The following is a 72,089-nucleotide window of genomic DNA, read 5'->3' as shown; positions in this document are numbered from 1 at the left end:
TAAATTTTTTAAAAAATATTAATTTACTGATTTTTCAATCAATTTGTATCACATCAATATTAGTATTATGCGATAAATTTTGAATTTGAATTAAATAAAGGGGAATTATTAATGGAGATATATTAAGATGAACAAGAAAATTGACATATTTAAGCTAAAAGAAAAACCGTCTTGGGAAATTATATATTTAGGCTAAAAACCATATAGATGAATTAGATATTTATGCTACAAAGAAATGACCACCTAGACGACTGTCTAATCGTTTAGGCGCTAGGTGGTGGGTGACCTCCAGGCGTCTACCGTTGTTTAGAACATTGATCACGACAAATAACAAAAATGGAAAACTTTAGCATCCAAAAATTTTAAAAACAATTTTGATTGAATATATTTCCCTTCTCGTTTTCTCCGACGTTACTGACACGTTTCGTATTTGATGGGTTACGTCTAAAAATTCCACTGGGCCTAGGCCCAATCATAAAAGTTCACTCCAAATATTTTTTGAGGCCCAAGCTTAGTTAAATATTATTTATATTTAATTCAAGCAGACCCTGAATTTTACAAAAGACCATAAGAGGCTAAAGCCCGTGAAACTCTCCGAATATGTAAAAATAGCTCAATTCACCTCATTATTAAGGTACACACACTTTTTTTAGCACTATAACGCTCTACTCTTGATTATTATTCCTTGAGTAATCACTTACTTGAGCGTCGGAGTGTCTTTGCCGGGAACCCTCCCGTCTCCTATGACTTTGTTTTGTGACGTAGGAACAAGCCACCGAAGATCTCTACATGGAGCATACAAAGATTTGTTGATACTCCAGATTTTGCGGAAGCAACCTGTCGGGTACAAGTAATTTTTGGCAACATCAACTTGTCGCCGTCTGTGGGAAACTTTTCTCTACGTCATTGAGAGTACATATTACTTCAAAAATGTCTCAAAGAAATAATAACAATGTAAACGCACCGCCAAACATTACTCTTACCCAGGAATCCTTGGCTGAGTTAATGGAAAACACAGCCTCATGCACAGTAACCGAAGCAGTTGCTCATTTCCTGGAATCCCGTAAGCGCAAAAGCACCAAGAAGAAGGCTCAGAGTGAGGGCTCATCATCTCGTGACCCTAATAAAAAAAATCCAAAGAAAACTAAGTCTAAAGTGAATGACAAAGATCCTAAGGGGACCAAGAAAAATACTACTTAGAAAGACGGTGAAGCAAGTGTTCACACAGTTTACGACACCTCTGACGAAAACAAAACCACTAATCCAACCCAGAAGGATGGGTCTCACACATATGTAACTGGAGAGAATTCGTCAGCAATCTTGCCATCACGTCGAAGCCCCTTCACTGATGACATCCTATCTAAAGCGTTACCAAAGGGGGTAAAAATCCCCAATTTACATGAGTTCGATGGAACGAGTGACCCCCAAGACCATATTGACAAGTTTTACGCGAAAGCGGATTTGTATGACATTATGGATGCTGCATACTGTAAAATATTCCGAACAACATTATCAGAAATAGCACTCACATGGTTCAATAAGCTACCCTCTGGATCCATTGCCAATTTGGAGCAACTTACTGGCTGCTTCATTCAGCAATTCTCAATTAACAAAAAATACCCGAAAACAACAGCGTATTTGTTTACAATAATTCAGAAAGACGGGAAAGCTTGAGGGACTATGTTCGGCAGTTTACTCATGTGGTTCACGAAGTCTTACACATGAACCATGATTTTTTAGCTAGAATAATGCAGCAAAACTTGCGCCATTGGAAGTTCAAAGAATCAATAACGGGAAAACCACCCAAAAACCTAGAGGAATTACTGGAAAGAGCAGAGAAATACATACGGGTTGAAGAATCTGTAGAGCCATACTACTAGATTAAAAGAAAGAGAGAAAAAGATAAACTAGATATTAGAAAGCGAGACGAGAAGTGAACAACACAGAGCCCCTGCCTCCAAAATATACCCCTCAACGCACGTCTGACCGATATACTGGTAGTGGCTAAAAAACAAGGATTGCTGCGTCCCCCTCGCCCAATGCAGAATAACCCAAAGCGCCAACGTTCAGACAAGTACTGCCATTTTCATAAATATAAAGGTCATACTACAGAAGATTGCTTCAGTTTGAGAGCAGAAATTGAAAAACTCATAAAGCGCGGACATTTGGAGAATTTTGTAGACAAGTCCCGCGGTGAAAATAGAGATGACAGGCGTCAAGACGAACAACCAAAACGTGACTATCAGAAGCGCCACGATGAAATTGGGAAACATCATGAACAAGATGATGAAAATTTTCCCACTGGAGGAGTAATCGCTGTAATCACTGGGGGCCAGCTTGTGGTGACTCGAACAATGCAAGAAAAGCCCTTCTGCGGGCAGCAAAAGGAACCAACAATTTATCTAGCCCCACTTCCTTGCCAATGTATGAAATTGGAACCATCCAAGGCGGATTATCATTCAGCGACAAAGATCTGGAGAACCCTCGGGGTACCCATAATGATGCTATAATCATCTCAGCCACAATCTCCAATTTTTGGGTAAAGAAAATTCTAGTGGATTCAAAAAGTTCAACCAACATGATTTTTCATGATGCATTCATCAAGTTGGGTATTAGAAATGCACATCCAGTCAACAATCCACTAGTCGGATTTTCGGGAGAAATATTTGAAGCTTTGGGAGAAGTAACGCTTCCTATTTCCTTGGGTTCTTGCCCGAAACGGTATACTAAGATGGTGAAATTTCTTGTAGTAAAGTCTTCATCTACATACGATATTGGGACAACCAAGTCTCAATATATTCCAAGCCATCGGATCGACCTATCATATGAAGCTGAAGTTTCCGACTCCAGGAGGAGTAGGATAAGTCATTGGTGACAATCGTCTAGCCAAAAAGTGTCATGCGGTGACACTACGGGGTTCATCAGGAAATCGGAAAAGACAAGTTTCTAGTGAGGAAAGAGCACCGAAACCCGAAATGTTTTTTGCGTGAAAAAGGGATACATTTGGTGAATGAGGAAGCTGAGAGAAAATAAAGAATAACAACAACCGAAACTTTAAAGCACATAGAAATAATTCCAAATGATCCCAAGAAGACTGATGTAATGGTATTTTCCTATGTTTGATTGAGTTAATTTGTGATGATTAGGTGTATTTTTATTGGCTAAATTCATGTTATAGTTCCTAATCATTGTATGTGATTTGATATAGGAAAAGAGAAGAAATGGAGCTAAAGATGGAAGGAAAGAGCCAGACAAGAAAAGAATTACGAAGAAGCAATGGTCAGAAAATCATTTTTAATTTTAAAAAAATTCAAATCCGATCTTCACCATTCAGAATGAATTTCAAGATGTTTTAAAGCATTTTTTCAAATTTTAGCTCAATCCGACGGCTAGATCTCCGGATATGAATTTTTCAAAATCGCTGCTCGCAGAAAAAAAAGTCGCGCTCGATCTGTCAAACTCAACGGATCGAGCGTGAGAAATAATTTACAAACAGTAAGTTGGATATTTTTGTGCGCTCAATCCTCCCAACTCGCGCGATCGAGCGCGACGACTTTTCTGGGAAATTTTAGTAAATTAGGAAACTTATTTCTTTAGGACTTTTGTCATATTTAAGGGTTTTTATCTCGATTTTTAGGGGAATTTTGGACGGCATTAAGCAAGAGAAATACATTGGCGGCTAGGTTTCTTCTCTCTTTTCTTAGAAAGTTCATGAATATTTTTGGCTAAGTTTTTAGTACTTGGTTGAGGAAGACAAACCCTTGAGTTATTTTATTTGTGAGATTTAGTTTTCTATTGTTTAATTCCAAATTGTGTATCAAGAGTTGTTTTGGATTGATTGTCATGCTTGTATGTGAGATTTTAGGATTGATCACCTTAGGATTGTGCTATACAATCTATTGCTAAATTAGAATTCAAATCCGTAATTGTTTGAATCATCTGATTTTTGAAGCAACCGCGTTTAATATTTTCTGCTGTTGAATTTGTTAAATCGTAGGAACAACAATTGACTAGATTAAATACAATCGCTGGTATTTGTGTTGTCTAGATTCATTAGTTTTACTCATTTGAATGCTACCATGGATTTAAATATAATCGCTGGTATTGAGTTAATTTATGGGGTAAGGGTTAACTTAGAACGCACTGTCTAGTTAACTAAAATTAAGGTGAAACAGAAATTAAATTTCCAATGAAGAATATTCAATGTGAATTAATTATTTTTAGGGAATCGATGATCGAATGAATAATTTCAAGGGTGTAGTCGATCGATACCAAGTCTCGTTAGTTTATTGATCTTTTTTATTTTAATTCTTGCATAGTAGTTTATAAAATCCAAAAAACCCCTTTTTATTATTTTTAGTATTTTTAAGAACACAATAAATTTTACTTTCCTCGTGGGAACGATCCCTACTCTCACTGCTACATAATTTATTTATCTTATTGGAGTCGGGTAATTTGGGCGTGACACGACTAAGCGCTACCAAATTTTGGCGTCGTTGCTGGGGAACGGTGTTTAATTTATTTGTGTTCTTGCTTTATTTTTATTTTTTTTATTATTTCCCCAGTGCTACTCTGGTTTGTTCATGATTTCAGGTGACTCTTTAGAAGAAGAATTTCCATATGATCCGGAGATAGACAGGACTGTCCATCGTCGGCAGAGAGAAGCTTGTAAGATACAAGAAGAAGATGAGCGCGTGTTTGAGGATTTTAGTGAAGCAATGGCTGACAACGCCAATCTGAGTTTGAGACAACTTGGAACCCCCGATCTGAACCATCAGCCCCTATGCATTACTTTTCCTACTTTAGAAGTTAATGCTACTTTTGAGTTAAAATCTGGGCTAATTCACTTATTACCTTCATTCCATGGTCTTGCAGGTGAGGATCTGCACAAGCACTTAATGGAATTCCATGTGGTATGCACAAGCATGAAACCACATGAAGTGACAGAGGACCAAATCCAGCTGAGAGACTTTCCTTATTCTTTAAAGAATGCTGCTAAGGATTGACTATACTACCTACCTCCTGGATCCATTACCACCTGGACAAAGATGAAGAGGATCTTCTTAGAGAAGTACTTTCCAGCTTCAAGAGCAGCAAATATCAGAAAAAATATTTATGGGATAAAGCAATTTGCAGGGGAATCACTTCACGAGTATTGAGAGAGGTTCAAGAAGCTTTGTGCTAGCTGTCCGCAGCATCAGATAAGTGAAAATCTTTTAATCCAATACTGCTATGGAGGTTTGTTGTCTCATTACAGGAATATTCTAGATGCATCCAGTGGAGGAGTTTTTGTGGATAAAACTCCAATTCAAGCAAGGAATTTAATCGAGAATATGGCTGCCAATTCTCAGCAATTTGGCACCAACAAGAGTGATCCAGCACCCAGAAGGAACAATGAGGTAAATGTTTCTTTCCTTGAACAACAACTGATTGATATGACGTCTCTTGTGCGTCAAATGGCTGTAGGGAATGGACAAAATGTAAGAGCATGTGGAGTTTGTGCTAAAGTGGGACATGCAACTGACATGTGTCCCACTCTTCAAGAGGGATCTGCTGAGCAAGTCAATGTAGCAGGAGGATTTCCCAAACCACCACAACAAAAGTATGATCCTTATTCCAACACATTCAATCCAGGTTGGAAGGATCATCCCAATCTCAGATACGGAAACCCTCCAGTACACCAACCGCACCATCAAGCTTATAGGCCACCGTATCCTCCACAGCCATAGCGTCCTCAAGTTCCAACACCTGGTGAGTTTCTAGAAAACATTGTTAAGGATATTGCTACTAATACTGTAAATTTTCAACAGGAAAATCGAGCAAGTATCCAACAGTTGAATACTCAAATGGGGCAGTTGTCAACCGCAGTCAACAGGTTGGAGGCACTGAATTCTAATAGCTTACCATCACAGACAGTGGCGAATCCAAAGGAGAATGTGGGTGCAATCAACTTGAGGAGTGGAAAGGAGTTGACGGTTAATGAAGAAGTGGTGAAAGAACCAGTACAGAACAAAGATGAGCAGGAATCCAAACTAGAGGAGGACAAGACAAATCAGAAAGACACACCTAGAGGTAAGTTTCCTCCTCTTTCTGTGTATAAACCTGTAGCCCCTTTTTCCTTAGCACTTAAGGAGTCTAGAAAAGATGAAGGGATAAATGACCTTTATGAGATTTTTCGTAGAAGTGAGGTGAATATTCCTTTATTAGATGCTATCAAACTAGTACCTCGCTATGCTAAATTTTTAAAAAATTTGTGTACTGTGAAGAGAAAACAAAAATTAAAGGGGTGTCAGAAAGTTGAATTCGGAGAACAGGTCTCTGCCGTAATTCAAAGAAAGGTACCCACAAAATGCAAGGATCCATGTATGTTTTCTATTCCTTGTAAAATAGGAGATGATCAGCTTGATACGGCCATGCTAGATTTAGGAGCATCGATTAATGTAATGTCATACTCTGTTTATGCTTCCTTAAGCTTAGGGCCTTTAAATAAAACTGAAATTGTTATCTAGATGGCTGATAGATCTACTATTTATCCTAGGGGTCCGTTAGAAGATGTTCTTGTGCAAGTTGAAAATTTGGTCTTTCCTGATGATTTCTATGTTCTTGACATGAAAAGCAATGATTTGAATAGTCCTATTTTGTTAGGAAGACTATTTTTGAAAACTTCAAAGTCTATCATAGATGTTGATAATGGTACTCTCACTATGGAATTTGATGGGGAAATTGCTAAGTTTAATATTTTTGATACCTTGAAAAATCCTAGTTGTGAAAGTGTTGTTAATATTCTTGATGTCAGTGATCACTTATCACAAGGAAAAAGAAGTTTGTAATTGAGGATAAGTTGAAGGAGATTGTTGTAAGACCTGCTGAGAATTCGAATTCTAAAATTTTTCCTTCTGATTTGCAGGCATCTAAAACTGAGTCGAAACTTCCTCCGGATCGATCAAAAGGAATTCCCAAGAAATCCAAGAAGAGAAAGCATGAGACGAAATTAACTGGAAAATTTCTCAAGTGAGTGAAGGTGGACAAGGGAACTAGATATGAACCACCTTGAGGGACTGAAGCATCCAGTCGGGCCGACGAATGTAAAAAGAGGCGCTGCTTGGGAGGCAACCCAAGGGGAGTATTTCTTTTTATTCTAAGTTTTTATTTATTTTTTTTTGCATTTTTGCTTACATTGGGGACAATGTAAGATTTTAAGCAAGGGGGAGATAACTTAGCCAGTCATTGAGAGAATTTAGCTGTTTTTTTGAGGATTTTTTTTTTTTAGAGCTCATAGTTTGTGATGAATTTGACTGTTGAAAATCACTAGCCCGTGATGATATCTAATTGATGATGTGCATGCTTTTGAAAATAGATGATTTGCTAACCTTGGAACACTTTGATATCCAATGCAAATTAGACTTTGATATGGTTCTTGAATAATCTTTAGCACGCATGAGTCATGGCTTATGAATTGTATATGACATAGTGAAGGTCGTGTGAGCCTTGTGATAGTCTTAGGAAGTCGCTAGCCTATCAAACTCTCTTTTGAGCTTAATAAAAAAATGTGAAGAAAAACAACAAAGAATGGAGTTAGTAAGGTGAGGGAAGGCATTGGAATGAGGATTAAAATTCTAGTCCTATAAATTCCAAGAGCTAAATTTGGAGGAGAATGCACGAAGTTGAGGATAACCGGGTGCAATTACTCGGACAAGTGAAAAGACTATAAAATTTCTCAATGGTTTAATTTGATTTGTTGGTGTGCAACTTGAGCTATTGTGGGGTTTTACATTGAATATATCTGTGAAGTGTGCATGACACTGGCTAATGACCAAACACACACACACACGTTCGGGGCTATATCTGTAGTTGAAATATCTGGATATTGAACTTGTTCCGTTGTTAGCATTTTAACGCCTTTCTTGATCATGCATTGAGTTTATTCCTGAGGCACAAATGTGAAGATCATGGTTATTTTTGTTATGGATTATGAGTTCGAGCTTATTTTTGGTTTTGTATTGCTCGAGGGCGAGCAAGGATTAAGTAGGAGGAGTTTGATGTGATGGTATTTTCCTATGTTTGATTGAGTTAATTTGTGATGATTAGGTGTATTTTTATTGGCTAAATTCATGTTATAGTTCCTAATCATTGTATGTGATTTGATATAGGAAAAGAGAAGAAATGGAGCTAAACATGAAAGAAAAAAGCCAGATAAGAGAAGAATTACGAAGAAGCAATGGCCAGAAAATCATTTTTAATTTTAGAGAAATCCAAATTCGATCTCCACCATTCAGAATGAAGTTCAAGATGTTATAAAGCAGCTGTCCAAATTTCAGATCAATCCGACGGGTAGATCTTTGGATATGAATTTTTCAAAATCGCTGCTCGCAGAAAAAAAGTCGTGCTCGATCCGTCAAGGCAGTAGGCTCGTATATTTTCTGGCGCTTGATCCTTCCAACTCGCGCGATCGAGCGCGACGACTTTTCCGAGAAATTTTAGTAAATCGGGAAACTTATTTCTTTAGGACTCTTATCATATTTAAGGGTTTTTATCTCGATTTTTAGGGGAATTTTGGACGGAATTAAGCAAGAGAAACACATTGGCGGGTAGGTTTCTTCTCTCTTTTCTTAGAAAATTCATGAATATTTTTGGCTAAGTTTTTAGTACTTGGTTGAGGAAGACAAACTCTTGAGTTATTTTATTTGTGAGATTCAGTTTTCTATTGTTTAATTTCAAATTGCGTATCAAGAGTTGTTTTGGATTGATTGTCATGCTTGTATGTGAGATTTTAGGATTGATCACCTTAGGATTTTGCTATACAATCTATTGCTAAATTAGAATTCAAATCCGTAATTGTTTGAATCATTTGATTTTTGAAGCAACTGCGTTTAATATTTTCTGTTGTTGAATTTATTAAATCGTAGGAACAACAATTGACTAGATTAAATAAAATCGCTGGTATTTGTGTTGTCTAGATTCTTTGGTTTTACTCATTTGAATGCTATCATGCATTTAAATCTAATCGTTGGTATTGGGTTAATTTATGGGGTAAGGGTTAACTTAGAACGCTGCTAGTTAACTAAAATTAAGGTGAACAAGAATTAAATTTCCAATGATGAATATTCAATGTGAATTAATTATATTTAGGGAATCGATGATCGAATGAATAATTTCAAGGATGTAGTCGACCGATACCAAGTCTCGTTAGTTTATTGATCTTTTTTATTTTAATTCTTGCATAGTAGTTTATAAAAACCAAAAACCCCCTTTTTATTATTTTTAGTATTCTTAAGAACACAATAAATTTCACTTTCCTCGTGGGAACAATCCCTACTCTCACTGCTACATAATTTATTTATCTGATTGGAGTCGGGTAATTTGGGCGCGACACGACTAAGCACTACCAAAGACACTAAAGATCGGGACCGAATTACCTCCTGATTTGGAAGAGAAGCTGAAAATTTTCCTCGGTCACAACTTGGACGTGTTTGCTTGGGGTGATGTGTTAGAGTAGATATCCTGCAAGCCAACTATTGGCTAGGGATTTTATTGACTCAAATGTAATAAATAATCTTTATTTTAATATAATTACTCTTTTACTCAATTCTGGCATTTACTTTATCTGCATACCCATGCAAGTTGCATAGATAAAGACCTTAAATATACTATAGTAAGTAAATATGAAGTTGTACATGTGATGATAATCATGAAACACATATTTTAATTAATGTATATTTTAAATTAAGTTCCTAGTCGATTGGGCCGTCCAAAATAAGGATAAGGACCGCTCGAGCTCGAGACTAGAATCTGTGATGCTGTGTACCACGTTTCATTGGTATGAACATAGAGATGTTCAATCATACAGATTGGTGCTCATACGATGAGTTCATTGAACTACCCTCACTTGAATTTCCCAAGTGGTTATTATTCATCGAGTGGATAAGTCCGTGGTTATGGTTGTACACCATTAGTCCTTACGACCCGAGACAACACTGAGACTCTACATGCTAGGATTGTGCTTTGAATTTTTTTACCGACTCCAAGAGGGTCATCAGGTAGCGAGATTGGGTACAATTACAAAACATGTAGGAGCCAGTGCATTGTAGTCGAGAATTCACCGCTCACCTACGGGTGTGGATAGCCTATGTGATCTTATGAGATATTAGTGCATGGAATCTCTGGCCAGAGTATGAAATGTGCATTAGGGTAAAGTGGTTCCCTAGTTGCATATGTGATGCCACTAAGTATTCTCTTTGATGCATCACATCGTTATCGAACTTCACATGCAACCCTCGATGAACCAATGGTTGTAGATTCGATTGGGATATATGAGTTGAAGGGACCGTACTGTATGATAACCATAATCGATTGGTTTTTGCAGGCATTATCAGTGATACCTAGGGAATCATGGGGCGATGCTACTAGACGCTGATAAGTGCAATTTATGCACTTAACTTATATATGATTTGGCTTGAATTTTGTGATGTATCGAGTGGATATTATGTGTATTAGTTGTTGTTTTTGTGAGTTGCAAGGATTGACGCAAAAGTAGCAAGAAGAAGCGGAAGGATGCATTATGAAGTATCAATTTCAGAAAATTACTGAGAATTATTGAGGCATCAAAATCGAAGATCTACCATTCATAATAAAGTTTAGGATGTTTTAAAGCTACTGTCAAAATTTCAACTCAATCCGACGATTAGATTGTGAGATATGATTTTTTGAAAATTATCGCGCGATGCAGATTTTCATACCCAAGAGGCACGCGCGGGCGCGCCTGATGAGAAATTTTGAGCATCCAGGAGACAAAATCACATGCGTGGGCAACCCTCTCTTTAGGCGTGGGTGCGCCATCGCGAAAGTTAGTTTTTTTGGGTTTATCGGGAAGAAAACCTTTGAACTTTCGTGGGCTTTTATTTATTGGATTTGAAGCACATATAAAAGGGATTCTTTTGCACAAAATTGAAGGGAAAGTCGCCGCACATCAGAGGAGAATCACACGCACGATCGAGAGAGAAATTTGAAGAAAAAATCTGCACAAACTTGAAAAGAAAATCTGGAACAAGGAAGAAGATCGCGTTATCCGAACACGACATCACATCTTTGGATTTGTTTTCTTTATCTTTTGTCATTAAACTTTGATTTGATGTCTAGTTTTATGAACATGAATTGTTTTTGCAATATTTTGATTATGAACTAAATTTTTAGAGTTTAGAGGGACGATGGAACCTGGTGTAGACTCTTCTACGAGTTTTTGATATTTTTGGATTGAATTCTAGTAGATTAATTGTTTTTTCTAGAATTGATTGTCTTTTAAATTATTTGATCAATAATTGATTTGTTATATTTATCTGAAATCCGACACTCGAGAGAGGGGATTTTGAATAGAACCAATAGAAATTACACTGTTAATTGTTTATATAATTCGGGAGAGTATATATCGTTAATGGAGCCTTAGGAAGAACATCGTTTTTCACATATTACTAAGACTAAATTTTTAATAGGGATATTGAAATTGAATCTTAGTTGATACACATTATTTGTTGCTCGGGAGAGGGAAATAATATAATTAAGTGTTCTTGGCTATTAATTGAATGGAATTCATGAATATAAATTAATTAGAAGTTATTGTTATCGAAACCAGGTGAAACCTGAACCTCTAGACCATTTTTTCTCTCATTGATATTTCTCTGAAAATTGTGTGCGTTCTACTAAAAATCCATTTCTTATTTTTATTTATTGCAAACCTTCTTATCATTAATTTTCTGAATAAAATTAGGACTATTTTAATTACAAGTACTAGATAATTTCATATTACTCCTCGTGGGAACGATACTCTATTCACTACTAAATTAAAACTTGACACTCGTACGCTTGCGAGTATTTTTCACAAGTTGTTTTTGGCGCCGTTGCCGGGGAGTTAATTTTGATTTTTTTTCGTCTTGTTATCAATTAGTCTAAGTTTTAATTTAGAGTTTTTTTTTATTCTTTTTAGTTACTAATTGAAATTTTTTTTTGTTCGTTATTGCAGTTCATGCGAAGATCTCAAAGTGCAAATTCTCTACTGTTTGATCCGGAGATCGAGAGAACTGCACGTGCTTTGAGAAGAGCGAGAAGAGAAGAAGTTGATAGAATAGCTGAAGAGAATGTGAATCAAGCTCCACTGGTGCCAATAAGAGATCACTTCCGGCCGACGATCCAGGCTCACTATTCTGGAATCGCTCGAGGGACCATTAACGCCAACAATTTTGAACTGAAGCCGGCCTTGATCAACATGGTTCAACAGAACCAATTTAATGGGAGCGCCACTGCTGATCCTCACCTACACCTACGCACTTTCTTGGAGATAACCGATACGGTAAAAATTAATGGTGTGTCTGAGAATATTATACGTTTACGCTTGTTTTATTTTTCTCTCAGAGATCAAGCAAGGAATTGGTTGCAGTCGCTGCCGTTGGGAAGTATAACTACATGGGAGGAGATGACAGTGAAATTTCTTGCAAAATATTTTCCACCTGCCAAGTCCACCCAATTGAAGATCAAAATCAGCACTTTCAGGCAGATGGATTCTGAACAGCTCTACGAGGCATGGGAAAGGTACAAATATTTACTTAGACGTTGTTCTAACCACAATTTTTCAGATTGAGAACAGATCGTGTAGTAGCCCGAACCCTAATTGAGTAATTAAAGGATTAATGCTAATCAAATAAATTGGGGATTGGACGGATCGGAAGCTCCGAAGGGACGATCAGAAGCTCCGATCGGGATCGGAAGCTCCGATGAGGATCGGAGGCACCGATGATATTACGTCATCCATGACGTGTGGCTGGATCGGAAGCTCCGATCAGGACCGGAGGCTCCGATCACCCCTATCCGGAGTCATCAAGTGATATTTTGACACGTGGCAGATCAGGATCTTCGGAAGCTCCGATGACAGGATCGGACGTTCCGATCGAGGTTCGGACGTTCCGATCGAGGATCGGAGGCTCCGATCGTTGTCTATAAATAGAAGGCCGAGGCTTCATTTCTCCTTGCCAATTTCGGATTTCCTCTCTATTTCTAGTCATATTCGAGTTGTTCTAGCCTTCCTAGGCTTGAACTGGGAGTCGTCTAGACGTTCGGTAGTCGTAGCGGAGTTGTGCCCAAGTTCTGGAGGCATCGACATCAAAGGGCTAACGACGGACGAAGGTATAGCTTTTGCTTCCTATAAATATTTAGGAGTATGCAATAGCTTAGTTAAGGCTTTTAGAGCACTTTAATGATAGTAGTATCATTTCGCTGTGTAGGCGGACTTTAGGCTTGGACTTAGAGATGGTAGTGCCTACCTGGTATTTGAGGTACGAAAGTACTGTTCGAGATATCCTGACTGAGTATGCATGTATTATGTGACCGCATGATTTATATGCCATGATATTATGCTGCATTCATTTGCATCTTGCTGTATCTCCTTCGAGATGTCTGTAGTAGGATTGTACCCTATCCTGTTAGTGGATGGACTTCCATCGATTTGGGTCTGGCGTATCCACAGTTATCTCGGTATGGGAGCCACCTCCTGAAGCGACGGCACAGCGTGCTACATACCAGGGCCCGGTCTGTCTCTGTTATCTGATCCTTGACCTCGAGTCTATAGGGAGTTCACTTTGCATGCATGTATACTCATACTCTCGCACTGAGCGTTTTATGCTCACGTCTCGTACTCTGTATTTTCTGGACACCCTATTCCATGGGGCAGGTTTGAGATTGGACGAGGAGGGTGGATCCAGGAGGGGCTAGTCAGTGGTTGGCCAGCTGGAGCTTCGTCTAGGTTTTATTACTGTTGTTTGGGTTTATACAGATATTCGATTTGGTTGTATATTATTGGATAATTACAGATTCCTTACTTGGGATTGTATAATGATATTGGTTTCCGCAGTTTTATTCTGATATCTGTTTTATTAAGTTAATTGCATGCATAAGTTCTGTTCAGTAGGTGATCCGTGTAAGGGTCACTACATTTATGGTATCAAAGCATGCAAAATATTTCTTGGGATTTAGTCTCATCTTGAGGTATTTTTGTAGATGTCAAATCGTGACGACCAGAGTTCTCATGGCAGTGTTGGTGGGCGTTGGGGTGATGCCGACCGGGAGCCTCGTCGAGAACGGCGTCATCGTCACCATGACGACGAGCGTTTCACTGTGCGTCGATTCTTAGCTATGGGTCCTAAGCCCTTAGTTGGAGGTGAGTCTCCGGAGGATGCGAAGAACTGGTTAGACCGCATGGAAACGACTTTTCAGACTTTCCAATGCACCGATGAGCAGAAGGTGGAGACCCTTGGCTATCTTCTGGATGGGCGTGCGCGTAGGTGGTGGAGGTTTACTTCTGCACCTTTTGTTACGGCGAGAGGAGTGGCCACCTGGGCCGAGTTCCGCACAGCTTTCCAAAAGCGGTATTTTCCTCCTGCACTCCGACAGTCGAAGGCAGGCGAGCTACTGAGTCTGCGACAGGGAACCATGTCTATCGATGAGTATCAGCAGAGGTTCTTTGATCTGCTATCCTATTGCCCCGAGATTGCTGATAGCTCAGAGATGAAGTATAATCTGTTCCTTCAGGGCCTTAACCCTGAGATCCATGACCGTGTGGCGGTTGGTGACGACATGTCCTACGAGGGTTTGGTGAGCCGTTGTCACCAGGCGGAGGACAGCATTCGGCGGAACAGGTCTTTCTCTCAGTCGAGACCTGCTAGTTCTTTGGGTCCCCGTGCCCAAACTTTCAAGAAGTCTGGATCTTCTTCTTCCTCTGGTTCTGGAGGTATTGTCCGTTTCGGTAAGAAGGACAAGTGTGATCACTGTGGGAAGAACCATCCATCCGACAAGTGCCGTAGAGCTTCTGGAGCTTGTTTCCGTTGTGGAGAGACTGGTCATATCCGGAGGGATTGTCCACTGTCTGGGGGAGGCGGTTCTGGATCTGGTTCAGGATCTGGTTCTCAGGCTACCGTACAGTAGAGGTCGCAGGGACAGTCTGCTGGGAGTTCTCATTTGAGGCCACGAGCTTCTGGCCAGGTGTTTGCCCTGAGACATGATCAGGCTGTGGAGGAGAATGAGAAAGTCATCGCAGGTACATTTATGCTTTATGGTATACCTGCTCTTGTACTTATTGACACTGGTGCATCTCATTCCTTCATTTCTGCACGTTTTGTTAAGAGGCATAAGTTACCATGCATTGCACTAGACGTAGTGATGTCTGTTTCTACTCCGACGGGCCAATCTGCTTTGGCTAAGCGTCTAGTGATGGGTTGCCCTTTAGAGTTCGAAGGGAACGTTCTGTTAGCGAATCTCATGGTCCTGGCGATGGACGACTTTGATTGCATTCTGGGAATAGATGTGCTGACTACCTATCGAGCTTCAGTGGACTGCTATCAGAGATTAGTACGCTTTCATCCGGAAGGGAGTGAGAGTTGGTTTTTTTATGGTGAGGGAGCGCGACCCCCGATGCCTTTGGTATCAGCTTTGAGAGCCTGTCGAGCTCTAGAGTCTGGCGGGGAAGGCTACCTTATCTATGCAGTTGATTTGTCCGCTGAGAGTATTGGGATAGAGAGCATTCCTGTTGTGGATGAATTTCCAAATGTGTTTCCTGATGAGATTCCGGGTTTTCCTCCTGCTAGGGAAGTCGAGTTTGGCATAGAGTTGATGCCGGGTACTTCGCCTATTTCTAGAGCACCGTATCGTCTGGCTCCGTCAGAGATGCGTGAGTTGAAGAATCAGCTACAGGATCTTTTAGACAAGGGGTACATTCGTCCTAGTGTATCTCCTTGGGGAGCTCCTGTTCTCTTCGTAAAGAAGAAGGATGGGTCGATGCGGCTGTGCATTGACTATCGGCAGCTAAATCGAGTGACTGTGAAGAACAAGTATCCATTGCCTCGTGTTGATGACTTGTTTGACCAGCTGCAGGGCACATCAATTTACTCCAAGATTGACTTGAGATCTGGGTATCATCAGTTGAGAGTCCGTGATCAGGACGTAGCCAAGACTGCATTCCGTACTCGCTATGGGCATTACGAGTTCCTAGTGATGCCATTTGGTTTGACTAATGCGCCGGCTATATTCATGGATCTGATGAACCGTGTCTTCAGGGAGTATTTGGACAAGTTTGTCGTGGTCTTCATTGACGACATCCTGGTTTATTCGCGTAATACGGAAGAGCATGTTTCTCACTTGCGGTTGGTACTACAGACTCTTCGAGATGAGCAATTGTACGCCAAGCTGAGCAAGTGTGAGTTCTGGATGGATAGAGTGGTTTTTCTTGGCCATATCATATCCAGGGAGGGAATTTCTGTTGATCCTAGCAAGATTGAAGCGGTACTTAATTGGTCGCGTCCGACGACAGTTGCTGAGATCCGTAGTTTTCTGGGTCTAGCAGGGTATTATCGTCGCTTCATTCTGAACTTCTCTCAGTTAGCTCGACCGTTGACGCAGCTTACCCGCAAGGGTGTGGATTTTGGTCCTCCGAGTGTGAGGAGAATTTCCGTGAGCTTCGACGGCGGTTGACTTCTGCGCCGGTGTTAGCATTACCGTCAGGATCTGGAGGGTATGTAGTTTACACGGATGCTTCTCTTCAGGGGTTAGGTTGTGTCCTGACTCAGAATGGGCATGTGATCGCATACGCTTCTAGACAGCTGAAGATTCACGAGGACAACTACCCAGTCCATTATTTGGAGTTAGCAGCCATTGTGTTCGCTTTGAAGATCTGGCGTCATTATCTGTATGGCGAGAAATTTGAGATCTTCACCGACCATAAGAGTCTCAAGTATTTGTTCACTCAGGCAGAATTGAACATGAGACAGAGACGTTGGATGGACTTGCTTAAGGACTATGATTGCGAGATTAAGTACCATCCGGGAGCTGCTAATCTCACCGCTGATGCTTTGAGTCGCAAGGTGCGACTATCCGCACTTCAGACTTGTTTGATGTCTAGTGCGATCAGTGACTGTTGTACTTCAGGTTATACCTTCAAGCATAAGAAAGGTATGCAGAGTATCCAGATGTTTGCGATATTATCTGAGCCAGCCTTGTATTCGCGGATCCGAGATGCTCAGATGTCTGATTCAAAGACCCAGCGTTTAGCTCGTCTAGCTAACGAGGGTAGCTCGTCTGGATTTCATTATCAGTCAGATGGCTTTCTGTGTTTGTCTGGTAGGCTTGTGATTCCACAGGATGAAGAGTTGCGAGAGGAGATTTTATCTCAGGCACATCGCACTAAGTTGAGTATTCATCCTGGGAGCAACAAGATGTACAAGGATCTACGTACTCGTTTCTGGTGGAAGGGAATGAAACGCAGTGTTTATCAGTTTGTTTCGAGATGTTTGGTGTGTCAACAGGTCAAGGCAGAGCACCGACGACCTGGAGGATTGCTTCACAGTCTGCCTATTCCTGAATGGAAATGGGAGTTTATCACTATGGACTTTGTGACCCATTTGCCGGTATCCCCGAGGAACTGTGATGCTATCTGGGTTGTGGTGGACCGACTCACCAAGTCAGCGCATTTCATTGCCTATAGCCGGGAGTACAATGTGGATCGTATGGCTCGGTTGTACATTCAGGAGATCGTTCGACTTCATGGAGTGCCTGTGAGCATTGTCAGCGATCGGGACCCCAGGTTTACTTCTAGATTCTGGGGGAGTGTTCAGCGTACGATGGGTACTACTCTCAGTTTGAGTACAGCCTATCATCCAGAGACTGATGGTCAGTCAGAGCGCACTATCCGTACGTTAGAGGATATGCTTAGAGCGTGCGTCTTGGATTTTGGTTCAGCCTGGCAGGATCATTTGCCGTTGATCGAGTTCGCTTACAACAACAGCTATCACACTAGTATTGGGATGGCACCTTTTGAGGCGTTGTATGGGCGACGTTGTCGTACTCCACTCTTCTGGGAAGAAGTAGGGGAGAGACAGGCTGAGGGACCGGAGTTTATCCAGCAGGCGATAGGCATTGTTGATCAGATCAAGAAATGGATTAAGACTGCACAGGATCGTCAGGCCAGTTATGCTAATATCAAGCGTAGGCCTTTGCAGTTCGAGGTCGGGGAGAAAGTGTTTCTGAGAGTGTCACCTTTCCGCAAGATTCTCAGATTTGGCCTTAAGGGCAAGTTGTCTCCCAGATTTATCGGTCCGTTTGAGATCTTAGAGAGCATTGGCGATTTGGCTTATCGACTAGCTTTGCCACCGCATCTATCCAGCATTCACGACGTGTTCCACGTATCTCTGTTGCGACGGTATGTGGCGGATGAATCTTATATTCTGCAGCGGTCTGAGGTTCAGGTAGACAAGGATTTGACTTATGTTGAGAAACCTCTTCGCATCCTTGATTATAAGGATAAGGTTTTACGGAACAAAGTCATTCCTTTGGTTTTAGTTCAGTGGCAGCGCCGAGGCACGGAGGAAGCTACTTGGGAGCTTGAGGACAGGATGCGTAAAGACCATCCTGAGTTGTTTTGATTTCATTCTTTAAGTTGTATTCAGTTGCAAACTCTGTAAACGTTTGTTTGAATAAAGAATGTTTCTGATTTCTGTATTTGCATTCGGTACTTAAGATCTGATTTCGAGGACGAAATATCTTAAGTGGGGGAGAATGTAGTAGCCCGAACCCTAATTGAGTAATTAAAGGATTAATGCTAATCAAATAAATTGGGGATTGGACGGATCGGAAGCTCCGAAGGGACGATCGGAAGCTCCGATCGGGATCGGAAGCTCCGATGAGGATCGGAGGCACCGATGATATTACGTCATCCATGACGTGTGGCTGGATCGGAAGCTCCGATCAGGACCGGAGGCTCCGATCACCCCTATCCGGAGTCATCAAGTGATATTTTGACACGTGGCAGATCAGGATCTTCGGAAGCTCCGATGACAGGATCGGACGTTCCGATCGAGGTTCGGACGTTCCGATCGAGGATCGGAGGCTCCGATCGTTGTCTATAAATAGAAGGCCGAGGCTTCATTTCTCCTTGCCAATTTCGGATTTCCTCTCTATTTCTAGTCATATTCGAGTTGTTCTAGCCTTCCTAGGCTTGAACTGGGAGTCGTCTAGACGTTCGGTAGTCGTAGCGGAGTTGTGCCCAAGTTCTGGAGGCATCGACATCAAAGGGCTAACGACGGACGAAGGTATAGCTGTTGCTTCCTATAAATATTTAGGAGTATGCAATAGCTTAGTTAAGGCTTTTAGAGCACTTTAATGATAGTAGTATCATTTCGCTGTGTAGGCGGACTTTAGGCTTGGACTTAGAGTTGGTAGTGCCTACCTGGTATTTAAGGTACGAAAGTACTGTTCGAGATATCCTGACTGAGTATGCATGTATTATGTGACCGCATGATTTATATGCCATGATATTATGCTGCATTCATTTGCATCTTGCTGTATCTCCTTCGAGATGTCTGTAGTAGGGTTGTACCCTATCCTGTTAGTGGATGGACTTCCATAGATTTGGGTCCGGCGTATCCACAGTTATCTCGGTATGGGAGCCACCTCCTGAAGCGACGGCACAGCGTGCTACATACCAGGGCCCGGTCTGTCTCTGTTATCTGATCCTTGACCTCGAGTCTATAGGGAGTTCACTTTGCATGCATGTATACTCATACTCTCGCACTGAGCGTTTTATGCTCACGTCTCGTACTCTGTATTTTCTGGACACCCTATTCCATGGGGCAGGTTTGAGATTGGACGAGGAGGGTGGATCCAGGAGGGGCTAGTCAGTGGTTGGCCAGCTGGAGCTTCGTCTAGGTTTTATTACTGTTGTTTGGGTTTATACAGCTATTCGATTTGGTTGTATATTATTGGATAATTACAGATTCCTTACTTGGGATTTTATAATGATATTGGTTTCCGCAGTTTTATTCTGATATCTGTTTTATTAAGTTAATTGCATGCATAAGTTCTGTTCAGTAGGTGATTCGTGTAAGGGTCACTACAGATCGAGTGGTTTTACAACGGACTGAATGCGCCTACGAGGATGTATGTGGATTCCGCGGCTAGAGGTACTATATTTGCGAAGGATCCCGCTCAGGCCTACGATATGCTAGAACAGATTACGATCAATAGTTTTCAATGGCCATCTGAGCGTATGAAAGTTAAGAAGTCAGTTGGAGTGTATGCAGTGGATCATCTTACATCTATCACAGCCCAATTATCTGCACTGACTACACAGGTAGCTGCGTTGAATAAAGTGAGTGTTGCAGAACCAGCAGGTGTGCCGGGTGCTATGGACAAATCTCATCATTCTGAACAAGTGCAGTACATAAATCAGAGAGGTTATGGAGGCTACAGAGGTAATCCTGTTCCAAATACTTATCACCCGAGTTTGCGAAATCACGAAAATTTTTCATATGCTAACAATAATAATGTGTTGAATCCTCCGGGGTTTATTACAAATAAGGGTGAGGGTAAGTCATCTTTGGAGGATGTTGTTAGTATTTTCGTGCAGGAATCGAGTAAGAGGATGACGAGAACTGAGACTCGCCTAGATAGCCTAGAGACGCACGTGGCCAACATGGGCGCAGTGTTGCAATCCATGGAGACTAGCATTAGACAGTTGGCGAACGCACTGAAAGTTTTCAGGTTTTTTATTTTCTTTTTTAATATTCATTAATATTAAGAAGTTTTCAGGTTTTTTATTTTCTTTTTTAATATTCATTAAGTTTTCATGAGCGGTTTTGATTTTCGTTTTTAAACTTAAGTTTTGCGATTCTGTTTTTTTTAAAAAAAATTTATTTTCAAGATTAATGACTAGACATATATTATAACTTTCAATATGTATATTGAAATAACTGATTTTATTGGTGTGGTCAATTTAATTTGTTGGAATATATATATATATATATATATATAATATATATATATATATATATATATATATATATATATATATATATATATATATATATATATATATGATCAATTGATTTTCTATAATACAATTCATATGATTGATCAATGCATAGCTTATAATTATTGTTGAATGTCTCACAACATTTTTAATGTGGAATGTCTCACAACATTTCCTCCAAGTTTTCATAATAACTTTCTTCAAGAACATTATGCAAAAATAAACAGGATATATTGTTGGAAATTGTATTATTGAATGAATTACAATTGAAATGGGCTTGAAAGGGTTTGAATTGATTAACTCAAATTGTTTGTAAAAGCCTTGTCCAAAGTGTTACAAAATTCAAAATTTTGGTGAAATAAATTGGAGGGAAATGGGGAAATGGTAGTCCCACATTGGAACAACTCCAATTTGTTGTTCACCTTAATTAGTCCAACATTGGACTATGGGATTGGGCCCTTAGGGCACCGGATGTTTTGTAAAGGGGCAAGACGCTAGTCGATGCAACAAACACACACGCCCGGCCGGCTCGGCTCGGCGTGGTGTGGTGTGGTGTGGTGTGGTGTGGTCTTCTGATCCGATTATTTTTTTTGAATAAAATTTATTTAAAATAATATTTTATTATTTTATTGAGTATGCCCGAGCGGTAAATTATTACCGCGCGGGCGCAGCACCTCACCATGCGAGACAGTGAGTTCAAAACGTCTTGCGCCCGAGCGGTAAAAAATTGCCGCACGAGCGCGGTACCAAAATGTCGAGGCAGTGTGTTGGCTTAAAGTTGGGCGCTCACGCGGTAGAAAATTACCGCCCGAGCGCACCTTCTGCAGAATGAACAGTCACGACTGTTTCTGGCATTTTTCTGTCATGGGTTGCATCCTTACGCCTTCAAACGTGTTGTTTCGTGTATAAGACTATATATATGGTGGTTATAACATAAAAAACATATATAGAAACATCTGATAACATACATTTCAGATTTTTGATTCTCAAAATATCTCCCTCACTTTCTCAAAGAAAAGTAAAAGCATATTTTCGTTCGTTGAAGTTCGTGATATTTGCTGTGCTGCTATATCACGATCGAAAGTCATTGTATCTTAGAGACGATTGCCGCTAACGTTTAGCACTTGGAACGGGCAATTTCGTCTTGCGGATAGAGAGTTTCTCTCGCCTCGACTGTGTTCATTATTGTCGTTGTTATTGTTGCTGCTGTTTAAACAAGGTTTTCAGAATTCGGAATACACCCTTCTAACAATCGCAAGACGAAATTCTTTGTATTTCCCGGATTCTGAAGATGTCTACTGTCTCATTCACTCCGCTCGCTTCCGCCCCCGCTCATGGAGAAAAGCCGCCAAAGTTTTCTGGTGCCGACTTCAAACGTTGGCAGCAGAAGATGCTGTTCTATCTGACCACCCTTAATCTGTCTAGATTTCTCAAGGAGGATCCCCCCTTCGTCGTTGAAAGGACAGCAATAGATGCATGGAACCACAGCGATTTTCTCTGCAGGAATTATATTCTGAATGGCCTCGACGACACTCTCTATAGTGTCTACTCCTCTGTGAAGACGGCCAAGGAATTATGGGATTCTTTGGAAAAGAAGTACAAAACTGAAGATGCCGGCATAAAGAAGTTTTTAGTTGGCAAATTTCTGGACTTCAAGATGGTAGACTCAAAAACTGTAATGAGTCAAGTGCAAGAGATACAAATCATCTTGCATGACTTATTGGCCGAAGGAATGGAAATCAATGAACCATTCCAAGTCGCGTCTATCATTGAGAAATTGCCTCCACTGTGGAAAGACTTCAAAAACTACCTTAAGCACAAACGTATGGAGTTGAAACTTGAAGATCTTATTGTGAGGCTTCGCATCGAGGAGGACAACAGAAATACCGAGGCCAAGTCACATAAAAAGCTAATGGAAACCGAGGCCAAAGCAAATCTGGCGGAGTCTAGTACGAGTCAAAAGAGGAAGCGCCCCCATGATGAAAAGCAAAAGGGGAAAGCGAAGAAATTCCAAGGAAGTTGCTACAACTGTGGCAAACCGAATCATATGGCAAGGGACTGCCGAATTCCAAAGAAAAATAACAAAAATCAAAAACCAAGGCAAGTGAACATGGTTCAAGAAAGGTATGTACCTTTAGCACTTTCTGATATTGATCTTAGTGCTGTTATATGTGAGACCAACATGGTGGATGATCCAAGAGGATGGTGGATCGATACCGGCTCTACGATTCACGTGTGTGCCGAGAAAGACATGTATTCCACCTATGCCACCGTTGGTGATAGAAAGTTGTTCATGGGAAACTCCGCAACGTCTGAAGTTGCTGGAGTAGGAAATGTGGTGTTGAAGATGACCTCGGGCAAAGAGGTGACGCTCAAGAATGTGCTGCATGTGCCAGACATTCGGAAGAACTTAGTTTCGGGTTCTCTTTTGAGCAAAGCTGGATTTAGAATGGTTTTTGAATCTGATAAATTTGTATTAACAAAATCTGGTGTATTTGTTGGGAAATGGTACCAAGATAGTGGTCTCTTCAAATTGAATGTAATGAATGTTAAGAATAAAGATATTCGTTCTGTTTACTTGACTGAAAGTTTTGATTTATGGCATGAACGATTAGGACATGTTAACTTCAACACGTTGCAAAGACTTGAAAATTTCAATGTAATACCTACGTTTAAAAGAAATTCACAAAACAAGTGTGAGATTTGTGTTGAAGCGAAAATGTTTAAAGCTTCATTTCATAATATCACGAGAAGTAATACGCCACTTGAATTAATACATACTGATGTATGTGATTTAAAAATGGTACAAACAAGAGGTGGAAATAAGTACTTTATAACATTCATTGATGAGTGCACCAAATTTTGTTACGTATATTTATTGAAAAGCAAAGATGAAGTGATCGAATCTTTCAAGAAATATAAGACTGAGGTTGAAAATCAACGAAGTTCAAAAATTAAAATGATTCGAAGTGATCGAGGTGGAGAGTATGTGGCTCCTTTTGAAGAATTTTGCTCAACTTCGGGCATCATTCATCAAACGACGGCCCCTTACTCACCTCAATCCAATGGCGTTGCAGAACGCAAAAATCGAACATTAAAGGAAATGATGAACGCGTTGCTAATAAATTCTGGCTTACCTCAAAATATGTGGGGTGAAGCGATTCTCTCAGCAACACACATTCTAAACCGGATTCCAATCAAAGGAAAAGACGAAACACCATATGAACAGTGGAAAGGTCGTAAACCTTCTTACCAATACCTCAAAGTGTGGGGGTGTTTGGCGAAAGTAGAAGTACCTAAGCCAAAACAAATAAAAATTGGGTCTAAAACGGTTGACTGCATATTTATTGGTTATGCATACAATAGTAGTGCATACCGATTCTTAGTGCATAAGTCAACGAATCCTGATATACATGAAGGCACAATTATGGAGTCAAGGAATGTTGTATTCTTTGAAAATGTCTTTCCATGTAAAGAAAAGAAAAAAATAAGTTCGAACAAGCGAACTCATGAAAACACAACTGAAACTCCACAAAACAACGAGGAACCACGACGCAGCAAGCGTGCAAGAGTTGAAAAATCGTTTGGTCCTGATTTTCTAACATACATGTTAGATAATGAACCAAGAACTCTTCAAGAGGCTTTATCAAATCCTGAGGCTCCTTTTTGGAAGGAAGCCATACAAAATGAAATAGATTCCATAATGCATAATCATACATGGGAGTTGGTTGATCTCCCTCCGGGATGTAAACCTTTAGAATCCAAGTGGATTCTTAAAAGAAAATACAAAGAAGATGGATCTATAGATAAATATAAAGCTCGACTCGTGGTTCAAGGTTTTAGACAAAAATAGGGATATGATTTCTTCGATACCTACTCTCCGGTTTCTAGAATAACATTCATTCGTGTTCTCATAGCTATTGCAGCATTGCATGATCTTGAGATTCATCAAATGGATGTTAAAACTGCGTTTTTGAACGGAGAATTGGATGAAGAAATATATATAAAACAACCAGAAGGGTTTGTTGTACCCGGAAAAGAACAAAAGGTGTGTAAACTTGTCAAGTCATTGTATGGACTTAAACAAGCACCTAAACAGTGGCATCAAAAGTTTGACACTGGAATGTTGTCAAATGGTTTCACAATAAATGAATGTGATAAATGTGTCTACATTAAAGGTACTACAAATGCATATGTAATTGTTTGTCTTTATGTAGATGACATGTTAATCATGGGTAACCATGAATTGATTGTGAAAACCAAGAAAATGTTGAGACAACATTTTGATATGAAGGATTTGGGATTGTGTGATATAATTCTAGGGATTAAAGTCTCTAGACTTCCTGCTGGAATTATGTTATCCCAAACTCATTATGTAGAAAAGGTTCTTGAACGATTTAATGCCACAAATCATCCTATGGCTAGAACACCTATGGAATTGGGTACACATTTAGCCAAAAATAGAGGAGAACCTGTTTCACAAGTGGAATATGAAAGGGTGATAGGAAGTTTAATGTATTTAAATAATTGTACCCGTCCTGATCTTGCATATACCGTAAATAAGCTAAGTCGATTCACAAGTAATCCAAGTAAAGATCATTGGAAAGAACTAATGAGAGTGCTTGGATATTTGAAATACACTTTGAGTTATGGAATAGTGTATACAAAATATCCTGCGGTCCTAGAAGGATATTGTGATGCAAATTGGATTTCTGACACAAAAGACTCCAAGTCTACGAGTGGATATGTGTTCACTATCGGTGGAGGAGCGGTGTCATGGAGATCCTCTAAACAAACTTGTATAGCTCGGTCGACTATGGAGTCCGAGTTTATTGCTCTAGATAAAGCTGGAGAAGAAGCTGAGTGACTTCGAAACTTTCTCGAAGATATTCCATGTTGGAATAAACCGGTGTCTTCCATTACGATTCATTGTGACAGTCAGTCAGCAATAGGAAGAGCACAAAGTAGTATGTACAATGGTAAATCTCGACATATTCATCGGAGACATAATACCATAAGACAATTGATCTCGAATGTGGTTATTTCGGTTGACTATGTGAAGTCAAAGGAAAACCTTGCGGATCCGCTTACAAAAAATATAAATAGAGATCAAATGTACAAACTACTTGGAGGAATGGGTTTAAAATCCACAAAATAAAATATTTATAGCGGTAACCCAACCTTGAGAATTGGAGATCCCAAAACCTTGGTTCAATGGGACAACTAAGTTATAAATATTAGTTTGAGTACTTGGAAAAATTACTTACTCATTCCTGGAACATCCAAGTTGACATAACCTGCAAAATGTGGTGAGGTTAAGTTTTTCTTTTAATGATTTCTATACCTATAAGGTGGAGTAATGCAGGATACTCATGATAGGAGATCACCTATATAAGTGCAAAGTATTGGCCGCTTTGATTGCAATACTTATTGAAAGAGTGGGTGCCCAGTGAGCCAACTTGTGGCTATGGGCTTTGATGACTCTTTGTACAAACGATCTTTTGTTTAATATAATTTACATTTTATTAATGGCAATGACTTTATCTTTCTTCATATTGTTATATTATGATATACTATTGTTGTTTTGATAAAGACCTTGAATATACTATAGTGTATGTAAGATGTGGTAGAACATGGGGATGTCTATCATGAAATACATCTTATAGTCACTGTATGTTCTAAACTGTTCCTAGTCGATTGAGCCGTCCGATAATAAGGATAAGGATCGCTCGAGTTTGAGACTAGCATTTGCGATGCGGAGTACCACGTTTCATTGGTAGGGAACATGGAGATGTTCGAAGCATGCAAATGGATATTCATAGGATGAATAATCGAACTACCCTATCCGGACTTTCCAAGTGGTTATCACTTATCGAGTGGAAAAAGTCCGCGGTTTTGGTTGTACACCATTAGTCCTTACTACTTGAAACATCATGGAGACTCTATATGCTAGTACTGTGCTTTGACTCGTTTACCGACTCTATGGGGGTCATCAGGTGTCGGGATTGGGTACAGTTACAACACATATAGGAGTCGATGCATTGTTGTCAAGGATTCACCACATACTTGCAAGTGTGGATATCCTATGCGATCTGAGGAGATATTAGTGTGACGAATCTCTGGCCAGAGTACTTGATGTGATTTAAGAAATGGTTTCTTAGTAGCACATGCGATGTCACTAATTTGATCTTCAAGATGTATTGCATAGTTATCGAATCTTGAGCGACTCTCGATATACCAATGGTTGTTGATTCGATCGGGATATATGGATGAAGGGACCGTACTGTACGCGAACCAAAATCTACTGGTTCTTGTAGGCACTATCAGTGATACCTAGGGAATCATGGGGCGATGTTGCTAGGCGCTTTACCATGATTCGTTGGGCAAGTCGGAAAGTGTTGTTTCGAGTCACAAGGAGTTGTGAGCCCACAGCTAGCTGTATCCCTGAACCATTGAGGGTCACACAGTGTAATGGAGTTTTAATCCCCGTTGAGATAGTTAAATTTAAAGAGTTAAATTTAATGAATAAAGAAGTTGGACTTCTTAAATAAGAGTAAGGGAGTAGGATTTCCTAAAATGACATAGGGATGGACATTTTTGGAAATCACTGAATTCGGATTCAGGAAAATTTATCTTGACTTTAAAATGTGCAGAAATGGTTTCTGTGCACATTGGTAAAATCGGTTTATCAATCGGAGTCACGATGAATTTTATATTAATTTCTGAACATGCGGGCTTTGCTTGTCGGGCCTCAACTTATGACTAATGGGCCCTAAGCTATTAGTGGCCTGCATTATAAATAAGTTATTGCAGTACAGAAATTACACACAACTGGTCATAATTTTGAGAGCAAAATTTCGAAAACCCTAGCCTCCTCTCTCTCAAATTCGGCCGCCCCCCTCCCTTCTCTGCGTGAGAAATTCCGGTCTGTGATTTTGAATTGCAGTCTGGAATAGCGAATCAAATTCGTTTATTCTCTTCGTAGAAAACTTCTGATAGATTTTCTAGTGCAATCTATCAGAGGGATTAAACCTCTATTCGTGGACCTGATTGAAGGAGTTCATCGGTTCCAAGGAGAGACAACAAGAGCAGAGAAATCTGTTGGAGTCCAATAATCTCGATTCGAGATTGAAGGTAAAATTTAATAATTGTTATTTAAATTTTACACACACTAATAATTTAATCGTTGAACGGTTGATACCCACAATATGGAATTGTTCCATAATAAAATTTTTAAACTTCCGCTGCACCGGGTATCAATCGTGATTGATCTGAACGCCAGTTTCCAACAGTGGTATCAAAGCCAGGTTGCTCAGATCAAACGATTAAATTAATCGATTGTACAAAAATTTTTGAGTCTCGGTTTTTGAAACAAAATAAATATTTTTTAAATAAAAAAAAAAAAATTTCGGGGCAAAACCCGGGCAGCGATTGGATCGCTGCCCGGTGGGGCAGCAATTGTTGCTGCCGTGCGCCGCCCAAAGGGGGCGCACGGCGCCGCCCACGGCGACGCACGGCGTCGCCCAGGGGCGGCGCTCAGCGCCGCCAGGGCAGCGCTCGGCGCTGCCCAGCGCAGCGCTGGGCGCTGCGCAGGGCAGCGCGGCGCACGGCGCCGCCCATGGGCGACGCACGGCACCGCCCAGGGCGGCGCCAGGCGCCGCCAGGGCAGCAACTGTTGCTGCCCTAAAGGGGCAGCCGGGCTGCCCCGGCCCGCGCCCACGGGTGCGGGCCGGCCCGGGAGTGTCCCAGGCGGCCCGCGAGAAAAAATTAAATTTTTATTTAAAATTAATTTTAATGTGTTAAAATTTTATTTTTGGTCCGGTCAAAAATTGTTTTTGATTGGTTCACGAGATTTCGGATCGAATTGTTCGAGTCCGTAAACTTTAAAATTGATTTTTGGATAAATTTGAATTTTTGGAAAATTTTAATATTTTATCCTTAAATTGAATTTTGAAATCAATTATTTTTGGTACAATTGATGATAAGATTTGATCTTATGAATATATTGAGTAAAATATGATTTTATCCATAAAATTGGATTTTGTAGATAAAATATGATTTTATTTGATAAAGAGATAAAATATGATTTTATATGTAAAATGAGATTTTATATATAAAATATGATTTTATCCTGTTTAAATTTGAATTGCCACTGCATGTTATCCAATAAATTAATTTTGAATTAAATGTTATTGGATAAGGATGATCGATTGCCATGACCAATTTTGTAGGTGTATGTTAGGAATTTACATTTGTTTTATTGTTGTTGGTTTTATTAATGGGCCTGGTTTATGGCCCAGTATGAATGTCATATGTAATAAAAGTGGGCTTGGTTTATGGCCCGTTCCCACTCCCTAAAAATGTATCCCCTACTTGTCATTGTTATTTATTGTAAATACATTAGATTTAGTGGGAGATCAAGATTTGAAGATGGTGGGCCCAGCAGACAATAAAGACAGAAGAAATGTAAATTGGAAGCACATGTAATAGGATTGCATTGCATACTGCATATTACCTAGGATTGGACTAAGACTCGTGATTGGCAACCACGGGTCAATTAGAAATGGAATCGATCATCCTATATAATATATGATATTATGATTGTATGCATGTTTTAGACATAATTGCGTGAATCCGGCAAGCATGCAATAATTTGAAATTGATGAGACAAATTTTTATAATTAAAAATCCCTCATTTTAAATATGATTTAAAATTGATATCAAGATAAATAAAGGAAATTTAAATTTGTTTAAATGTTCCTACCTTCCATCAACGGTCAATGTATGTGATGCTACCCGCGGATACGGTCCGGCTCATATTATTGGGGGGGCCCGTCCGTCGGAAAGCTGTACATTGGATCGACACATGTTGTAAGTTGGGTGGAACTCCCATGGGATCGGCTCATATTATTGGGGGATCCACATGGCGACCGTCCATCACAACTTAATATTGATGGGTCATCTTGACATGTCACTTTAAACGGCGTCATATTATTGGGCCCTTATTGGACATGAGGTAAACACATGGGGGTTGCTTTGGAAGCAATTGGGCTCTACCTTTTGAGAATTATGGTTGGCTGATATTATTCGGGACCATAAGTTTGTCAATTGGACTCCATGTTCTCACTAAGGAAAAAGTTTCCCGTTTTCACTAGAGGGTAGTGAAATCGTTAAAATAGTGGGAGTGAGATTCATAAAATTAAATTCGCCTATTTTATGTCTTAGTAAATTGCTTAAACAATCATTGATATATGTCTGTTTTTTCTTTTCAGTATTTCATACAATGAATTCGCGTAATCCATTATTCTCGATCCTCGAACAAAACAAGTTAACTGGCGCAAACTATACGGAATGGTTCCGAAAGTTGAAGATTGTCTTGACTTCGGAGAAGATGCTCTACGTGTTAGAGAAATCACCTCCGAAGGAAGCACCAGCTGACGTAAGTCCGGAGGAATTGGCCAAACTTGATGCATGGTGGGACCATGACATCAAGACCAAATGCTATATGCAAGCCTCGATGTCTGATGAACTCCAGAGGCGATTTGAGGACACCGTGAATGCTGCTGACATTCACGCTCAACTCAAGGAACTTTTTGGGGCTCAATCGAGGGCTGAAAGGTTCGCTACTGTTAAGGAGCTAATGACGTGTCGCATGCGTGAAGGGACTTCGGTCCGTGATCATGGGGTACGAGTGATTTGGCTCATACAAAAGTTAGCGACCCTTGATTTGGTGTTGGAGCATGAACTCAACGTGGATTTACTGCTTCTGTCTCTTCCTTCTTCGTTTGACGGATTTGTGGTAAATTTTAATATGAACAAGATAGAGGCCACCCTTGAAGAGATGGTCAATATGCTTGTGACATATGAATCCACACTAAAGAAGGATAAACCAGCTTTCTTGGTGGGCTCCTCATCTTCTACTAAGAAGGGGCCAAGTACGAAGGGCAAGAAACGTTCTGCCCCACCCAAGAAAGTCGAGCCCGAGAAGAAGCACAAGACAAAGGCTTCAAACAATGGAAAATCCAAGGATGTTTGCCATTACTGCAAGAAGCCCGGTCATTGGAAGCGCAACTGCAAGGAATATCTAGAGCAGTTGGGAACTGCAAAGGGTATGTTCTATATTGAAATAAACATTTCACTTAATACTACTTCTTGGGTATTGGATACCGGATGTGGATCTCACATTTGCAATGATTTGCAGGTGATGACAAGAAGTCGCAGGCTTAGAATGGGTGAGACCCAGCTGAGGCTCGGGAATGGTTCCAGAGTTGAAGCTACAGCCATTGGAGATGTTTGTTTAATTTTGCAGAACGGTTTTAAGTTATTTTTAAGAGATGTTTTATTTGTTCCGGATTTAATTAAAAACATTATTTCTGTTTCTATGCTAGATAGAGATGGTTATTCTTGCAATTTTGTGAATGGGATTTGCAATATTTACAAGAATGAATGTTTGATTGGAAATGGACAACTTGAAAACGATCTATACAACTTAAAACTAAAAGACGTTCCAATAAATTATATTGATAAACCGGCGACAACAAACAAAAGGAAAATCGATAGTCAAAACCCGGCAAACCTTTGGCACGCTAGACTAGGTCATATTTCCTCAAGGAGGATGAACAAGCTAGTGGGAGAGGGCATGTTTGATATGTCTGATATTAACTCTCTACCTACTTGTGAATCCTGCCTAAAAGGGAAAATGACTAAATCTCCTTTTAAGGGGAAACCTGAGCGTAGTCAAAATCTGTTGGATTTGATCCATACAGATGTTTGTGGTCCATTTAGAGTTGGGACTCAATATGGCCACACCTACTTCATTACCTTTACTGACGATTATTCAAGGTATGGGTATTTATATTTAATGAAATATAAGTCTGAAGCATTTAAAAAGTTCAAAGAATTCAAGGCTGAAGTAGAAAACAAGCTAGGTAAAAGTATTAAAGCACTTCGATCGGATCGAGGTGGAGAATACTTAAGTACCGAGTTTTTGGACTATCTAAAAGAGAATGGGATTCTCTCTCAGTGGACTCCTCCTATGACACCACAGCTGAATGGTGTATCGGAGCGTCGTAATCGAACTTTGTTGGACATGGTTCGATCTATGATGAGCTTCACTGAGCTTCCACCTTCGTTTTGGGGCTATGCGCTTGAAACGGCGGTATTGTTGTTGAACAACGTCCACACTAAAGCAGTGGACAAAACACCATACGAGTTATGGAATGGCAAAGCTCCTAAGTATTCGTACTTGAGGATTTGGGGATGTCCTGCTTACGTGAAGCGGACAGTGGGAGATAAGTTGGATAGTCGATCCAGCTTATGTTATTTTGTAGGGTATCCGAAGAATTCAATCGGATATTATTTCTATTATCCTGCTGAAACAAAGGTGTTTGTTTCTAGGAATGCCACCTTCTTGGTGTTGGAAAAAACTGGCGGTCAGATCAATCACGATTGATACCCGGTGCAGCGGAAGTTTAAAAATTTTTTATCATGGAACAATTCCATGGTGTGGGTATCAACCATTCAACGATTAAATTATTGTGTGTGTAAAATTCAAATAACAATTAATTAAATTTTACCTCCAATCTCGAAGTGAGATTAATAGACACCACACAGATTTCTCTGCGCTTCTTGTATCTCCCAGGAACTGATGAACTCCTTCAATCAGGTCCACGAATGGGGTTTTAAATCCCTCTGATAGATTGCACTAGAAAATCTATCAGAAGTTTTTCTGCGAAGAGATTAAACGAATCTGATTCGTTATTCCTGACTGCAATTAAAAATCACAGACCGGAATTTCTCGGACAGAGGGGGAGGGTTCGGCCGATTTCTTTTGAGAGGAGGCTAGGGTTTCGAAAATCCTGTCTCAAAAATTATGACCTGTTGTGTGTAATTTCTGTACTGAAATAACTTATTTATAATGCAGGCCACTAACACCTTAGGGCCCATTAATCATAAGCTGGGGCCTGACAAGCAAAGCCCGCTCGTTCAGAAATTAATATAAAATTCATCGTGACTCCGATTGATGAAACGATTTCACCAATGTGCACAGAAACCATTTCTGCACGTTTTAAAGTCAAAATAAATTTTCCTGAATCCGAATTCAGTGGTTTCCAAAAATGTCCATCCCTATGTCATTTTAGGAAACCCTACTCCCTTACTCTTAATTAAGAAGTCCAACTCCTTAGTTCATTAAATTTAACTCTTTAAATTTAACTATCTCAACGGGGATTAAAACTCCATTACACTGTGTGACCCTCAATGGTTCAGGGATACAGCTAGCCGTGGGCTCACAACTCCTTGTGACTCGGAACAACACTTTCCGACTTGCCCAACGAATCATGGTAAAGCGCCTAGCAACATCGCCCCATGATTCCCTAGGTATCACTGATAGTGCCTACAAGAACCAGTAGATTTTGGTTAGCGTACAGTACGGTCCCTTCATCCATATATCCCGATCGAATCAACAACCATTGGTATATCGAGAGTCGCTCAAGATTCGATAACTATGCAATGCATCTTGAAGATCAAATTAGTGACATCGCATGTGCTACTAAGAAACCATTTCTTAAATCACATCAAGTACTCTGGCCAGAGATTTGTCACACTAATATCTCCTCAGATCGCATAGGATATCCACACTCGCAAGTATGTGGTGAATCCTTGACAACAATGCATTGACTCCTATATGTGTCGTAACTGTACCCAATCTCGACACCTGATGACCCCCATAGAGTCGGTAAACGAGTCAAAGCACAGCACTAGCATATAGAGTCTCCATGATGTTTCAAGTCGTAAGGACTAATGGTGTACAACCAAAACCGCGGACTTTATCCACTCGATAAGTGATAACCACTTGGAAAGTCCGGATAGGGTAGTTCGATTATTCATCCTATGAATATCCATTTGCATGCTTCGAACATCTCCATGTTCCCTACCAATGAAACGTGGTACTCCGCATCGCAAATGCTAGTCTCAAAATCGAGCGATCCTTATCCTTATTATCGGACGGCTCAATCGACTAGGAACGGTTTTTAGAATATACAGTGACTATAAGATGTATTTCATGATAGACATCTCCATGTTCTACCACATCTTACATACACTATAGTATATTCAAGGTCTTTATCAAAACAACAATAGTATATCACAATATAACAATATGAAGTAATATAAAGTCATTACCATAAATAAAAGTGTAAATAATATTAAACAAAAGATTGTTTATACAAAGAGTCATCAAAGCCCATAGCCACACAGTTGGCTCACTGGGCACCCACTCTTACAATCTCCCACTTGCCCTATAGCCAACTAGTCATACTACGTAGACCCATTGCTTCGCGATGTTTGTCAAACAATGGTCCTGGCAAGGGCTTAGTAAGCGGATCAGCGATATTATCTGCAGAGGCCACTCGTTCGACGATGATGTCTCCTCTTTCCACAATCTCCCGGATTATGTGGTATTTCCTTAGTACGTGTTTGGATCTTTGATGAGACCTTGGTTCCTTTGCTTGAGCAACGGCACCCGTGTTGTCACAGTACACCGGGACTGGACCAACAAATTCAGGAATAACGCCCAACTCTTGGACGAACTTCCTCATCCAAACGGCCTCTTTAGCAGCAGCTGATGCTGCAATGTATTCAGCCTCAGTGGTGGAATCCGCTGTGGTGTCCTGCTTGGAACTCTTCCAAGAGACAGCACCGCCATTGAGCATGAACACAAATCCAGAGGTTGACTTCGAGTCATCCACATCACTTTGGAAGCTAGAGTCGGTATAGCCTTCCAATTTGAGATCTCGTCCTCCATACACCATGAACATATTCTTAGTCCTTCGCAAGTACTTAAGAATGTCCTTCACGGCTTTCCAATGCATTTGACCAGGATTAGACTGATATCTGCTCGTGACACTCAGAGCAAATGCTACATCCGGTCTGGTAGATATCATCCCATACATGATACTACCTATAGCTGACGCATATGGTACATGTGTCATATTCTCTATCTCTTCATCAGTCTTGGGACACATAGACTTGGATAGAGAAACTCCATGACACATGGGTAGATGTCCTCTTTTGGACCCATCCATTGAAAACCGTTTCAATATGGTATCGATGTAGGTTGATTGAGTGAGTCCTATCATTCTCTTAGACCTATCTCTATAGATCTGTATCCCAAGAATGTAGGATGCCTCTCCCAAATCCTTCATCGAAAATCTACCTGATAACCATATCTTTGTTGACTGCAACATCCCTACATCATTCCCAATGAGTAGGATGTCATCAACATAAAGTACTAAGAATGTCACCGCATCCTTAACTACTTTCTTGTACACGCAAGGTTCCTCCGGGTTCTTGATGAAACCAAAATCTTTTATTGTTTCATCAAATTTCTGGTTCCAACTTCTTGATGCTTGTTTTAGACCATAAATTGATCTCTGAAGCTTGCATACCTTATGCTCGCTTCCCATGGATGTGTACCCCTCAGGCTGCTTCATATAGATTTCCTCCTTAATGTCTCCATTAAGAAAAGCAGTCTTCACATCCATTTGCCATATCTCATAGTCATACCATGCAGCTATGGCAATTAGGATTCTTATGGACTTGAACATTGCAACTGGTGAAAAGGTTTCGTCATAGTCAACTCCTTGCCTTTGAGTATAACCTTTAGCCACCAATCGCGCCTTGTAGGTCAATACCTTACCATCAGGCCCAAGCTTTCTTTTGTAGATCCATTTACACCCTATCGGAACAATTCCATCGGGAGGATCTACTAAAGACCAAACTTGGTTTGTATGCATCGAATCCAATTCTGACTGCATAGCTTCAAGCCATAAATTCGAATCCGCATCAGAAATTGCTTCCTTGAAGTTTCTTGGATCACATCCAATGTCGGGTTCATCTTGATCCCCTTCAAGAAGAAGACCATATCGAACTGGAGGTCTAGAAGTCCTTTCGGATCTTCTAGGTGCAGGCGTGTCCAGCAATGGTTCCTGAGGTGTAGGATCGTTATTTTGTATTTCGGGTTCTTCTCGAACTTCTTCGAGTTCCATCATCTCGCCTTTCTTATCCAATAAGAACTCCTTCTCCAAGAAGGTGGCATTCCTAGAAACAAACACCTTTGTTTCAGCAGGATAATAGAAATAATATCCGATTGAATTCTTCGGATACCCTACAAAATAACATAAGCTGGATCGACTATCCAACTTATCTCCCACTGTCCGCTTCACGTAAGCAGGACATCCCCAAATCCTCAAGTACGAATACTTAGGAGCTTTGCCATTCCATAACTCGTATGGTGTTTTGTCCACTGCTTTAGTGTGGACGTTGTTCAACAACAATACCGCCGTTTCAAGCGCATAGCCCCAAAACGAAGGTGGAAGCTCAGTGAAGCTCATCATAGATCGAACCATGTCCAACAAAGTTCGATTACGACGCTCCGATACACCATTAAGCTGTGGTGTCATAGGAGGAGTCCACTGAGAGAGAATCCCATTCTCTTTCAGATAGTCCAAAAACTCGGTACTCAAGTATTCTCCACCTCGATCCGATCGAAGTGCTTTAATACTTTTACCTAGCTTGTTTTCTACTTCAGCCTTGAATTCTTTGAACTTTTCAAATGCTTCAGACTTATATTTCATTAAATATAAATACCCATACCTTGAATAATCATCAGTAAAGGTAATGAAGTAGGTGTGGCCATGTTGAGTCCCTACTCTAAATGGACCACAAACATCTGTATGGATCAAATCCAACAGATTCTGACTACGCTCAGGTTTCCCCTTAAAAGGAGATTTAGTCATTTTTCCTTTTAGGCAGGATTCACAAGTAGGTAGAGAATTAATATCAGACATATCAAACATGCCCTCTCCCACTAGCTTGTTCATCCTCCTTGAGGAAATATGACCTAGCCTAGCATGCCAAAGGTTTGCCGGGTTTTGACTATCGATTTTCCTTTTGTTTGTTGTCGCCGGTTTATCAACATAATTCACTGGAACGTCTTTTAGTTTTAAGTTGTATAGATTGTTTTCAAGTTGTCCATTTCCAATTAAACATTCATTCTTGTAAATATTGCAAATCTCATTCACAAAATTGCAAGAATAACCATCTCTATCAAGCATAGAAATAGAAATAATGTTTTTAATTAAATCTGGCACAAATAAAACATCTCTTAACAATAATTTAAAACCGTTCTGCAAAGTCAAACAAACATCTCCAATGGCCGTAGCTTCAACTCTGGAACCATTCCCGAGCCTCAGCTGGGTCTCACCCATTCTAAGCCTGCGACTTCTTGTCATCACCTGCAAATCATTGCAAATGTGAGATCCACATCCGGTATCCAATACCCAAGAAGTTGTATTAAGTGACATGTTTATTTCAATATAGAACATACCCTTTGCAGTTCCCAACTGCTCAAGATATTCCTTGCAGTTGCGCTTCCAATGACCCGGCTTCTTGCAGTAATGGCAAACATCCTTGGATTTTCCATTGTTTGAAGCCTTTGTCTTTTGCTTCTTCTCGGGCTCAACTTTCTTGGGTGGGGTAGAACGTTTCTTGCCCTTCATACTTGGCCCCTTCTTAGCAGAAGATGAGGAGCCCACCAAGAAAGCTGGCTTATCCTTCTTAAGTGTGGATTCATATGTAACGAGCATATTGACCATCTCTTCAAGGGTGGCCTCTATCTTGTTCATATTAAAATTTATCACAAATCCATCAAATGAAGAAGGAAGAGACAGAAGCAATAAATCCACATTGAGTTCATGCTCCAACACCAAATCTAGGGTCGCCAACTTCTGTATGAGCCAAATCACTCGTACCCCATGATCACGGACCGAAGTCCCTTCACGCATGCGGCACGTCATCAACTCCTTAACAGTAGCGAACCTTTCAGCCCTCGACTGAGCCCCAAAAAGTTCCTTGAGTTGCGTATGAATGTCAGCAGCATTCACCGTGTCCTCAAATCGCCTCTGGAGTTCATCAGACATCGAGGCTTGCATATAGCATTTGGTCTTGATGTCATGGTCACACCATGCATCAAGTTTGGCCAATTCCTCCGGACTTATGTCAGCTGGTGCTTCCTTCGGAGGTGCTTTCTCTAACACGTAGAGCATTTTCTCCGAAGTTAAGACAATCTTCAACTTCCGGAACCATTCCGTATAGTTGGCGCCAGTCAACTTGTTTTGTTCGAGGATCGAGAAACATGTGGATTACTGAGATAAAACAGACAATTATCGATGATTGTTTAAATAATTTACTAAGACATAAAATTGGCGAATTTTATTTTATGAATCTCACTCCCACTATTTTAACGATTTCACCACCCTCTAGTGAAAACGGGAAACTTTTTCCTTAGTGAGAACATGGAGTCCAATTGACAAACTTATGGTCCCGAATAATATCAGCCAACCATAATTCTCAAAAGGTAGAGCCCAATTGCTTCCTAAGCAACCCCCATGTATTTACCTCATGTCCAATAAGGGCCCAATAATATGACGCCGTTTAAAGTGACATGTCAAGATGACCCATCAATATTAAGTTGTGATGGACTGTCGCCATGTGGATCCCCCAATAATATGAGCCGATCCCATGGGAGTTCCACCCAACTTACAACATTTGTCGATCCAATGTACAGCTTTCCGACGGACGGGCCCCCCCAATAATATGAGCCGGACCGTATCCGCGGGTAGCATCACATACATTGACCGTTGATGGAAGGTGGGAACATTTAAACAAATTTAAATTTCCTTTATTTATCTTGATATAAATTTTAAATCATATTTAAAATGAGGGATTTTTAATTATAAAAATATTTGTCTCATCATATTTAATTTATTGCATGCTTGCCGGATTCACGCAATTATGTCTAAACATGCATACAATCATAATATCACATATTATATAGGATGATCGATTCCATTTCTAATTGACCCGTGGTTGCCAATCACGGGTCTTAGTCCAATCCTAGGTAATATGCAGTATGCAATGCAATCCTATTACATGTGCTTCCAATTTACATTTCTTCAGTCTTTATTGTCTGCTGGGCCCACCGTCTTCAAATCTTGATCTCCCACTAAATCTAATGCATTTACAATAAATAACAATGACAAGTAGGGGATACATTTTTAGGGGTGGGAACGGGCTATAAACCAAGCCCACTTTTATTACATATGACATTCATATCGGGCCATAAACCAGGCCCATTAATAAAACCAACAACAATAAAAACAAAATGTAAATTCCTAACATACACCTACAAAATTGGTCATGGCAATCGATCATCCTTATCCAATAACATTTAATTCAAAATTAATTTATTGGATAACATGCAGTGGCAATTCAAATTTAAACAAGATAAAATCATATTTTATATATAAAATCTCATTTCACATATAAAATCATATTTTATCTCTATATCAAATAAAATCATATTTTATCTATAAAATCCAATTTTACAAATAAAATCATATTTTACTCAATATATCATAAGATCATATCTTATCATCAATTGTACCAAAATAATTGATTTCAAAATTCAATTTACGGATAAAATATTAAAATTTTCCAAAAATTCAAATTTATCCAAAATCAATTTTAAAATTTACAGACTCGAACAATTCGATCCGAAATCTCGTGAACCAATCAAAAACAATTTTTGACCGGACCAAAAATAAAATTTTAACATATTAAAATTAATTTTTAATAAAAATATAATTTTTCCCGCGGGCCGCTCGGGACACTCCCGGGCCGGCCCGCACCCGGGGCGCGGGCCGGGGGCAGCCCGGCTGCCCCCTTAGGGCAGCGACTATCCCTGCCCTGGCGGCGCCTGGTGCCGCCCCTGGGCGGCGCCATGCGCCGTCCTGGGCGGCGCCGAACGCCGCCCTGGGCAGCGCCGAGCGCTGCCCTGCGCAGCGCACAGCGCTGCCCTGGGCGGCGCCGTGCGCCGCCCTGGACGGCGACGGTCGCCGTCCTGGGCGGCGCCATGCGCCCCCTTTGGCCGGCGCCGTGCGCCGCCCGGGGCAGCAACAATTGCTGCCCCACCGGGCAGCGATCCAATCGCTGCCCGGGTTTTGCCCCGGAAAAAAAAAATTTTTTTTTTTATTTAAAAATATTTATTTTGTTTTCCAAAAACCGAGATTCAAAAATTTTGTACAATCGATTAATTTAATCGTTTGATCTGAGCAACCTGGCTCTGATACCATTGTTGGAAAAAACTGGCGGTCAGATCAATCACGATTGATACCCGGTGCAGCGGAAGTTTAAAAAATTTTTATCATGGAACAATTCCATGGTGTGGGTATCAACCATTCAACGATTAAATTATTGTGTGTGTAAAATTCAAATAACAATTAATTAAATTTTACCTCCAATCTCGAAGTGAGATTAATAGACACCACACAGATTTCTCTGCGCTTCTTGTATCTCCCAGGAACTGATGAACTCCTTCAATCAGGTCCACGAATGGGGTTTTAAATCCCTCTGATAGATTGCACTAGAAAATCTATCAGAAGTTTTTCTGCGAAGAGATTAAACGAATCTGATTCGTTATTCCTGACTGCAATTAAAAATCACAGACCGGAATTTCTCGGACAGAGGGGGAGGGTTCGGCCGATTTCTTTTGAGAGGAGGCTAGGGTTTCGAAAATCCTGTCTCAAAAATTATGACCTGTTGTGTGTAATTTCTGTACTGAAATAACTTATTTATAATGCAGGCCACTAACACCTTAGGGCCCATTAATCATAAGCTGGGGCCTGACAAGCAAAGCCCGCTCGTTCAGAAATTAATATAAAATTCATCGTGACTCCGATTGATGAAACGATTTCACCAATGTGCACAGAAACCATTTCTGCACGTTTTAAAGTCAAAATAAATTTTCCTGAATCCGAATTCAGTGGTTTCCAAAAATGTCCATCCCTATGTCATTTTAGGAAACCCTACTCCCTTACTCTTAATTAAGAAGTCCAACTCCTTAGTTCATTAAATTTAACTCTTTAAATTTAACTATCCAAACGGGGATTAAAACTCCATTACACTGTGTGACCCTCAATGGTTCAGGGATACAGCTAGCCGTGGGCTCACAACTCCTTGTGACTCGGAACAACACTTTCCGACTTGCCCAACGAATCATGGTAAAGCGCCTAGCAACATCGCCCCATGATTCCCTAGGTATCACTGATAGTGCCTACAAGAACCAGTAGATTTTGGTTAGCGTACAGTACGGTCCCTTCATCCATATATCCCGATCGAATCAACAACCATTGGTATATCGAGAGTCGCTCAAGATTCGATAACTATGCAATGCATCTTGAAGATCAAATTAGTGACATCGCATGTGCTACTAAGAAACCATTTCTTAAATCACATCAAGTACTCTGGCCAGAGATTTGTCACACTAATATCTCCTCAGATCGCATAGGATATCCACACTCGCAAGTATGTGGTGAATCCTTGACAACAATGCATTGACTCCTATATGTGTCGTAACTGTACCCAATCTCGACACCTGATGACCCCCATAGAGTCGGTAAACGAGTCAAAGCACAGCACTAGCATATAGAGTCTCCATGATGTTTCAAGTCGTAAGGACTAATGGTGTACAACCAAAACCGCGGACTTTATCCACTCGATAAGTGATAACCACTTGGAAAGTACGGATAGGGTAGTTCGATTATTCATCCTATGAATATCCATTTGCATGCTTCGAACATCTCCATGTTCCCTACCAATGAAACGTGGTACTCCGCATCGCAAATGCTAGTCTCAAACTCGAGCGATCCTTATCCTTATTATCGGACGGCTCAATCGACTAGGAACGGTTTTTAGAATATACAGTGACTATAAGATGTATTTCATGATAGACATCTCCATGTTCTACCACATCTTACATACACTATAGTATATTCAAGGTCTTTATCAAAACAACAATAGTATATCACAATATAACAATATGAAGTAATATAAAGTCATTGCCATAAATAAAAGTGTAAATAATATTAAACAAAAGATTGTTTATACAAAGAGTCATCAAAGCCCATAGCCACACAGTTGGCTCACTGGGCACCCACTCTTACACTTGGAGAAGGAGTTCTTATTGGATAAGAAAGGCGAGATGATGGAACTCGAAGAAGTTCGAGAAGAACCCGAAATACAAAATAACGATCCTACGCCTCAGGAACCATTACTAGACACGCCTGAACCTAGAAGATCCGAGAGGACTTCTAGACCTCCTGTTCGATATGGTCTTCTTCTTGAAGGGGATCAAGATGAACCCGACATTGGATGTGATCCAAGAAACTTCAAGGAAGCAATTTCTGATGCGGATTCAAATTTATGGCTTGAAGCTATGCAGTCTGAATTGGATTCAATGCATACAAACCAAGTTTGGTCTTTAGTAGATCCTCCTGATGGAATTGTTCCAATAGGGTGTAAATGGATCTACAAGAGAAAGCTTGGGCCTGATGGTAAGGTATTGACCTACAAGGCGCGATTGGTGGCGAAAGGTTACACTCAAAGACAAGGAGTTGACTATGATGAAACCTTTTCACCAGTTGCAATGTTCAAGTCCATAAGAATCCTTATTGCCATAGCTGCATGGTATGACTATGAGATATGGCAAATGGATGTGAAGACTGCTTTTCTTAATGGAGACATTAAGGAAAAAATCTATATGAAGCAGCCAGAGGGGTTCACATCCATGGGAAGCGAGCATAAGGTATGCAAGCTTCAGAGATCAATTTATGGTCTAAAACAAGCATCAAGAAGTTGGAACCAGAAATTTGATGAAACAATAAAAGATTTTGGTTTCATCAAGAACCCGGAGGAACCGTGCGTGTACAAGAAAGTAGTTAAGGATGCTGTGACATTCTTAGTACTTTATGTTGATGACATCCTACTCATTGGGAATGATGTAGGGATGTTACAGTCAACAAAGACATGGTTATCAGGTAGATTCTCGATGAAGGATTTGGGTGAGGCATCCTACATTCTTGGGATACAGATCTATAGAGATAGATCTAAGAGAATGATAGGACTCACTCAATCAACCTACATCGACACCATATTGAAACGGTTTTCAATGGATGGGTCCAAGAGAGGACATCTACCCATGTGTCATGGAGTTTCTCTATCCAAGTCTATGTGTCCCAAGACTGATGAAGAGATAGAGAATATGACACATGTACCATATGCGTCAGCTATAGGTAGTATCATGTATGGGATGATATCTACCAGACCGGATGTAGCATTTGCTCTGAGTGTCACGAGCAGATATCAGGCTAATCCTGGTCAAATGCATTGGAAAGCCGTGAAGGACATTCTTAAGTACTTACGAAGGACTAAGAATATGTTCATGGTATATGGAGGACGAGATCTGAAATTGGAAGTCTATACCGACTCTAGCTTCCAAAGTGACGTGGATGACTCGAAGTCAACCTCTGGATTTGTGTTCATGCTCAATGGCGGTGCTGTCTCTTGGAAGAGTTCCAAGCAGGACACCACAGCGGATTCCACCACTGAGGCTGAATACATTGCAGCATCAGCTGCTGCTAAAGAGGCCGTTTGGATGAGGAAGTTCGTCCAAGAGTTGGGCGTCATTCCTGAAGTTGTTGGTCCAGTCCCGGTGTACTGTGACAACACGGGTGCCGTTGCTCAAGCAAAGGAACCAAGGTCTCATCAAAGATCCAAACACGTACTGAGGAAATACCACATCATCCGGGAGATTGTGGAAAGAGGAGACATCACTGTCGAACGAGTGGCCTCTGCAGACAATATCGCTGATCCGCTTACTAAGCCCTTGCCAGGACCATTGTTTGACAAACATCGCGAAGCAATGGGTCTACGTAGTATGACTAGTTGGCTATAGGGCAAGTGGGAGATTGAAAGAGTGGGTGCCCAGTGAGCCAACTTGTGGCTATGGGCTTTGATGACTCTTTGTACAAACGATCTTTTGTTTAATATAATTTACATTTTATTAATGGCAATGACTTTATCTTTCTTCATATTGTTATATTATGATATACTATTGTTGTTTTGATAAAGACCTTGAATATACTATAGTGTATGTAAGATGTGGTAGAACATGGGGATGTCTATCATGAAATACATCTTATAGTCACTGTATGTTCTAAACTGTTCCTAGTCGATTGAGCCGTCCGATAATAAGGATAAGGATCGCTCGAGTTTGAGACTAGCATTTGCGATGCGGAGTACCACGTTTCATTGGTAGGGAACATGGAGATGTTCGAAGCATGCAAATGGATATTCATAGGATGAATAATCGAACTACCCTATCCGGACTTTCCAAGTGGTTATCACTTATCGAGTGGATAAAGTCCGCGGTTTTGGTTGTACACCATTAGTCCTTACTACTTGAAACATCATGGAGACTCTATATGCTAGTACTGTGCTTTGACTCGTTTACCGACTCTATGGGGGTCATCAGGTGTCGGGATTGGGTATAGTTACAACACATATAGGAGTCGATGCATTGTTGTCAAGGATTCACCACATACTTGCGAGTGTGGATATCCTATGCGATCTGAGGAGATATTAGTGTGACGAATCTCTGGCCAGAGTACTTGATGTGATTTAAGAAATGGTTTCTTAGTAGCACATGCGATGTCACTAATTTGATCTTCAAGATGTATTGCATAGTTATCGAATCTTGAGCGACTCTCGATATACCAATGGTTGTTGATTCGATCGGGATATATGGATGAAGGGACCGTACTGTACGCGAACCAAAATCTACTGGTTCTTGTAGGCACTATCAGTGATACCTAGGGAATCATGGGGCGATGTTGCTAGGCGCTTTACCATGATTCGTTGGGCAAGTCGGAAAGTGTTGTTTCGAGTCACAAGGAGTTGTGAGCCCACAGCTAGCTGTATCCCTGAACCATTGAGGGTCACACAGTGTAATGGAGTTTTAATCCCCGTTGAGATAGTTAAATTTAAAGAGTTAAATTTAATGAATAAAGAAGTTGGACTTCTTAAATAAGAGTAAGGGAGTAGGATTTCCTAAAATGACATAGGGATGGACATTTTTGGAAACCACTGAATTCGGATTCAGGAAAATTTATCTTGACTTTAAAATGTGCAGAAATGGTTTCTGTGCACATTGGTAAAATCGGTTTATCAATCGGAGTCACGATGAATTTTATATTAATTTCTGAACATGCGGGCTTTGCTTGTCGGGCCTCAACTTATGACTAATGGGCCCTAAGCTGTTAGTGGCCTGCATTATAAATAAGTTATTGCAGTACAGAAATTACACACAACTGGTCATAATTTTGAGAGAAAAATTTCGAAAACCCTAGCCTCCTCTCTCTCAAATTCGGCCGCCCCCCTCCCTTCTCTGCGTGAGAAATTCCGGTCTGTGATTTTGAATTGCAGTTTGGAATAGCGAATCAAATTCGTTTATTCTCTTCGTAGAAAACTTCTTATAGATTTTCTAGTGCAATCTATCAGAGGGATTAAACCTCTATTCGTGGACCTGATTGAAGGAGTTCATCGGTTCCAGGGAGAGACAACAAGAGCAGAGAAATCTGTTGGAGTCCAATAATCTCGATTCGAGATTGAAGGTAAAATTTAATAATTGTTATTTAAATTTTACACACACTAATAATTTAATCGTTGAACGGTTGATACCCACAATATGGAATTGTTCCATAATAAAATTTTTAAACTTCCGTTGCACCGGGTATCAATCGTGATTGATCTGAACGCCAGTTTCCAACACTTATGAATCTAAGATATGGTCCAGGGCCGAAATGGACACAATGTGAGAACAAAATATGTAAGAGTATTGTTATATAAGTACTATTGTCTTGGTTTACACAAACGGTTGACTAGTTCAAAACATCGCGTTACTATCCAACTAGTAAATCCGATAGTATTTTACTACGGTAGGTTCAAAGCCACAAGCTACCTATCCTGATGTAACAATAACTCAAAATGATTTTCTAGTGAGAATGTTGCTATACGTGAAATTCATTCATGTGGGGGATTGTTGGAAATTGTATTATTGAATGAATTACAATTGAAATGGGCTTGAAAGGGTTTGAATTGATTAACCCAAATTGTTTGTAAAAGCCTTGTCCAAAGTATTACAAAATTCAAAATTTTGGTGAAATAAATTGGAGGGAAATGGGGAAATGGTAGTCCCACATTGGAACAACTCCAATTTGTTGTTCACCTTAATTAGTCCAACATTGGACTATGGGATTGGGCCCTTAGGGCACCGGATGTTTTGTAAAGGGGCAAGACGCTAGTCGATGCAACAAACACACACTCGCGGCCGGCCGGCCGGCTCGGCGTGGCGTGGTGTGGTGTGGTGTGGTCTTCTGATCCGATTATTCTTTTTGAATAAAATTTATTTAAAATAATATTTTATTATTTTATTGAGTATGCCCGAGCAGTAAATTATTACCGCGCGGGCGCAGCACCTCACCATACGAGACAGTGAGTTCAAAACGGCTTGCGCCCGAGCGGTAAAACATTGCCGCACGAGCGCGGTACCAAAATGTCGAGGCAGTGTGTTGGCTTAAAGTTGGGCGCTCGCGCGGTAGAAAATTACCGCCCGAGCGCACCTTCTGCAGAATGAACAGTCACGACTGTTTCTGGCATTTTTCTGTCATGGGTTGCATCCTTACGCCTTCAAACGTGTTGTTTCGTGTATAAGACTATATATATGGTGGTTATAACACAAAAAACATATATAGAAACATCTGATAACATACATTTCAGATTTCTGATTCTCAAAATCTCTCCCTCACTTTCTCAAAGAAAAGTAAAAGCATATTTTCGTTCGTTGAAGTTCGTGATATTTGTTGTGCTGCTATATCACGATCGAAAGTCGTTGTATCTTAGAGACGATTGCCGCTAACGTTTAGCACTTGGAACGGGCAATTTCGTCTTGCGGATAGAGAGTTTCTCTCGCCTCGACTGTGTTCATTATTGTCGCTGTTATTGTTGCTGCTGTTTAAACAAGGTTTTCAGAATTCGGAATACACCCTTCTAACATATATATCACTAGAATTTAACAAAAAGGGAGATTTATAAATTATACGAATTTATTTAATTAATTTGAGTACAGGCAAAAGATCCCTTCCTTGTGAACATTTTCAGCATCTCTTGATCTCACGCCACAATTTTGTTTCAAAACCACACATTTCAAATTTTAATTTAATCTTTCCTTTCAAAAAAATTAACAACAATTAAATTATTTTAATATTTTTAATTAAAGGATTGTTTTATACACTGTTTTTATGTCATATTGATTTATTTTTAAATATACACGGAGAGTTATATTGAGCCGACAAAGAATTTCTAAAAAAAAAAAAAATTAATAAAACCTTAGCGAAGACCAAACATATTATCTGATATTTTATCAGATTTAGATCCTTTATTGTGTTGAAAACACAATACCAGATGTTGTGTACACTTTTTCCATTTGAGTTGCATTTCATTATACGAGGATATACAGATGATAGAAAATTTAAAACAGTGGTGTTTCAATATTATTTATTTATAATATTGGCATAATTATTTCATTAAGCTAAGCTGTATATATGTGAAGGCTAAAACAAAATAGAAATCCAATCAAAACTCCTCAATTATTTTGTTTCCTTGGGCTCCCATAATATATGGGCATGGTTTCGACATGGAAGAACCCAATATAATAAAAGAAGCCCACATTTGTTTTGTATCACTGATAAATGAATGATTTCTGCAAAGCCTCAAAGATTGTGAAACACAGCAAAATAATTAAAGTATCTCAAGATGATGTAGATGCACTTGGGTCACTAACATCATGACGTCTGGTAGGAGCATCAAAACAGGATGAGTTGGTTCATTTTTTTCCAGTGGCCTGTCACTAATTCAATGCCCCATGTCATCCATGTTCGGCATGCGATTTCTGAGGGGATTTTACTCTCCTTTAGAGTCCACGATCGCTGCCTCGGTAATAGTCAATAGAATGGAGACACTACGCGCAAAAAGTTAGTTGATCAGCGAAATATTCAATTTCATGCATCCACTTATTCAACGCACAACAAATTTTTTTACCTTGCAGCATCTAACAAAGCTGTTCTAATAACTTTCACAGGATCTATAATTCCAGCCTTCACCATGTTAACATAATCACCTGGTTTAGAAATTGTTCACCGGTATAGTGAATGGAATACCAAGAATTCTTCAAATTACTGAGGGGTGAAGCTAGCCAGACCTATCAGATCAAGTATAGTCATACAAGATATGCCAACATGAAGTTTAGGGCAAAATCATACAGTCAGTTCTATTTTAAATAAAAAACAGATATACCTACAAAGGTAACAATATAAAATCAAAGGGGAAAGCACATGTAGTACTAATATTATTCATGAAGTAGCATTATTTTGATAATGATATTTGTACCGGGTGCATTCATCATAACTTTGTATTGTTTGATTATCAAAGAACAAAATGTTTCAGATGCCCAAGACAATTTCAAATGCAGGTTCTCCAATAACCTCTCAATCTATACAGATTGGATAAAAAACAACTACAAATTAACTTATTAAAAAACAGCAATAGTGGCTATGTGATAATTCTCAATGGGTTTCCATTTACAGGAGGTCTGCCAAATTGAATGGATGTTTATTCCTAATTACAGAGAAACACATTGAAAATCATGGAGACATGGAGCTGAACCCAAAGACAATTCACTAAATATTTAGAACTTGATTCGAGAATCATTTGGTATATCTTGTGATTTTCTCCAAACAGTAAACAATGTGAAGGGTGGACTTGGTTCTTTGAATAGGCTGCTAAGCTGGCAGTCAGAAAAGAGCATCGTTATTTAAAAATCACGGGCTAGGTTAATAGGCTGCTAACCTGCGCGCCCATCATCATGATTGTGGCTTGAGGATTAGTCCCAGGAGAATAATGGAACGTCGAACCATCGTTGACACGAAGATCGTCGGCTCCACAAAATTTATAATCAGAGTGATGACACCCTCCATGGTAATGTCAGATAGTGATGACCTTGTCTTTGCAAAAATGTTTCAATGATTCGGTGTCATTGGTGTGCTTGTGAATGAGGTTCACATTGGCTTGCACGCTTGTGTTGGTCAGCTTCTCCATCGTTTCCTTGTCACACTGCGTGAAGTTGGTGAACGCTTTCGACCTAAGAATATTCTGATCTATGATGTGGCTGCTCGTGCTCATGACGTGGCGGCGGTGAGTATCAAGGGACTGAACTGGTGTGCTAGCTTCATCGGCCGACGTCTCTCAGACCCAAAGACGTCCAGGCCGCGGTCTTGAAGGCGACGACGATGGACAAGTTCGATTTGAAGGCATGCATTTCTTCCTCTTGTTCTTCACAGTCGTCCCTGGCGGATTTACCGACAACATCGGAAGAATTGAGTGAAATTGTGGAGTTGTCTGATCCTTAACCCCGTTGGGTTCATTGTATATTTGTGTCAAGAAGTTTTCTAATCGTGGTTAAGTTTTCGTGATCGGTTCTTGATTTTTTTATTTTTTTTTTTTTTTGCTCTTTTTCACTTCAGAATGCCGTTCTTTTTTTGTTTTGTTTTATCATAGCTGTTTTTTTCCTTTTGATCGTCAGCTTGAAGCTCTCCAGGGAACCTATCTGAGAGGTGAGTCGATGGCGATTTATTGTATGGCAGATTCAGATTCGTCAACCGTGAAGGAGCATGATGATCGACATTTAAACAAGAGACAACCACATTTTTTTTTACCCATGTTTGTCATTTCTTCTGTACATTTGACATTTTGAGAATACACGTGCTGAAGCTGGTGCCACATGATTTAATTGGTTTGATGTTTTTTTTCTTTTTTTTTCCCTGGAACCGAATAGATCGCATAATTTTTTATTCATATTTTTTATGTTTGCCTATTTGATGTCTACTAATTATGATAGTTTTATATTAATTCACTTTATTTTCAAAATTAATGGCTAGACAGATATTATAACTTTCAATATGAATATTGAAATAACTGATTTTATCGGTTTGGTCAATTCGATTTGGCGGAAAAAAAATATATCTGTTCAATTTTCAGTAATACAATTCAAAGATTGATCCATGGATAGCTTATAAATAGTACTTTAGAATGTCTCACAACATTTCTTCAAATTTTTCATAATAACTTTCTTTGAGATTGCGCAAAAATAATTTTGTTGTTCATTCTAGAAGTTTTTTTAAAATAGAAATGCATGTGTTTCAAATGATTGATCCATAGATAGCTTATAAATAGTGTGGAATGTCTCAAAACATTTCCTCAAAGATGATCTTTTACAAACACTCCTTGAGCTATCCAAATGCTCGTTGAGCTATCCATTGATCATTTGAATTCTACATATTACTGAAAAAAATTGAGCAGATAAATTTTGTGGCACCATGTTTACTCAAAATGTAAAATGATAGAAAAAATAACAAACGGGTAAAAAAGACAAGACATGGTTGTCTTTAATGCCGATCATCATCATCTTCCTCGGTCACGTTTGACGAGTCGGAATCGACAATCCATGTAATCATCATATCCTCACCCATCATATGGGCCCCTTGGAGGGTCTCGATTGCCCCTACATGCTGATGATAAAAAGAAAAAATAATATGATAAAAGTAAAAGAAGAACACAATAGAACAAAAAAGAACCATGCGCTAATCTACTTTCTAAAGTAAAAAAGATCAAACAAGAACTCATTATGAAAACTAAATGAATATAAAAAAAGAAAATAAAGAAGCATATCGTCGGAAAATCAAGAAGCTAGTGATGAATATTAAAAAAAGAAAATCAAGAAGCATACCGTCATAGCTAGTGGAAAATCAAGAAGCTAGTTGAAAAAGAAAATCAATAAGCAAATCAAGAAGACAGTGGAACCAAATCAAGAAGCTAGTGGAAAAAGAAAATCAATAAGCATTACAAATCAAGAAGCATACCGTCATAGCCAGGGCCGTTCCTATTTGGAGGCTGAAGAGTCGTCCGACTTGGGCCCATTTTTTTTTGGGGCCCATAATTTTGAAAGAAATTTTATTATATAAAAATGTAAATTGATCCAATATAAATTAATTATTCTTGGGCTTTTTTCATTCATATCTCAGGAAATTATTTTTTATTTGCCTACTGCCTAATATAAACTTTTTTATTATTATTATTTTTGGGCTTTTTGATAAATTTATTTATGAACTTTATTATTCCTATATCTTTTGATAATTTTTTTCAAATATAAATTATTTTTCTCGTGCCCAACATAAACAAAAAACATTTGTATTCCTTAAATTTATTATATATTAGTATAATTAAACCAATATAAAAACATATTTTCTGACTCATAAGGATTGTTCTGATATTAATGAGCACGATTTATTTTCGGAGTTGACATTCTTGAAGTTCTCGTTATCAAGAGAAACAAAATCGACAATGGATGTAGTGAATTACTTTTAAAAAAATTGATAGATATTTCTCAAATACTCATATTGCTTATAAAATCTTGTTGACTATACTTTTTACAATATAGAAATCCAATCAAAACTCCTCAATTATTTTGTTTCCTTGGGCTCCCATAATATATGGGCAAGTTTCGACATGGAAGAACCCAATATAATAAAAGAAGCCCACATTTGTTTTGTATCACTGTTAAATGAATGATTTCTAAACCTATCCTGCAAAGCCTCAAAGATTGTGAAACACAGCAAAAGAATTAAAGTATCTCAAGATGATGTAGATGCACTTGGGTCACTAACATCATGACGTCTGGTAGGAGCATCAAAACAGGATGAGTTGGTTCATTTTTCCAGTGGCCTGTCACTAATTCAATACCCCATGTCATCCATGTTCGGCATGCGATTTCTGAGGGGATTTTTCTCTCCTTTAGAGTCCACGATCGCTGCCTCGGTAGTAGTCAATAGAATGGAGACACTACGCGCAAAAAATTAGTTGATCAGCGAAATATTCAATTTCATGCATCCACTTATTCAATGCACAACAAATTTTTTACCTTGCAGCATCTAACAAAGCTGTTCTAATAACTTTCACAGGATCTATAATTCCAGCCTTCACCATGTTAACATATTCACCTGGTTTAGAAATTGTTCACCGATATAGTGAATGGAATACCAAGAATTCTTCAAACTACTAAGGGGTGAAGCTAGCGACCTATCAGATCAAGTCTGGCCATAAAAGATATGCCAACATGAAGTTTATGCAAAATCATACAGTCAGTTCTATTTTAAATAAAAAACAGATATACCTACAAAGGTAACAAGATAAAATCAAAGGGGAAAACACATGATTATCAAAGACCAAAATGTTTCAGATGCCCAAGACAATTTCAAATGCAGGTTCTCCAATAACCTCTCAATTTATACAGATTGGATAAAAAACAACTACAAATTAACTTATTAAAAAACAGCACTAGTGGCTATGTGATAATTCTCAATGGGTTTCCATTTACAGGAGGTCTGCCAAATTGAATGGATGTTTATTCCTAATTACAGAGAAACACATTGAAAATCATGGAGACATGGAGCTGAACCCAAAGACAGTTCACTAAATATTTAGAACTTGATTCGAGAATCATTTGGTATATCTTGTGATTTTCTCCAAACAGTAAACAATGTGAAGGGTGGACTTGGTTATTTGAACAGGCCGCTAAGCTGGCAGTCAGAAAAGAGCATCGTTAATTAAAAAAAAAAACACATACTTCATTGATTTTCAGGGTTTAGCATTGGAAAGGGTGGACATGGTTATTGGGGTAGAGGCTAATAAGCTGGCATGCAGAAATGAGCATAAATTGCATAATCTATTTTTATTTTTTATTTTTTTATTTTAAAAGAAACAACTTCAATGATGTTCAAATGCTTCGCCAGATAATAATCAAATAAGAAGTTTAGCTTTCATGCCTTTACTGGTAATAAAAAACAAAAGGAAAGCTTCCAAAAACAAACCTGATGCAGCATCATAGCCCAAATTCAGATCATCTTGTTCCAATAGCTTGCCTACAACAAGAGCCCCATCAACACCAGCATTTGAGGCTATAGTAAAAGTAGGCGCCTGTTGACTAGAAACATGTCAGGACAGCACATCAATCAAACAAAATATGCACACATTTCCGAATGAAATTAAGACCGAGGATGTGTAAGAGATCCGTATTTGTGTTTTTAAAGAAGGAAAGGACAGAACGAGAGCAAGACTGCAGATGAACAAACCTTTAGAGCATTCTCAATTATTTCCACGCCTCTCTTTTGGTCCTCATTCGCAGTTTGAAGGTCCTTCAGACTTCTAGTGGCATACAAAAGAGCAATGCCACCCCCTACAAGAAAATCAACCATATATGAACTTGTAAAAGGGAAAAAGTGTTCTTATAAAAGATATTTCAGATGACCACATATTTCTTCTAGGGATGTGGCGAGCCTCCACGGCTGGAAATTCTATTTCAATCATCAAATACCTCCTCCATGTTTATTTTAGATCTAACATTATCGTCCAGGAAGAAGTTCAACTAACTTTAGTTGCGATCCAAAAATTAAGAATCAGTTAAATCTAGATTCCATAGCCGAAAGGACCAAAACAAATAAAATAAAATAACCAAGGGAAAATATTGACAGAAATAGCCAATTCAAGTTTTCAAATCAGTCTTAATATTTTCTGATAGTCTTTGGACTTGCTGGACCACATACTGTAAGGCAACCAATTGTATGTCTGATCCAATTTTTAACATTTGAAAATGGTATGTCCCTTATTTAAAGAGGACACAAACTTTACCATGAACAATGCCCTCCTCCACAGCAGCCCTTGTTGCATTAAGAGCATCTGTTACCCTATCCTTCCTTTCTCCAACTTCTGCTTCGCTAGCCCCTCCAACCTGAGAATATTAAGCAGAAAACATTGCCAACGGATGAAACAGAAGTTTGCATCTGAAATCTGTCTGTGGTAAAGACTATACCTTGAAAACTGCAACACCTCCAGACAATTTTGACAGCCTTTCTTGTGCTTTCTCCTTGTCAAACACTGCAGTACTAGTCTCAAAGGCAGTTCTTAACTGTAGAGACGTAAAAGAAATTATCAGAATAACAATGATACTGGTTGCACATTATTGGTATTCTCAAGCCAGATTAATTTCTAATTTATCTTGCACAAAATTTAACCTGTAGTGAGCATGACAATAGGCATAACAAAAATCATTATTTATTTTATTTTCAACAAACTTATAAACGCAACGCAATGGTTTGACAAAACAGTTACAGCAACATTTGAGCGAACTTTAAGGTACGGGCACAATAGAAGAGGAAAATATTTCAGAATAAATGGCCTATAGTCCATCTAAAAACAGAGAATGCAGCTGGTATCTTCCATTCAGATTTTTACAGTCTCCATTAATACCTGTTCGCACCTTTCTTCAATCAGTTTCTTATCCCCTCCTCCATGTAGAATTATAGTGTCATCAACTGAAACTGTTACCTGCTCCACCAGGATATCATAAGGATTCCAATCCATGGAAGTATTCGACCAAACATTCATTAAAGAGCACCCTCACCTTTTTGGCAGAACCAAGCATATCAACCTGAACTTTGTTCAGGCTAGTTCCATATTCTTCACTTATAATCTGCAAAAATCACCAATCAATACAAAAAAGGCACAACTAATAAAAATATGGGGTTTGCTGGAGCATGTCTCACCTCTCCTCCTGTGAGAATGGCAAGATCTTCTAAATTTGCCCTTCTGTTATCTCCAAAACCAGGAGATTTGATAGCACAAACCTACATTTTTTTATATATTATATATAATCTTCAAGAGAAAAAGTGGAATTTTCCGGAAATAAAACAGAAATAGTAAAGGTCAAACATTTTGTTTCCCATTTAAAACAAGTCTAAATTCTACACAATGAAAATCCGAATAAGTTGCTGAAATCATGGTCCATTTACCTTCAAACCTCCACGATGCTTGTTGAGGACAAGCATAGTAAGTGACTCGCTATCCACGTCTTCTGCAACAATCAACACAGCTCGGTTTCTCTGTCAATAAATAAAGCCACAAGCTCAATCCAAAATCATTGTGGCCATTCAAATATTTCCAAAATTATATCGACTTTACTTACATTCACGGCCAGTTCCAATACTCTGACAAGTGCTTCCATGTCCGAAATTTTCTTCTCGTGGATTAGGATTAAAGGATTTTCAAGTTCCTGCGCATTGAAAGGGAATTATTATATACACGCACACCTATCGATTAAAATGAAAATAACAGAAATGCATGTGTTTTCACTAGAAAATCACATGCTTCCACAAGTATGCATATATTGCAACTTAAATTTCCATACACATTTTTTGGTTTTTTCATCAGTAACAAAATAAGGAGAGATATAACCACGGGCTAGCTTCATCCCTTCCACCACTTCCAACTCATTATACATGGTATTTCCATCCTGAAAAAATTTGAATAAGAGCAATCTGTTAATCATTAAGACTAATCACGGCAAACCCACGTCAAGCTAATGGCAAAACATACTCACCTCAACTGTAATTACTCCTTCCTTCCCAACTTTCTCCATAGCCCGGGCTATCATTTCACCAATTTCACTTTCACCGTTTGCAGAGATAGTGGCCACCTTTATAGGATATACCAGTTAATCCAAGAAGATAAAAAAAAAGAAGCTAATTTAACAGATTCAATGCAAATGTATCAAATAATAATCTAGAAATTCATAAAACTCAAATGAGATTATATTAAACCACTTTACCTTGAAATCGAAACACTACCAAAAGCTGCCAAAAAGGGAACATAAAAGTAGTTGATGTGAATACTTTCTCAAGATATATATGGATGGAGATTCAAAGTTCACAAATTCAATATTCATACTTTTCTTTTTTTGTAAGGTGCGGATTCGACCAAGAAACATAAGACAGTTTATAAACATCAACCTCATCGAAGTTATCTACTTAGGTGAAATTTATCTATTAAAAAGTAAACAATAGAAAGTTTCAGCACTGTATTGCATGAACTAGCCACCTGTGTAATTTCTTCGGGGGTACTAATCATGAGTGCTCTGCTCTTCAAATCTGCAATAACAGCATCAATAGCCATGTTGATACCTTTTCGCAGGTCCATCACATTTACACCGGCAGCCACTGATTTGCATCCTTCTTTGAATATTGCCTGAGTGAGCACAGTAGCACAAGTGGTACCTAAGACAACAACATATTCTGTGTGATATCTTATTCAACCTACAGAGACCATAAAGCTCAAAGAATTCTACCAAAGGATATTTGCATAAGAAAAATAAATTTCATAGTTATAAAAAATGCAAGATACGACACGCTCTCTCCATGCTCATAGGGACGCAGTTTAAATGTGGGCATACAGAGAACTAGCTTTATCATATTACCGAGCAAAACGGTGCATTTCTCCAAAGTTCTAATTCTATGCAATTTATATATCCAAGAAGTTCATGTTTAGAAAAGTGCACATATGACTCAAATCTTCAATCCAGATACATATAAACTTCCATGACAAGATCCATCTAATGTTAACATGAAGACAGGAGAATGAGAGATTACCATCACCAGCAACCTTATTTGTTGCCTCCGCAACCTGCTTCACAAGATCTGCACCGACGTTTTTTGCCTTGTCCAAAAAATTTATGCTTTTGGCTACACTAACACCATCCTTCGTCACCTGGGGTTTCCTTCTACTTTTCTCGATAATTACAGTGCGACCCTGCAAGGATTTTCGGAAGGAATATTATCCCAACTAATATACGAGTTTATTGAGCCGTATTTTATTGTCCTACTCCAAGGAAAGCCATATAACGGCAACAGTATTTATTAACACCACCATTAATATGTGAAATTGGACTCTAGTAATATCCTAATGCTTCCATGTCCTACGGAAAATACACAACAATGACTGCATGCACAATGCAAATGAAATTAGAAATGGGGCAAAAGAAAAAGGTAACAAGGACTTCTAGAGTTAAAATACTTGAGTCGAACCAATTCTTGCATCGTATGGAAATAAACACAAAGGACAGGTACTCTCTAGGGGCAACTCTTACACCTAACAGAAAATTTGCAATCATTTTATCTTTGATCAACTTCAATTTCACAAATCCAAGTATAACTTGGAATCAAATTTATGCAGTACATTGTACAAACAAGCATATATTTTTCGATCCAGCATAGAAATGCAACAAATGCGAAAAACATTGTCACCTTTGGACCCATTGTCACTTTTACTGCTTCGGCTAGCTCATCAACTCCAGCTAACATAGCTGCCCGAGCTCCGATCCCAAAGTTAACGTCCTTGGCAACAAAATTTCTGATAGAAACAACTCTACTACATACCTTCCCAGACAAAAATATCCATAAATAAGAAACCCAATAGGTACATTTACGAACAGCAAGAAAATGAAGCTAGACCAGAAGAATGTACCTTGACCAAGCTCCTGGAGGTAGATGACCTGCAGAAGAAAGCATTAGGTAAAATAAATTCACGATTACGATTCAAAATGTGAACTTTCTACCTGGATGGCGAAGCAATAGCAGCGGCGGCTCTGTACATGGTGAAATTAGGATGAACAACAAGCGGGTTTTTGATATATCAAAGAGTAGTTTCCAGGTTTGGAGATAGGAGGTTTTAGGGTTTAAGAAGTTATTTATTTAGCAGTTAGTATTAGGATTATTATTAAATTCAAATTATTATTATTAATTGTGATTATATTTATCACCGTAAAAAAAATGTGCCTTAAAAAAAAAAGTTGATTTCATGTATACTATAGCGTAGTCTTGTAGAAAATCTTGGGTACCAAAATAAAGGGGCCGGGCTCAAAGATACTCTTTTGTAATCCCAATTAGGGGTAGAATCGGGTCGGGACCATCCCGTAACCTTCTTATCCGATTCCCGTTCCGATAAGAATTGGGATATTTTTTTTCTCCCGATCCCGCATCCGAAATGTGTCGGGACCCGAATGTTCGGGATCCCGAAGATTCGGGATCGCGTCGGGTCGGGAGAGGGTAATTCCGAATAATATTTTTTAAAAAAAAATTCTATGAAAATATTTTTTTGAAAAAAAATTTATGAAAAAAGTCAAACAATTTCTTAATACATTACAAATAAATTAAAAATTCTTTATATATAACCATTAAAAAACTAAAACATTTTTTTAGTACATTACAAATAAACTAAAACAACTACTTGATTAATAAAAAAACATATAATTATTCATAATAATAAAAAAAATAAAATAAAAAATTATAACTCAATGTTAATATTAAAAAAGATAAATATAAAAAAATTATATGGTATATAATTATAAAACATTAATATTAAAACATAAAATTAAAAAAAATTATTTTTTAATTAAAAAATATTATTAAAAAATATTATTTTTATATTCGGATCGGGTCGAGAATCCCGTCGGGAAGGGTTGCCTATCCCGATCCCGACATTGATCGGGTCGAAAAAAATCCCGAACACTCGGGTCGGGAAAAGTTCGAGACGAGAAAAATTCGGAACGAAAACAGATTGGGAATCGGGACGGGTCGGAATTTTTGTAAAATTTGTCATCCCTAATCCCAACCCACCTGGCATTTTAGATTGTTGGGTTCTGCAAAATTTCAGCTTGGATCAGCCCAATAAATCACGGGCTGGGTTAATAGACAAAAAAATAAATAATAATAATAATAATAATAAAGCTAAAAATAATAATAATTATTATTATATATATTATATTTCGAACATCAAGCTTAACTTGTTTTTAACCCCCTTACATTATGAAAGGAAGATGAAACTACGCCACTTTTAAATTCATGATTTCATAAATATAATTGTAAAAAAAAAAGATAAATTATGTTGGATCCAATTCATTTGATTTGGAATTCTAGCTTACTGAATTTGTTAATTTGATTTTTTTTTATTTGGTAAAATATTGATTTAGTTTATCTGATTTTATTTAATATTTTTAACAAACGATAAAATCAAACATATCCTTTAATATTTTGATAGTTGTTTAGACTTTTAGTTATTGTTTTTTTATACCACAAATGATTATTGAATAATGCTAGAGGTGCAACAAATATTATGTACAAAGATATTTACAACAAATATATCATGAGATTTTACTATTATATCGCGATATTTTACATTCAATTTATCATGATATTTTGATAAATGAAATTTTTGTATTAAAGTTTTTGTATTGTACAAATTGATGTACAAATTTGTTGTACATGTATCCATTGCTCATGATTATTATAGATGTGTGCTTTATTTTTATCATAAGTTTACAGATCATATACGTTGTTATTTTTCAAAAGAATTGGTTTATTTAAATTAAAATGTTTGATTATGTTTCATAAATAAATATATGGATTAGGTTTGTTTGTTTTGAGTCTAGCTAAATAAGAGAAATAACTAGCTACTCATTTGTTTCTAAAAAATAGTAAATAATTTTACTAAATTGTGTGTATAAAATAAAAGGGCAACATATTAAAGAAACTATAGTCGAAGTATGCATGAAAATGGGCTTCTTCAACACCCCTCAATAAGACTAAATTGGAGGACGAAAATTAAAAGAGTAGCATTCCTTCTTCTACTTGTAATGATCCTTAAACACCAGCGGTTGTTCTTAGTCTTTCTCCAAGTATCTTCATTCCCATGTACCTGCATTCGTAATCTTTTATATATGTTAAGCAATTAAGCTCATGATATAAATCTTGAAAATCATGGTTTTTTTATTTGCACCTGCCCATCATCATGACTGTGGCTTGAGGATTAGTCCCAGGAGAATAATGGAACGTCGAACCATCGATGACACGAAGATCGTTGGCTCCAAAAAATTTATAATCAGAGCTCACCAGCTTGCGCACATGACACCCTCCATGGTAATGCCAGATAGTGATGACCGTGTCTTTGCAAAAATGTTCCAATGATTCGGTGTCATTGGAGTGCTTGTGAATGAGGTTCACATTGGCTTGCACGCTTGTGTTGGTCAGCTTCTCCATCGTTTCCTTGTCACACTGCGTGAAGTTGGTGAACGCTTTCGACCTAAGAATATTCTCTATGATGTGGCTGCTCGTGCTCATGACGTGGCGGCGGTGAGTATCAAGGGACTGAACTGGTGTGCTAGCTTCATCGGCCGACGTCTCTCAGACCCAGAGACGTCCAGGCCGCGGTCTTGAAGGCGACGATGATGGACAAGTTCGATTTGAAGGCATGCATTTCTTCCTCTTGTTCTTCACAGTCGTCCCTGGCGGATTTACCGACAACATCGGAAGAATTGAGTGAAATCGTGGAGTTGTCTGATCCTTAACCCTGTTGGGTGCATTGTATATTTGTGTCAAGAAGTTTTCTAATCATGGTTAAGTTTTCGTGATCGGTTCTTGATTTTTTTATTTTTTTTTGCTCTTGCTCTTTTTCACTTCAGAATGCAGATTAGCGGTTATGTTTTGTTCTTTTTTTGTTTTGTTTTATCATAGCTGTTTTTTTCCTTTTGATCGTCAGCTTGAAGCTCTCCAGGGAACCTATCTGAGAGGTGAGTCGATGGCGATTTATAATAATCATTTTGTACATTTTGATCTTATTACTCAATTAAAATAAAAATATTTTGACTATTGCACATTAATTCTTATATAAATAAAAAATTTTGTTATTAGTCTAAAGAATATGAACACACATTATGATTTAGAGGTTTTTTTTAAAATTAGACTCAGGCCCAAAATTATTAGGAATGGTCATAGCTAGTGGAAACAAATGTGAAAATCTAAAAATCAAAACGACTAGAGTGATTTTAACAGACTTTTTTTATTAGAATCACTTTTGAAGAATCATAATGTCATATGATTTTGTATTTCAATTAATTTAAGCATAAACTAACACATAATTTGGGTTTAAAAAACACACAAAAGTAATCTTTTTAAACCAAAATCTAACAATCACTTTTTGTAGTGATTGCACTAGTAGAATTTATGCCTTTTACTTCGCATATTAACTGAAGTCGTAGATAGATAAGTACCGAAGTAGATGCACGTGAAGTAATAGGTACCATTTTACTTCGCTTAATAACCGAAGTATTAGGCATGAAATTACCGAAGTAATAGGGTATCATTTTACTTCGCTTAATATTGGACCGGTTCTGAAGTAAAAGCATGCCTTTTACTTCAGCATTTACATTATGTGACGAAGTAATATAACATCTATAACTTCGCCATTTACGTTGACTGACGAATTAAATGCGCGTATTTTACTTCAGCAGTTTTCTTAAGTGACAAAGTAATAGAACATATATGACTTCCGTTGATTCATTAAACGACGAAGTAATAGAACATATATGACTTCGGTATTTACATTGAGTGATGAAGTAAATGCTCTATTTAACTTCAAATGTTATATAACTTGGCGAAGTAAAAACATGCCCTTACTGCAGCAGTTTCATTAATTGACGAAGTAATAAAGTACATATGGCTTCGGCTTTTACATTGATTGATGAAGTAAAAATATATGTATCACTAAATCAACATTAAATAATTTTAATTAGATGCAATAACACCATTAATATATATATATCTCTGAAACGTAAAATACACTAATTAGATTGATAAATTATCCATCCAAAAGTACATCCATCAATAAAAAATTATGCAAACGAGTATTTCTACAAAAGATTGATAAATTATCCATCCAAAAGTATATCCATCAATAAAAGTATTATGCATCCCAACGTGCATATGACCAATTTATGAACCTACATAGGAGTAGACGAATTCGCTCCATTCACTTCTAATTTCGTCAAATTGAGCTTGGTCGTAATATTGGTTCCTGATGGATCCTGAATACTGAAATGTAAAAAAAATAAAATACATTAGAATAAAATTTAAGATCGAGGATTCATATTTGCCAGTTCACAAATAAGGGTAACGACATATGCAGGTACTGATCACAGGTTGTCATTGCAACAGATGATTAAATTAAAACATTACTAAATTGAAAACACAGTACTCTATCAAGGATACATATATATTTGTCATTTCACAAATAATTCCAACAGCTAGCTAATGAAAAGCTTGAAGCTTCAACATAATAGATCTAAAGAAAAATTAAATAAAAGTATTTGTGGGTCTATAGCATCACAAGCCTTGCCTCGACCATTTGCAGCACCAATTATTGAAATTCTTGCAATCTTATTCCTTTTTCATATTACGTTTTTGGTTTGGAAATGAGTGCTAAATTTGCAGAAGTAGGGAGGACAGAGAATGCGAGAACGAATGGACAGGTGGTGAGAGATAGAGAAATAGCCAATAAGTGCAGAATCAAATGCCCAGAACATAGAACAGTCGCACGAAATACCATTGACCCAATCCAAACTAGAAACAATAATCCATACATCATATAGCAGTCGCAAGTAATCTCAGACAATTTTGATTCCAACATTTATCAGCATGGAATAATGGCCTTTTTCGTACGAGAAAATATGATATAAACCAGCGAGCAAGTACAATATGTCAATATCTCTGAAAAAGAGTTGTTTAAAAAATAATTATAAAACTCTTTCACCACTAACAGTGCTAAGACAGAAAGTTTGGAAAGAAGAATGCCAAAAATGCCAACTTCAAAACAGAGCCTACCATAAATGTCAACTTCAAAACAGATGCCAACTTCAGATTCATTTATGAGCAACTAAGTAGCAAAAAAGGATGGAAACAGATTTTCACGTAAACCAAATCATAAAATGAAAAGGAAACTCACCATTTTATCCAAATGTAGATTTTCACATTCAACTATATCTTTCATATACTTCATCACACAAAATCCGCATTCAACCGAACCACTTTGTTTTATATTACCCTACAATGAAATAAAAAAATATTTCAGCAATAAGTTTAGAAAAAAAAAAAACTGAATTAGGTAAGCAAATGAGTAAAGTTCTCAAATATAATATAACACTAAAACACCATCCCTAGTCCCTATAGTACAGTACTTTAACGCCATCAAAATATTGCAATCACATTCATGTTTTCATATGTAAGCACAACACATACCGTCAATTGTTTAAAAAGTGGCCCTCTAGGAATACCTCTTGAAGCATTGTACATCTTGACCCCACTACATTTGATAAAGTCAAAAATTATTTTTTTTTTCATATGTATAAGAGAATTGATTCGTCAACATAATCTACTACCTACTTTGTCACTATCTTTTTCCATTCCTCATCTCGACATCTGTTAGTAGTAGAGTCCAGCAAATAGATCATATTTTTATCTTCATTGACGATAGTCAAGATCCAATGGTACCTGCAAAAAATAAAAAAAAATTTAACATTGACTATCATGCAGTATGAATTTTTATATAATTAAAATCATACCCAGTGTTGTATGGGATGAGGCATATGCTGTCTCTACACACTGCTTCCAACTGGTTAGCAATATGTTGTGATAAGTGACTGTCATCTCTGTCAATTGGGCATGTAGGTATGTGGCCAGGATCCACAAATGAAATACTATCAGCCCGGTTTGCTTCCTTCAAATATTTATAGAGGTGACTGCAATAAAGATTACAAACACGATGAGAAATCTTTTCAAGAGTGACAAGTTCCAAATAAAATATTTAATATGCAAACATTGAAGGTTAGACACAAAATTACCCCATATAATCCAAATAAATGTTCCATAATAAATTTTTGTAATAATCAGGACAATTGTGATACTTTAATATTTATTATTGATCTATAAAACATAAATCATAATTATTCATAATACTAAATATTATGTCCTGATATTATAAGAATATGATCTACAGAATCATCGTACCCATATGTCATTGTAACTTGCAATGAATTAATAAATATTTATCATTGTTTAAGTGGTCCACTCAATTAATTTTCAATTTATTCCAAATTTATTAAAGATACCAAAAAAAAACAAACACAAAATAAGTTAAACTAATCTAAAAGGAAATTTATAATATTTTCGCATAGTCTTAAATATTAGCAAAATCATAGTCTTCTTTTTGACACATTCTGAGAAAATGATGGATTTCTTAATTTCAGATAATGTATAAAATCAACAGCCACTAATTGAACACAATACCCAAAAAAAATCATTAAGTTCATTCATTAAAAAAAATTAAACCATATATTATAGTTCACTATCGCAATGTAAAAAGAAATTCAGAAAACTTACGTAAATATGGAACATTTCCACAGCCTTCTTGGCTTCTTCCACAATACTAATTGTATCAAACTCAAAGTCTCTGCTCTGCTCATTCCTACTATTGTATATAACATGCAAGTCAATAAATTTATCTTATTTTATCTTATATATGAAATTATAGAATGTAAAAGATGAACATTAATAAGAGTAATATTTATTTAATAGCAACACCAAATAACGTTAGAAAATTCTTTTACTAAGAATCAAAAGTTGTGGTAAAAAAATTAAGAAAATTTCAGTGTGCTTGAGCCGAAGAAAAGTAATTTGAAATAGCTAAATTAATTATGAGACTTAAGGAATATAGATGATAGGTCAAAGCTCGCTAAATACGGTTTGAATATTACATGTAACTTGCTATGGCAAACACCATTTTCAATTCCCGTTGTGATCCCTGACTCAAAACACAATTTCCCTCTTTAAAGGCAAAATATGTGACGATGAAGATTGACCAATCATAGTGATTGGTGTGATGCCGTAAGCAAACAATTATTATCTATTTCTGAAATCACACCTTTTGCTAAATGCCTAAACGTTTGAACATTGAGTTTGGTAATTTGTCAAACATGTGGTGTGTGAATAACAATAACAGAGCCGAAAGAGAAAACTGAAATACAATGGAAAAACATGCATAAGAGTGTGATTACAGACAATATTACAATTGAGATAAGAAGTCTCACCAGAGAAAACCATAGAGCATGAATTGATTCGAACAGACTTCCGAATGTATTTGAATTGAAGAGGTGGAAAATATCAGCCATTTTTTAATCGAAGAGGTGGAGGTATTTGAATTGCATAATAGCAGTTAACGCCTCGTTCTCTCATATTCTGACCCACGTTCATTAACGATTTGTAAAGAGTAATATTTCTAATGTAATTTTTAAAGGAGATTAGTAGTCATTTTTTGCAGGGGAAGTTGGCCATACAAAAATAGAAATAGGGAGAGAACTTGCCACACCAACACACCGACGGTTATTATAGAAGGCTCAAACTTAATTAAATAGAAAGAGATAAATAGAAAGAGATAGAAAGAGATTAACCAACATACGCTGCACATGGCGGCAAATGTGAATCACTGCACCAGCCTGGTCTTTCCTCTGTATCCATGTGAAGAGGAATGATTACATTCTAAGTTGTAAAGTTTCAACAATCGTCCGAAACAAACCAAATCAAGATACACAAGTTTGCTAGTAATACTTGTGAACTTCAGTGTCATTTCGTTTTCGCGTCATCTCCCATATCATTCCACTATCTGGGGATAAACCGGGCTGCGAAATATCCAAACCATTCTTCTTCACGAGTTTTATATACCTGCAATTAAGACATGTAATTTCAGTGATAATTTTTCTCTAGTATCAGCTAAAAGATGGAAAGATATAAGGTATCTCTACTCACTCCTCAAAATCAAAGTCCTCCACGCCTAAATCTTCATCCCAGATAAAGATATAATCGGATTGGTGCCATGATATCCGGGTGCAAAAAGCGCTTTGCGTACCACCTTGCGAGCACAAAAATAATAAGATCATACGGTTATCCATTACAGCAGGTAGTGTGGGAGACCATAAAAAGTGTCATCTTTAGAGTCACCAATAAGCCACAATCTGCTTGTTTTCTCACCTAAACGCGTATGCGAATACCATAAAAATGGAATTCAGAAAAAGCATATCGTCATCGTGAATTAAACGAAACAATCTATAAGAACAGATCTTCTCGTGACCCATTATGAATCGAAAACAGAAACCCATAAAAATCTAAAATCACGAACAATTAACAAACAACATTTTTTATTCAAGAAACAAAAAGAACAGAATTTCTCGTGACCCATTATGAATCGAAATCAGGAACCCATAAAAATCTCAAATAACGAACAATTAACACCTGCTCACGTAAAATAATATCTCACTCTTTTCCAGAGATCCGCACAACTACATGAACATAATTTTGAAGGATTTACGGCTGGAACTGATGCCAGAAAACTTTGCAGCTAAAAACACTTAAATTTTTTAAAAGAAACAACGGAATTTACCGGTACTTCCTCAGTTATCCGAGGAAGATGTACCGGTACAGAAGTGATGATAGGATCTTGGTTAAATTATAGTTATAGACATGAAAATATCTGGAACTTCAAACCATGGAATCCAAGGAATATGAAAGGTGTTGATTTGGAATTTAAAACTTACAGACTGCGATGACAGTGTATAGATATCCCGTTGAACCAAAGGTTTCATCGCTCACTTTGGCAAGTGTTCCTAAGCAGATACCAGCCAAGAGTAAAATCAAATAATCAACAGCTTGCATCCTAGCCTCCCATAGTCGCTGCTTTCCTACTGTGAAAAAAAAAAGAATAAAAAAACTGTGTCAAAAACCGAAGCCTGCTGCCACTTAGTAACAAAAGTATTACAGGTCTTGATCTGCATGAGTTAAAAATACAGAGTGCCGATTCCTTAAAAGAATTTATGACATGAGTATCTCATAAGCAAACACTAAGTAAGCAAAACACATGGAAAGTAACCGTTTGTAAAAAACTATAGAAACTTGAATAAAGAAATGCCAAAAAAAAAATCACCTTCCCACAAAGTATCTATATTGCTGAAATACACTTGGAGTTTTTCGATTGGATAAGTCCTGTAATTTATTGAAATTAAGTCGTAGATGGTCTTTCTTCTGTCCAACGTTATACTTGACGTCCTGCCAAAGGTCGCCCGCGAAAGACTGATCAGGGCCAGTAGCAGCTGGATTTCCTCCGTGGGCTGAATCTCCAGTTACAGATGGCATTCCTGCAGAATCAAGCATATCTGGTGGTACAGGGTAACCATTATGAAGCATCCATCTCAAAGGAAGCTCCTTATATTTTACACCTGAGCTAGCATTTAGTTTTACGATTCCCTCCAAGATGTCAATAAAGTAATCCGAAGGATTCATTCTCTCAGGGACGTTGATCCCAATTCCAGCAAAGTACTCTTCAACTTTCTTTGCTGATCCATGATACACCGTGAGCCCACCCTTGGCTAGAAGTATCAAATCATCAAACATCTTAAAGAGGGTGTAGCTGTAGAGCAGAGAATGGAAAAGGGAACACCAGAAATGTCAGAATTTTTGTGTTGCAACAAGACTCTGCTAAACCAAGCTACAAGAATGAGAAAGCTGATAGACAATACCAACATTAAATTCATACTAAACAATATTAAGAAGAAGTCAAAGAGTTCAATTGAAATCAGTGAGGATGGTGCCATATGAAAAGACCTCGACAGTAGTTGCCCTAGTCTAATAACAAATCCATTTATAGTTGCATTGAAAATTATACTAGACCATATACAGAAATAATTCCATTTCAACACATGATAAGAGTGCTTGAGTAAAATGTAGGTCACAAGCTATATATTTCCTCCGATAGCTGGTTTTCTCAAAGCCACACGAGGATGCATTGGTGTGAGCAATAATTATTTGAATAAGAATGGTAAGGGAAGAATCAAGGTCATATATTGTCATATAGATGTGTAAGTCAAAATTACCTTGGTTGGTGAACCACCATACATATATTTACACCTTCAAGAGCTTCACGGCGAAGGGCTCTCAGTAGTAGCTGAGAAGAAGAACTGTCCAAGCCAGATGTGGGCTCATCCAGGATTAAGAGTGAAGGCTCCATAACCATTTCCAAACCAACATTTACTCGTTTCCCTCAGCCACGAAACATTGAAAATCAAAATGAAAAAAGGAAACCCGAATTGATTTTTAAAAAAAAACCCGATTTCAGAAAAAAAACAAAAAACTCATCCAAAAAATACATTTAAAACCCGAATCGATAGAAAAAGAGAAGGATTCATACGATTATTCCATCGGCGAAAAGCTCCTGGTAGTGGTGGAAGGCTGGAGTTGTAAATCCGTGGCACGCTAAGGCTGAAGAAGGGGATCGATGGAGTTCGGAAGAAGGGATGGAGTTTGGAAGACAACGAGCAGCTCTTGGTGGTGGTGGAAGGCTGGAATTGTCAATCGGCGGCGGGCGTTAGGGCTGAAGAATGGGGATCGATGGAGTTGTGGAAGAAAGTTGTGGAAGAAGGGGATGGAGTTTGGGTTTTGTACGATTGTGTAAGTCAACGACAAGGTTTAGAAAGATAGGGAATTTACTTCACAACTTACCATTAAAATTTTATTTTTTTCCGTTTTATTTCGGAAAAACAATACTTGTCGAAGTAATATGTCCTAAAAAAATAAGTGAAGCTCGTATTTTTTTAAATACCGAAGTAAAATGTGTGTTTTTACCTCACTTATGTTATTACCGAAGTTATATATTACATATTACTTCGTAATTGATAATTGCCGAAGTAAAAAGTGGCGAAGTAAAATGCAAAATTTCTATTAGTGTTGCAAACACTATCTTAGAACTATTGTGAAATCTCTTATACTTTTATAGAAGTGATTAAATTTATATTTTATAAAACAATTAAGAAAATAAAAAATCTTTGGAATTGCATTTCATTATACGAGGATGCAATTAAAATGCTTTTGGAGTTCGATCGGATCATGATTTACTTGTCGATGAGATTAATTTTTTAAGATTGATCATGATAGAAATTTTAAAACAGTGGTTTTTGTATATCATTTATTTATAAAATTTGTATAATTATTTCATTAAGGTAGGATGTATATATGTGCCTGCTTAAAAAAATAGAAATTCAATCAAATTTCCATCTATTGTGTATCATGGAGACTTGGAGCTAGCCGAACTCAAACACACTTCACTAAATATTTAGGACTTGATTTTGGAATCATTTGGTATATCTTGTGATTTCCTCCTAACCGTCTAAACGATGTGAGGTGGACTTGGTTACTTGAATTGGGTGCTAAGCTGGCAGCCAGAAAAGAGCGTCTTTATTTATTTATTTTTTTAAAAAAAACACACACACGACAGACTTCATTGATTTTCAGGGTTTAGCATTGGAAAAGGTGGACATAGTTATTGGGGTAGGCTAATAAGCTGGCACTCAGGAATAAGCATCATCTATTTTTTTTAATTATTATTTTTTTTAAAAAAAAAAAAAGCAACTTCATTGATGTTCAAATGCTTCGCCTGATAAAACTCAAATAAGGAGTTTAGCTTTTATGCCTTTACCGGAAGTAAAAAACAAAAGGAAAGCTTCCCAAAACAAAAGTAGGCGCTGGCATATTGACCAGAAACATGTCAGGACAGCAACAATCAAACTAAACGTGCACACATTTCCGAATGAAATTAAGACCGAGGATGTGTTTTTAAAAAAGGAAAGGACAGCACGAGAGCAAGACTGCATGCAGACGAACAAACATTTCAATTATTTCCACGCCTCTCTTTTGGTCCTGATCATTCGCAGTTTGAAGGTCCTTCAGACTTCAAGTGGCATACAAAAGAGCAATGCCACTCCCTACAAGAAAATGAAAATCAATCATATCTGAACTTATAAAAGGGAAAAAGTGTTCTTATAAAAGATATTTTCAGATGACCATGTAGCCAGCCTCCACAGCTGGAAATTCTATTTCAACCTCCTCAATGTTTATTTTAGATCTAACATTTTCGTGCCAGAAGAAGTTCAACTAACTTTAGTTGTACGTGATCAAAAAAATAAGAATCAATTAAATCTAGATTCCATAGCCCAAAGGACCTAAACAAATAAAATAAAATAACCAAGGGAAAATATAGATCACAGAAATATTCAATTCAAGTTTTCAAAGACTTGCTGGACCACATACTGCAATGCTACCAATTGTATGTCTCGTTCAGTTTTTAGCATCTGAAAATGGTGCATGCGTCCCTTATTTAATGAGGACAAAAACTTTACCAGGAACAATGCTCTCCTCCACAGCAGCCCTTGTTGCATTAAGAGCATCTGTTACCCTATTCTCCCTTTTTCAAACTTCGTGCGTGAAGCATCTACGGTTTCACTATTATTTATCTGTTCTATACTTGCTTGCAAAATTATTTTGTATAGTTGTTGCATCTGTGTCAGGAATGCAAACTGGATCAAGTGGTTAGCAAGATTAGCAACCTCAGACATTTAGTTTTGGTATTAGAAGGTGGCTGCAATAACCTTGATCTGCTAGAACTTGTTTCAAATGAATTATTCATTTTGACTAACTGTTTTTACATAAATGATAAGTAGAAAGGCGGTAGGAACTAGAATGAATAGTGCAGTAGCAATAAATGCAAGAATATTTACTTCCATAATATCATCGGTTTTTTTACTTCACAATAACTCGGGATTTAATCCCATAGAGATGATAAATCTTTCGTTTGTAAATTCAATGAATGAATTACCTCTCGATGATCCCATTCCTGGATTCATGCCCCCTTCTACACAAGCTCCAATTATCAATGGTACCCTTCAATAAGCACCAGCTACTCTTTTCTATGTTCTTTTTGGCTCATTTATACTCAAAATCATAAAATTCCATTCTTTCCTACAATCACAAAAACAACAAAATCACGCAATATCTCTCAATAAAGCACAAAAGTCAAGTCTAAATACAAACAAATTAAGTGCATAAAATGCACTTATCATATATATATATATATATATATATAAACTAGAAAATGTGCACGTGCGTTGCACGTGGGGAACATACGATGTAATAATTAAAAATCGAAACAAAAAAAAAACAAAAACTCCAGTAATACAATCTCACGAGTCAACTTTGTGAGATTGATTTATTATTTAGGTCATGCATGAAAAATTATTAATTTTTCTGTCAAAAGTATGATTTTTATTTGTAAATATGAGTAAGATTGACTGGTTTCAAGTATAAAGATCCGTGATATCGTCTCACAAGAGATCTACGCCAAAAATATTTAACTCAACAAAAGATAACAAAAATAGTGTTAAATTTCAACAATTCATGTTAATTACTCAAATTAACCAATTTGGAAAAAACTGTTTTTAAAAAAATCAAAACTATTAAATTCTTTCTCTTATATGTTTTTATCGTATCATTTTCTTTTGTCATTTTGTTATCGTAATAGTCTTTTACCATGTTTTATTAAAGTAATTTATAAATGTAAATCACAACAAAACATTGGTTGGAAAAAATGATTACAAATTAGAAAATTCTAAATTCTAAAAAAATCATATCAAAACAATATTTTATTATTGTATTTTATTTAAGTAATTTATAAATAAAAATCACAACAAAATGCTAGTTGTAAAAAACTTTAATTTAAATAAATAAGTTAAAATAGAGGTAAGATTCTCATGCCTAAGTGCAACAAAATCTTCTGAGTTATTCAGTCTATATTTGAGTGTTTCTAGCCATAAGAGCAGCGTGCTACTGAGGTCGTAACGAAAATGTGCTCAGTTGTGGAGTTCTCGACTTCTACGGACTAACGCCAGATGAAAGTATAGTCCCCTTTACTTAATATTTATTGGGAGTATCTATTGGATTAATAAAGAGTGTTAGATAAAAAAAAAAAAAAATAGTGATATGATGTTCACTTATCTTTAGACTGTGACTTTATAGACTCTGTGCTACTAAATCAATTTTTTAGAGATATGTAAGTGCTGACATGAGATATCCAGCTAAATATGCATCTTTATATCTGCAGTATTATTTGTCATATGATGCATGATTATCTTGTAATGTATATATGAACATGTGCTAATCACGTTGAGCCCGATATCCCTTTAGATATTCAGTTGAGTAGGGTCTCTCAACTTGCGTGATCGTCTTACTGGGGTTGTTCTTTTATTTTTCTTTCGAAATCTAATTACTCCGATCCAACATATGTTTGTCACGTCCGGGATCCACTACTAATCACCCGATAAACATGTAATTAACTTAAATAAATATTAACATATAAATAACCGAATATAACAGAAAATTAAACTTGAGAATTAACTATGCAACCCAATTGAATTACTTAAAAAAAATATAAATATCCTTAAATTAAAACCAACGATGCCCTCTACTCCTAGGTCCTAGTAATTGACTGAACATTGATTCACCTCCTGAACAACTTGTAAGTTGCACGTCGAATGTGGTGTCCATGATAGAAGCAATGATGTGAGTGAAATTGCCAAGTACACAATGTATGAGTACAC

At 38.0% G+C, this 72,089-nt stretch overlaps 4 protein-coding genes across 7 annotated transcripts; 1 reads left to right on the top strand and 3 right to left on the bottom strand.

Annotated features, from left to right (window-relative positions):
* The first annotated feature begins 5,048 nt into the window (after nucleotides 1–5,048).
* On the top strand, nucleotides 5,049–7,015 carry LOC140861981 (uncharacterized). Its single transcript, XM_073264981.1, has 6 exons — nucleotides 5,049–5,152; nucleotides 5,258–5,399; nucleotides 5,635–5,751; nucleotides 5,811–6,188; nucleotides 6,510–6,791; nucleotides 6,908–7,015. Exons 1-6 carry the CDS (start codon nucleotides 5,049–5,051, stop codon nucleotides 7,013–7,015), a joined length of 1,131 nt encoding a protein of 376 aa, XP_073121082.1.
* Nucleotides 7,016–51,272: 44,257 nt separating this feature from the next.
* Nucleotides 51,273–57,475, bottom strand: LOC140860223 (chaperonin CPN60-like 2, mitochondrial). 2 transcript variants are annotated; one of them, XM_073263127.1, is made up of 18 exons: nucleotides 57,348–57,475; nucleotides 57,257–57,284; nucleotides 57,037–57,168; nucleotides 56,383–56,542; nucleotides 55,835–56,010; nucleotides 55,338–55,433; nucleotides 55,146–55,250; nucleotides 54,924–55,010; nucleotides 54,751–54,840; nucleotides 54,505–54,585; nucleotides 54,363–54,431; nucleotides 54,209–54,286; nucleotides 53,772–53,867; nucleotides 53,591–53,690; nucleotides 53,035–53,138; nucleotides 52,774–52,879; nucleotides 51,825–51,903; nucleotides 51,273–51,745 (listed from the first exon to the last, which is right to left on the bottom strand). In XM_073263127.1, the coding sequence occupies exons 1-18, from the start codon at nucleotides 57,383–57,385 to the stop codon at nucleotides 51,640–51,642; spliced, it is 1,731 nt and encodes a 576-aa protein (XP_073119228.1). In that variant the 5' UTR covers nucleotides 57,386–57,475; the 3' UTR covers nucleotides 51,273–51,639. The 2 variants fall into 2 exon arrangements, 1 of the variants encoding a protein (XP_073119228.1); XR_012143630.1 differs by having other exon boundaries at nucleotides 51,690–51,745; nucleotides 52,774–52,824.
* Nucleotides 57,476–59,430: 1,955 nt separating this feature from the next.
* LOC140861980 (protein HOTHEAD-like) lies at nucleotides 59,431–59,907 on the bottom strand. The gene is made up of 2 exons (XM_073264980.1): nucleotides 59,567–59,907; nucleotides 59,431–59,485 (listed from the first exon to the last, which is right to left on the bottom strand). The coding sequence occupies exons 1-2, from the start codon at nucleotides 59,905–59,907 to the stop codon at nucleotides 59,431–59,433; spliced, it is 396 nt and encodes a 131-aa protein (XP_073121081.1).
* A 1,452-nt stretch (nucleotides 59,908–61,359) lies between these two features.
* LOC140864258 (uncharacterized) lies at nucleotides 61,360–68,111 on the bottom strand. 3 transcript variants are annotated; one of them, XR_012144170.1, is made up of 12 exons: nucleotides 67,539–68,110; nucleotides 66,593–67,075; nucleotides 66,207–66,353; nucleotides 65,422–65,643; nucleotides 65,224–65,337; nucleotides 65,075–65,123; nucleotides 64,000–64,087; nucleotides 63,183–63,359; nucleotides 63,004–63,111; nucleotides 62,860–62,923; nucleotides 62,567–62,665; nucleotides 61,360–61,656 (listed from the first exon to the last, which is right to left on the bottom strand). XR_012144170.1 is itself a non-coding variant. In XM_073268317.1 (12 exons), exons 7-12 carry the CDS (start codon nucleotides 64,080–64,082, stop codon nucleotides 61,558–61,560), a joined length of 630 nt encoding a protein of 209 aa, XP_073124418.1. In that variant the 5' UTR covers nucleotides 64,083–64,087; nucleotides 65,075–65,123; nucleotides 65,224–65,337; nucleotides 65,422–65,524; nucleotides 66,207–66,353; nucleotides 66,593–67,075; nucleotides 67,539–68,111; the 3' UTR covers nucleotides 61,360–61,557. The 3 variants fall into 3 exon arrangements, 1 of the variants encoding a protein (XP_073124418.1); XR_012144169.1 differs by having other exon boundaries at nucleotides 65,422–65,524; XM_073268317.1 differs by having other exon boundaries at nucleotides 65,422–65,524; nucleotides 67,539–68,111.
* Nucleotides 68,112–72,089: the final 3,978 nt, after the last annotated feature.

Source organism: Henckelia pumila, chromosome 4 (assembly GCF_033568475.1).
Source record: "Henckelia pumila isolate YLH828 chromosome 4, ASM3356847v2, whole genome shotgun sequence".
NCBI lineage: Eukaryota > Viridiplantae > Streptophyta > Magnoliopsida > Lamiales > Gesneriaceae > Henckelia > Henckelia pumila.
The sequence above is the reverse complement of the archived record's forward strand: the minus strand, read 5'-3'. Positions and strand labels throughout refer to the sequence as shown.

Coding starts and splice junctions, on each gene's coding strand:
- LOC140861981 (XM_073264981.1), top strand. CDS start 5,049: ATGAAGAGGATCTTCTTAGAGAAGTACTTTCCAGCTTCAAGAGCAGCA. Junction 5,400..5,634: donor CACCCAGAAGGAACAATGAG/GTAAATGTTTCT, acceptor CATTCAATCCAG/GTTGGAAGGATCATCCCAAT. Junction 6,189..6,509: donor AGATTTTTCGTAGAAGTGAG/GTGAATATTCCT, acceptor ATTGTTATCTAG/ATGGCTGATAGATCTACTAT.
- LOC140860223 (XM_073263127.1), bottom strand. CDS start 57,385: ATGTACAGAGCCGCCGCTGCTATTGCTTCGCCATCCAG. Junction 56,543..57,036: donor AAGTGACAATGGGTCCAAAG/GTGACAATGTTT, acceptor AAATCCTTGCAG/GGTCGCACTGTAATTATCGA. Junction 54,841..54,923: donor TATTGGAACTGGCCGTGAAT/GTAAGTAAAGTC, acceptor ATTTATTGACAG/AGAAACCGAGCTGTGTTGAT.
- LOC140861980 (XM_073264980.1), bottom strand. CDS start 59,907: ATGAGCACGAGCAGCCACATCATAGAGAATATTCTTAGGTCGAAAGCG. Junction 59,486..59,566: donor ACAGTCATGATGATGGGCAG/GTGCAAATAAAA, acceptor TTACGAATGCAG/GTACATGGGAATGAAGATAC.
- LOC140864258 (XM_073268317.1), bottom strand. CDS start 64,082: ATGAGCAGAGCAGAGACTTTGAGTTTGATACAATTAGTATTGTGGAAG. Junction 63,360..63,999: donor TGGAAATGTTCCATATTTAC/GTAAGTTTTCTG, acceptor TCTTTATTGCAG/TCACCTCTATAAATATTTGA. Junction 62,666..62,859: donor CACTTTTTAAACAATTGACG/GTATGTGTTGTG, acceptor ATTTCATTGTAG/GGTAATATAAAACAAAGTGG.